Raw genomic sequence first — 72,089 nt, forward strand, 5'->3', positions numbered from 1 at the left:
AAAGCTTCCAGCTGCAAAGGATACAAACAAAGGTGGTATCAATCGCAACAACTGTCCATGAGTCAAGAACTGACCACTTTGGGGCCGGGTTAAGTGTTTAACATTTGGAGTGGTTTGTGTTGTTGCACCTGCACCATGTTTTGCTGGCCTACAAAAACTATATGAACCACACAAAATACACAAAATATACCTTAATCATTGCTTTGCTTGTTGAGTAAAATGGAGCAGATTTATTGCCCCAAATTGCTCCACAGGCAAGTAAAGAAAAAGAATTAGACTTTACAGATTAAAGGAACTCTTCTGCCCAACTCAACATATCAAAGCTGTAATTCTAAACTGTGGGCCTTCAGTTTCAAATGTTACATCCATTTCATCTAACATACAGGGTTCCAACCTTGATGATACTGTGCTAACTGAAGCTTGCTTCAATCAAACCATCATTTCAGTATTTGACTTTTTTTTTCCTGCACCGAAATAGATTTTTACATAGATTACATAAAGGTCTCCAATTCTTTACAAGTAGTTTGGTCAAACCACTTCACAAATACTAATTGCAGCACACCATTTACACACAGGTGTTCTACACCTAAAAACACTAACATTATGCAGCAATGAAGGTACACATTATGCAGCACGATTGGCTAAATGATGCCACAAAAAATGTCATGTTAATGTGCCATAATGCAGCATATTCTGTGGAATAATTATTTTTCAGTTTGATTATTATTAGCATTGCCTGAGAAAGGTTTCCCTTCATTAATACTAGTTGAACACCTGAATGTAGCAATTAGTTACTAAACTTTAACTACCTAACTTTTTCTAAGGGTCTACAACTATGGGGCAGCAAACATGGCATTTTTTTGCGGCAACATTTGTTATATGAGAGGTACTTATTGACAGATGATTGATGTTGGACCTGGCCTCTTTGGCATGGTTTCCCCCTTCTTTTTGTCCCTACCTCCTGTATTTTCGACTGTATGCTGAGTGTTGGAAGTTACCAAGGGCCCCCTGAACTTTACGTGATACAGTTCCTAGGACAGGGAAAAACAAATGCAATAAACAATTCCTAGGCAACTCAGAAAGTCATTCATACAGTGATATATCCGGAGACTATAGCAGAAATAATAAACTAGGGGCCAGATGTAGGTAAGCATATTTTACCGATTCATAAATACCGAATTTTACCGATTCGGTATGTATGAATCTGTAAAATAGAAGGGGGGAGAATTAGGTAGAATCGGTAATTGAATTACCGATTCTGTAAGAATCGGTATTTACCGAATCGGTAAATACTGATTCGGTAATGCCCATTGATTCCTATAGAGCATTGAAGCCCATAGGAATCAATGGGCATTACCGAATCGGTATTTACCGATTCGGTAAATACCGAATGTTGCAAGGGTGCAGGGAGTGTCACTTTGACACCCTCTAGCACCCCAAATTCAGGCACGTGTGCCATGTGGCAAACAGACATGCCCTAAGGGCATGTCTGTCTGTCACATGGCATAGGTGTGCATGCACACATGTGCATGCACACCTGGAATCGGTATTTTACCACCCAATTGGATTGGGTGGTAAAATACCGATTCTGTAAGGCCTGTGGGAGTCAGAAGAGTCCCACCTACATCTGCAAGTTACCGAATCGGTAAAAATACCGATTTGGTATTTTATCGATTCGGTAAATTGGGCCCCTACATCACAAATGACCATTTACGGGTCGGTAACAGCCGAAATCGGCCGTTACCGGTCGGTAAATGGACACCTACATCTGGCCCTAGGTGTCTAAAGAAAAGTAGTTAATTTTATTGAGTTATAAAAATACATGGCATGTTTTTTGTTAAAAAGCTTTTGTTCCAAAACATTATTTGAATGAATAACATCGGCAAAACATATCATCAAACAGAAATTACAGATTTATACATACAGTTCCAAAATAACAAAAATAAAAAATGTTACATATATTAAAATATTCTTTTTGTAGTAATTATCGACGCGTGTTTCGGCGTTTCACACGCCTTTTTCCGGAAATTACCTACAAAAAATGTTTATTTAAAAAGAAATTAAAACCACTTTATAATAGTGAATATAATCCTGTTATAAATACATCTGATTATCTTAGTCTATGATAATCCACCATTGCCTCAATATTTATTCAATCTAGACTCAAAAGTTAAATTTTGTAAAAAAGGAGCAAATACATTTACTTATTAGTAGACACTATACTCAGTAATTATTATTTTCATTTTATATTTCTGACATCATCTCCTAAGATTAGACACCATGTGTCTGATAATCTGCTACACCAGTATATAATTTGAGTACTCAAAACACCACTTCAATAAATCATATGTATTAAATAAAGCCATATTATAGGATGAACATCTAGCGGTTTGTGTGCTGAACAGTGCTAAAGTGCAAGTGTTCCCTGTGTAAATTGTGATTATGAGTGGTTATCCATGATAGGCATATTTGATTTACTAATAGGTCCCTAGTAAAGTGCACTTTGTGTGACCGGGGCCTGTAAATCAAATGCAACTAGTGGGCCTGCAGCACTGGTTGTGCTACCCATATGAGCTGCCCTGTAAACCTATCTCAGGCCTGCCATTGCAGCATCTGCAAATGCAGTTTTAAACTGCCAAGTTGACCTGGCAAATGCACCCACTTCGCAGGCCAAACCTTCCCTTTTTCTACTTGTAAAGCACTCGTAGGCAGGCCCAAGGTAGCTCCATGGGTAAGGGAAAGGGAAAGATAGGACAAGCACTGGTATGTTTTACACTTTCTGATAGTGAAATACTGCCAACTTCATTTTTCACTATTGCAAGGACTATCTCTTCCATAGGTAATCATTGGAGCTGCCTTTAAACAAGTGTAACTTTCAATTTGGAAGACATAGAGGTTTGGAGTTTGGGTTCTCTGAACTCAGTTTACTGTGAAGGTGGTTTTTAAATTGTGTGTTTGAAGATGGCAATTTTAGATAGTGGACATTTTTTTGCTTTACCATCCTTTTTCTCTGCCTGCCTGTGGAATCAAAGTCTGGTATAGACTGACAGTTAAGCTGTTTGTACATTCACTCTAGAAAGTCATGCAAAGGAAGCTGAGATGTGCCCATCATATCCTGATTGAACATCACTAGGCTGATGGGCCTTCCTGGGCTAAAATGGTGGGGGGGAGTTGTCACTGGCACCTGAATAGGCCTGTGTCTGTCCTCTTAAAATGCTACCTCCATCCCCTGTAGTGTGTCTGGATACAGGACAAGGCAAGGCAGGATCTGTGCGCTACAAAGAATATTCTTTGAAGTATGCCTACATCAAAGGCTAAAAGGAGTGAAAATATTGGACCTATAACTCAACATTTTACAACACTTTTGGACTAAGAGGCGATACTGCCAAGAAGAGCTGCATTAGGAGGGGAACTGCCACTCTGCTTGTTGCTGTAATGTACTTGCCTACTGCTTGCTGCTTCAGTCTTGGAGAAGTAAAAGGACTGGACTTTGCTTTTGTATATTGCTTATTGAGGTTCTCCAAAGGCTTAAACATGCCTGCCTCCTTTTCAAAGCCTCAGGGCCAGCAAAGACTTCATCTGCAGTACCTGAACTCCTCTGACTGGAGCTCTGAACTGCCAAGTGGTTCTAACCGGTTCCAGGCTCTTGTTGGTGACTTCTGCTTCAAGAAAGGAAGAACATTCATTCAGCAGTCTTCAGCACCTGTTTTACCACTGCATGCTTGTTGTGCGAGTAAAAAAACAATGAATCGCTGCAGTGTGGTTGAATAATTGGCTCAGCGCCTGCCATGTGGCCCAAATATTGCCGCAGCCCTAGCCCTGAGCACTGTGTCTCCATTGACCAAGATACCTGTGGGCCCTGCTGGGCGGCTGAAGATTCAATTCATCACCTGCTCGGGGATGGCAGAATTGACACAGTGCCTGTATCGCTGCCATAGCCTCAACCCTAGCACATTCAGATTTTCCATGCATCGCAAATGTGCGCTAAGTCTACATCAACGCTGGGCTTCAGTAAGGAACCAAGACCATGTGTCCGGATAAACAACAAATCATCACAGCTTGCAGGATGAAACCTACGTAGAATCTACCTAAAGTAAAAAAACTGATGCATCACCTTCTCTCACAGTAAGGAACTGATGCATCACCTCCCATGTGTAGCTGTAAGGAATCAACGCAGCACCTCCTCTGGGGGCAAGAAACTGACGCATCACCTTCCCTGCATGTCAGAAACAAATGCCTCACCTTCCCTGTGTGGAAGGAACCAATGCATAACTTTGCTTTCCGGCATCTCACCTAACTATAATGTCACTTTACTCATTGTTTTATCAGTGAATCTCTTAGGTTTTTTTAACATTAGGGAAGATCATATGATTATAACAGACTATAATGTCTATTTAAACTTTGCTTGTTTATGATTTTCTTGGCTTTTTGTTCCACATTAAGCCAGCACTGCCACTGCGCACGGCCTTCAGAAATTCACAACCAGGGTTAGGCCCAGACCAATCCCCTGCTGGTGGCCAGCCAACCACAGCCTGCCCTCCATGGTGAGTTTACTGCTCCTGCCCAGAGCCAGCTCCTGCTTGATACCTAGTCTCCACCTGTGTGCTCTTGGCAGCACCTGCTTCCCTCCATGTCAACTTACAGCCTGGACATCTAGCTTCCTTTCTCCATTCGGTGCCTGTCAATGCTGGCCCTCTCTGAAGGGTTACCCTAAACTCTTTGCCTTCTCCCTGCCTGTTCTTCTGAATTCTTTTTGGGGGTTTTAGGACTCTGTGCTCATTACCTGATTGGCACATTTAATGTACCTGTAAGTGCCAGGTAGATGGTACTACATATAGCAAGGGCATGTAATTGAAATGTTCGTGGACCTGAAGCACTTATTTTGCCACCCACTAAAGTAACACTTTAAAACAAGAGAAAGTAAACTTTTTGCTCGGCCTAAATCTTTTTTTTTGAAACTCCAACCCCAAAGGTAGGCCCTAACAGCTCCTAACTTAGGGTGCCTGGTATTTAAAAAGTAGAACACGTGTGCCTAAAGATTACATTTCCTTGCAGTGAAAACATCGTAAAGCTGTTTTTCACTGTGGTAAGGCCTATGACACCCATTGACTAACACTGGGTTGCCTTATTACATTATTAAAGTGATAACATGAGATTAGGAGCTGATAGAGATATTCTGTTTAGACTCAAATGAATTATACTTTTAAATCCTCTTCAAAGGTAAAGTCAGATTTGAAGTCACAATTCTTAAAATGACACTTTTAGAAAGTTGGAATTTTTTTGCCCCAACCATTTGTGACTTCTCCAAGTTTCCTGGGTCTCATAACTATAAATGGATCAGCAGTTGGGGTGTGGGTGTTACTGCAGACAAGTTCCCCTTTGATGACAACAATCTATTTAGGCTGGAAATCCATTTTCTCCCACTTGGAGCTTTTTATCCACCTTCATCAGTGGCTCACCGAGTTCGTCCAGAGGCTCCCTGTTTCGGCAATGCCTCTTCCGATACAGCCCGCTTCATTGCCCCACTGAGATTTTACCCTCTCTATGACTTTTCTCAAGAATCTTTCCAGGTTCTATGGTAAAGATGAGCTGTATCTGAGCCTAATCCACCCCTTAAATCTGACCCACACTTTATTGTTGCTGGCCCTAACAATTTACTTTAACCCAGTCCTACATGACCAGATACCCATGGTTCATGCTTTGATATTTTTGGTGCTAGATTTCACTAAAAATGTTAAAGATTCCTAACTGTTTCTATAGATTAGATCTAATTAATGTGATGCCATTTTGTTTATTAGAATGTGCTATATTTTTGTAAATTGGTTAGCGATTTTTCGATGTGTTGTGTTTTACTTTATTATTGTTTGAGTGCTGTATAGGTACATTACGTCTAAGTAAAGCCTGACTGTTTTTATGCCAAGGTACCAGATGGTTAAGCACAGGTTAATATAGGGACTGTTGGTGGTTCACTCTGACAAGGATTATAATTATTATAGAAGTGGGGATTCCACCCCTCTCATGTCCTGAAGTCCATGGCCCATTCCGGCCCATACTGCCCTATTCTCAGTGGTCTGTTTGCTACCCCTGATCCCTCCTCCCAATCCCCACACTCTCTGTTCTCCATGTGCACCCCCTGCTCCACCCTCCTGCCCTCCATGGTCATTGTGCAGATCCTGCCCATGCCAGCCTGCTCGCTATGGTTAGATACTGGCCATGCCCCCTTCTGCCTGCCTTCATTTCACAATCTATGTGCCTCTTTGACATTATGCCAGCCTTCTGTGGTCTGCTTTATGACCCTGCTCCCTCCTGCCTTCCATTATTTCTCTGCATGCATGTCCCTGCACATTACCACCTGCCATTCATGGCTCATTGTGCAATGCTGCCCTACCTGGTTTTTTGTCTATGGTCAGCTTGCTGACCCTGTCCTCCCTCCATCCAGACCTCTTCTTCTTTTTAGTGCATGGGTTTGAACCCTCCCTGCTTCCATTCATTGTCTGACGTGCTAACTCTGCCCCCCCACCAACACTCTGTGATTAGCTTGTTGACCGTTCTCCCTCTCTCTCCCCTCCCTTGTCCAAGACCATGCCGCTGCCCCCTCATTTCAAATCTGCATGAGCTGTTGAGCTGCCACTGCCTCTTCCATGTGTTCTTAGCATGCTCCCTCTACAGTGCTTTCTCATGTCCTCTGTTGTCCCCGTACGTATCCCAGTTCCCTCTCTCCTGCATAAGATAGCAGTTTCCCTACCTGCACTGGTGTGAGTGTGGAAACCTGTATTTGCTCTCATCTAAGCTGGAGCATTTCAAACCCCCTGCCATGCAGGAGCAAACACAATGTCTTCTCCCAGCCGAAAAGAGCTCTGAAAATGCCCGAGTGGCTGGTTGCACCCTCTTTCACTGTTTCCCTGCCTGCACTGTTGCGGGCCGGGAAACAGAGAAAAACACAAAGTTTAAAGTGCTGTTATGGTTAGGTGAAATGTTCGGTAAGAACATATTGTTTTAAACGCTAAAGACCACTGAATTTCAGCAGCTTTAGTTATAGTTATCTCAAGTACCTATAACAATGCTCTAAGGTAACTATGGGGCATATTATCAAGGGGGTTTATCTCCGCTTTTTTTGGCTTTAAAAGCCAAGAAAGTGGAGATAAAATTATCTCCCTATTACCTAGCTGTCGCTAACACCAGTTAGCAACAGCTAGTAGGAAATAGCGACCATCTTGGGCCCGCTTTGCATGTCAGTGATATTTATCACTAATGACATGCAAAGTGGGGGTGCCAAGATGTTAGCGACTGGAAACAGTCGCTAACATCGCTATCTCCTATTACCAACTTTTGGAGATATTCGCGCTAAGCGCGAATATCTCCAAAAGCTAACATCTGCCCCTGAGCAGTTCTTAGCCATGTTATCCAATGGTAGGTGGATAACATGGCTAAGAGCATTAGCTCTGTAATGCCTGAATATCGCTGACTTTTCAGCGATATTCATGCATTATTTCTGATTTTTATCACATTTGCGATAAACCTTGGTAATACCAAGGTTTATCTGCGATAAAAATCGCCGCAGCTCGGCGATAATCTTTTCTCGCTAACCAAGCAATAGCGATAATTATCGCTATTGCTTGGTAATATGCGCCTATAATTCGCTCCTCTGCCATGCACAGTTTTCTCATAGATAATTACAATGAAAATGTTGCAATGATATTATTAATGATGTCATAGTACATGCCATGATATGTGTGGAAATTAGCAGTGCATGGCGAGGGTGCGAGTTATAGTTACCTTAGGGCACAAGTTATAGTTACTTGAGATAACTATAACTGTTACTGGTTATTGTTCTTTGGGTCTTTCAGTGAATTTCTAGGGTTTTGTCTTACATAGAGTAATTTTTTTTACCATACAGAAAGCTAACCAACACCTTTGGCTGTGCCTAGCACACGGTTGTCCGCACCTAAAGTTTTACTCATGGTTATGGCATAAGGTGGGCTATTAGTAAATTCTTTATTTTCTGCTAAGCCATGAACTATCCATCCATACCTCAGAAAGCTATTGGGCATGCAGCCGGATAATGGCACTCTGGCATTTTCTTCTAGCAATCAATCACCATGCCTGCCACTCCCAAATGCCTGTATCTCAGTACTTTTCTCCCTAGTGATTGCGGAAAATGAAGGGTAGATTCTCTTATTTGCCCTTCAGATCATGAATAATGCCTCTGTTTAAGAGACCCTTGAAAGGCAAGAAACTGTAACCAATGTTGCCTCCTCCTTCCTTCCAAGCTTCCATTCGTATTCCAAGTGAGGCCAGATAGCTTTGAAGTGTTAAACACTACACGTGTCATCAGGACTGAAAAACTAAAGATTTTTAGCTGCTTTGTTGGTGTTATCTTTGTTAATTTCACCAATTTCATCAGCTAAAATAATACATCAATCTCTAGCATCAGCTTTGAGAATATAAATTCTCAACCTATTTTTGCGTTGAAGCAACATATCCTGTAAATGTTGTTTAAAATGGGCTGCACTGACTTAAAATTCTTTCTTCCAGAAAGTTGGTATTCCATGGATATTACTTGGGCATTCCTACTCTACTACCCATTATCTTTTTACTCAAACCGGATATACAAACATTGTCATACCTGGCTTTGCTTAAAAAATAGCACCTCTTTGAGGCAGACTTTAAATTAGAGAAAGGTATTTATTCCCCATCATTTTCACTCATGGGTGCTGCACTTTGCTCATAACATTTTGTATTGGAAGGGTTCTCTTCCTAAACATGATCTATACTAGACATCACACACAAATCTGTGCACTATGATGCAAAGGTGTGTACGGGGTCCTAGGCAAACTGTTGTTTAGTAGCGCAGAGAAAGATAGAGACAGTAAGGGCCATATTTAGCAAATACAGCTCTTCGCTGTTCTCTTCTTCTACCACACACAAGTGCAGCACATTTGCTTACTCCATTTCAGTATACGTTACTAAAGGTGTCCCCAGATTTTCAGCTGACACAAAATCCTAAAGAAGCCAATCTCTTCTCAAGCACCACACTCCCACATTAAAACAACTTCCACCCTCTCTAAAATATTTATCATGCAATGGCCCAAAGAAAGGTATTGCTATTCCAGAGCCAATTAAATGGGTATGCAGGCTTAGGTTTATATTATTATAAACACTGTCTTCCTAAGTAAGTTAAGGATTACATTGTCTATAATCAAATGAGTAAAATACTTTTCTCAGACAATTATATTTCAGCTGCTGGCCCGGTATTTTTCTACAATGGCATTGTACTGTGTTGGAAGCACATTATATATTGGCATATTTTTTTTCCGAAATGCTGAGCAGGGAAAAGTTGAAGATTTCTGCACATGGCGGCTTTTAATTTTACCAAATGGTCCTATGGAAGGAAATTATGAAAACAAAATGATGGAAAAACACATTAATTCTGCAATCACTGTCTGATGTAAAACTGGACGTTTAGAGAGCAGTGAATGCAATTTGGAGCAATGTAAAAAACACTTTCTTCACTGTGATTACATAATCATGGCGACTACTTTTTTATGTTGATAGTTGCTGTGCGACCAATAATGTAAAAATGATTGTAAATGTAGTGACAAGCAATTGATGCTCGAAAAGGGTGCAAAAGGCTATTTCCCATTCAAGAGTTGTCAAATTTTATGAAAAACATTTGTGCAATGGAAATCTAAATACGAGACTGCACTAGACGCAAAATTTGAACTCATAATTCCATTTTTTTTCTGAGCCATCTAATGCAATCAGTATTGACTCTGCAGTTGGAGAACGCAAAGCAGCAGACTTGCAGTACTCTTTTATATACTCTTAACTGCCTTTGTAAATTGGTTCCAAAACAAATAAAATAGGAATGTTCAGGGAATATTCATATGGAGGTAAAACAAATAGTAAGGACTGTGCTGTCTTTGCACTTTTATTAGTAGGGAGCTCTACGTTTCAAGGACAATTCACAAAGGCCTGCAAAAGTAAGAGTACGCCTGTAGTACTAATTAGTACTCTACTGATGAGTAAAAACAGCCATCAGACAAATACTTAATTCTTGAACAAAAATCAAAAACCACAAGAGCAACCTGTACACCTCAGGCGGAGATGGGTATATATGTATATATTGCTACAGTGTCCAACAAGATATCACTTGGAAAAATATATAGTCTATATAGAAATAGCTTGTGTGATATAATCAGTATCACTAGAACATTGAATGATTTAGAAAAATATTATTTATAGACTACTATCTAAGCATAAATGAGACAATGAACACGTTTATAGAAATGCATAAATCGACAAAGACCAATATATAAAAATAAATAATAAACTATAAATATATATGTGCTCAATGCAAAAAGTGAACACAGTCCTAGTGATGAAGGCAACAGCCCACATTAATAATTAAACAGAAGAGCCAGAATATATTCATAAACGTTTTTAAGTATGAATGTATTCGAATAAATCTGTTTCGCTTGCATAGCAATAGTTTAAAGCATTGTTTTTGCGTCCATATTTGTCAACAGCATTTCAATCCCTTCACAGATAATAGGGTCATCATCAGAACAGGAACAATAAAGTAAGCATACACAAGTGTCTTTGCCTCTTCAGGCTCTCTTAGGAGTTAATGAATACCGTACAAAAAAGGATTGGTGCACCTCTCAAAGGACCTCATAGTCTAGAGGGCTGAGTAGAAGGAAGATGTGTCCAACGCTTAGCCTGTTTTTGTCAGCTATGGTAGGCCCTCAAACATATTTGAGCAACTGTTCCACTGGTTGAAGTATGTGGACACTGGGCGGTGGGGGCTTTGCTGTTTCCCTCACATTTTGCAACTTTCCCTCACAGAAATGTGTGGAAATTCTGTTAGTAGACCAATGTGTGAGACCTGCTCAATGCATTCTTGTTTCTCTAAGAGATGTATGACCCCAGGACCAGACTATAGGGCATATTTATGAGCCCCCTGTTGTGAGATGCTCTGGTTGAGCAAAGTACAAAATCAAATATTTAGGAGGTCCTGCAAAGTCACTTTGCATGGCACTGAATGGCCTCAGAGATATGGAGTGAGGCAATCCAGCACAAATTGCTATGTTACCTTGCTCTGTGCTAGGGAAGCATTCCATGGGTGTTGTGGTGGGTGTTCCCATGCAACACCCATGGATTTGGATCGTTCCCCAGATTTTCAAAACCATATAAATATGGTGATGCGTCAAAACCTTACGCCACGAGGAGAAATAACTTTATTTCCCCTTGTTTCTTCCTCTTTCCATGTATGCTGCATTCTACAGCACACATAAAAAGAGAAACATACTGGATGCCTGCATTGGCGCTAGGCTGCCGAAACGGCACCTGCACAGAGGGAAAGTACAAGAATGAACCATATTGCAGCATTGGACCTCCTAACTGGGTTGCAAAAATGTGTGTGCTTGTGTCTGTTTGTATGCACCCCAGCACATCATGCATGCATGCATTTTTTTCTCTTTTTGCCCAGCAGAAAAATGCAGGACAGTTCACTAGATTTTCTAATACATTTGAATATTACTGATTTGAATTCATTCACTATGTGTCCTAGTCTGCCAATAGACCTTTTTTCCATCAGTGGGCACAGAGCTACTCATTTGTGAATGAAAAAACTGTTTCTGTTGAATTTAAACATCATTTAGGGCATGGATGACATTGGATTGAATTGTGTATTTTTTGGGGTATTTCACTTTTTTGTGTTTGTTAAATAAATGCTTTTGTTGTGTGTGTGGTGTGCTTGTTCTGTAACTTGTTTAGCCCTGTGGAGTTTCGTTTTTGTATTTTTTTGCATTAAAGTGTGTTGTTTAGCATGCCTCCTTTGTCTGGACATATAGGCCTGCTTGAGTTCATGGTTTACAGACCTCCTGCTTGTTGGTATGTGAGTGACCATGTGGCTGGTGGCCATTTTGTAAAATTTTTGTGGTGGTACTTAGTGTGCTGCTTTTGTAATAGGGCCGGCATGTCTTTCCTTTGTTCCTCTTGGTATACTGATCCCAGCCTCATTGCCAGCTGCAGCTTCCTGAACGATGCTCATCCCACATGATGCACAATCACATTCACAAATCACAATGCCAAACAGGTTCCATTATCTTTGTATTTTTGTTCTTGTTCTTGTTCTTTCCTAGTCTTCCTTAGTGTACACAGTGCACCATGAAAGCCATTCTGGTCAAAGTCTCACAAATGGCTATACTGTAGTTAAGTTTTTTTATAACTAAACTGGGTTAAACAAATGTATTAATATTTAATATCACTAACAAGTGTGATCACACACCAAGTTATATATTATACCCGTTTGTTTGTACGGTAGTAAATTGAACCGCAAAAATAAATGCCAAGTTTTACTGATGTTCTTATTGCTTCTTTGCATTTAGGTGCTCAAAAGAGGAGGAGGCGTCATCATCACCCATTGTACTGCCAGACAGAAGTCCTGCTGCCCACGACATCACGTGACGTAGGACCATAGATATCTCTTCAACTTGTGCCACAGTATGTTGCTGACATCCGAAGTAGATGGCCCCAAAGAAAGGTACCAGGTCCTCCAGTACCACAAACATTGTCAGTGAGAAGAAGAAGGAAGTGCCACTTACCACTTCTGGTGTGCCACCCAAGATCTTTTTTGGGAGACCAAAAATTGCACCTGAGGCAGTGGTGTCTGGGGATCCAGCTGGGAACAGCACCCCCACATCAGTGGGCCCACCTTACAAACCTTGGGCCAAGCGCATGCCTGTCACAGAGGCAGTCAGACTCATCACGACAATGCCAACAAGCAGCAATGTTGAAATTGACTTATCGTTATACCAAAGTAGTACCCAATCAACACAGAAAAACTCAGATAAGTGGACAACAACAGCCGCAACCACCACCCACAATAGTAGTTGTTCCTCCCGAAGTAGGGGCAGTTCAAGAAATCATGCTTCCTGCAGAGGAAGAAGAGCAAGCCACTCTTCAGAAGATCCACTGTCTTCCAGATCCCCAGCAAGGATAAGGGGGGTTAGTCCATTGAGTTCTTCTGCAAGCCACCATTCTGATGATCTAGATGGCACTTGGAAGCCACCACCTGAGTCTGAGAGTGAGAGGCGCCAAGAGACAAGGCTAGGGAAAGGGAAGGTTCCAGAAAGCCTCAGAGTTATGGAGGTAGATGTAAAAGAGGACGATGATGACGAGCCAGTCATCATGGACATCAGTCCCGCCCCAGAGGAGAACGACATTACACCTTCCCAAATTGCTGTGAGGGATGTGGCACGGATTGCACCAACACAGGTAACACCAACACCACCTCCAGCTTCCATTGGGTCCATTGCAGTCCCTTGCTCATTGCACCATCAGGATTCAAGCAAACCGGGCCGAAGACGGCTGTAATGCCAGAAACCGGTCCCCGGGAGCTTGTTTCCTTCCCAGTGTAAGAATTGGCTTTTGTAGTTTGGTTTGCCCTGTTCCCATCATGCACTGGGACAGGAACAGACTAATTTGCATACAGCCAGGTTCTGAAACTGGGATGGTGCAGTGAGCTAAAAAACGGTGTTGGATCTAGCCCTGATCTCTTGACTGGGTGAGAGTTTTCTGCTTAATTCAGAGACTCTGTCCCTCACCACCCCTTGTTGTAAATATTTTTGTCCACCCTAAGCATGGAAGGGTATACTCAGACATGAGTCCCTTGCTCATTGCACCATCAGGATTCAAGCAAACCGGGCCGAAGACGGCTGTATTGCCAGAAACCGGTCCCCGGGAGCTTGTTTCCTTCCCAGTGTAAGAATTGGCTTTTGTAGTTTGGTTTGCCCTGTTCCCATCATGCACTGGGACAGGAACAGACTAATTTGCATACAGCCAGGTTCTGAAACTGGGATGGTGCAGTGAGCTAAAAAACGGTGTTGGATCTAGCCCTGATCTCTTGACTGGGTGAGAGTTTTCGGCTTAATTCAGAGACTCTGTCCCTCACCACCCCTTGTTGTAAATATTTTTGTCCACCCTAAGCGTGGAAGGGTATACTCAGACATGAGTCCCTTGCTCATTGCACCATCAGGATTCAAGCAAACCGGGCCGAAGACGGCTGTAATGCCAGAAACCGGTCCCCGGGAGCTTGTTTCCTTCCCAGTGTAAGAATTGGCTTTTGTAGTTTGGTTTGCCCTGTTCCCATCATGCACTGGGACAGGAACAGACTAATTTGCATACAGCCAGGTTCTGAAACTGGGATGGTGCAGTGAGCTAAAAAACGGTGTTGGATCTAGCCCTGATCTCTTGACTGGGTGAGAGTTTTCTGCTTAATTCAGAGACTCTGTCCCTCACCACCCCTTGTTGTAAATGCTCACTCAGTTTCAGTTTATAACTTTATTCGAGTGTTTAAAAAAATCATAAAAGTATACAGTTAAAACATTACATATACATAACAAACAAAATGATGGACAGGAGGAATTTTGGCATATGGTGTATGGTGTGGGAGTTGCTTCACATAAATTTACGGGAAAACCATACTAAGTCTTGCTCTAATGGATTTCAAAATAAAAGTAGCAGTAAAAAAACATATATCTGGACTTGAGAGTGAGAATAAAAGCCTCATAGCGTTACCTGTAGTATACATGGAATATTTAAGGAACATAGGCTTAAGATAACAAATACGCAGCGCTTTATACAAAGGACAGAGTAGTAAAAAGTGCGGTGTGCTTTGTTTAGTAAAACCGTCACATGGACAAGGAATAGCTGGGTGAGATTTCATTGTGGGGAAGGCAACCAGGTTATGTGCTATACCTAATCTCAATCTTGAGAGAACAAACTGATGAGACTGTCTGTGGATAACATTAAGGTACATGGGTATACCACGACTATCATCTTTCAGTGAATAATGAAAAGTATGTGTAGAATATTCTCTGGTAGCATTACTACGTACATCAGATTTCGCCCTCAGATAATCGTTTTTTAGTTCCAGTTTGCTCAGGGAATTCAAACAGGTGGGGTCATTACATATATCCATATCAAACAGGTCCTTAACAGTTGAGATCATATATTTTAACCATGGGATACTTAAAACCTTATCCAAGAGTAAACAGTCCTTAATAATGTCTTTGGTAAAGGCAGTTTCCGTCTTGGTAAAAATGGATTTCCATACCAGCAATGGCCTTAATCCGGTTAGATCAGACAGATAATCCAGGTCTAGTTCCGAATGGGTTACAACAGTGGATGCCGAGGAAGGAAGACAAAGCAGCCGTTTGAGGAACTTGTTTTCCACAATTTGCAGGGCCCTTACGTTGCAGTGTCCCCACACCCCCGAACCATACAGAGCTATCGCAGTACATCTGTGCTTGTATATGGTCAGCATATCAACAATACGGCGGCTTCCTACTTTAGAGGCAAAGCGGAAGACGCCTAGGGATGCTTTCCCCATTCTGGCTTTGACATTTATCTCCTCTGGGGCCCACGAGCCTTTGTTGTTAAAAGTAACACCCAAATAACAAAAATTGGTGACAGTCTCAATATGGGTTTCCTTAAAACAAAAGGGTTTAAAAAGTTTCAGCTTTTTACCACACACCATGACAAAGGTTTTGGTATTATTGATTTTAAGTTTCCTTCTCTGTATAAAATCGTAAAACCCGTCCATCAGTTTTTGGAGGCCTATAGGAGTCCTGGAAAGTAGGACCGTATCGTCGGCATAGAGTAATACCGGTATGGGGATGCCTCCTACTTGGGGGGCGTCAGCATGGATTTGTTTTAATTCTTGCTCAACCGAATTAATGAAGAGCGAGAAAAGCAACGGGGCCAATACACATCCCTGTCAGATACCAGATCTTACTCTAATCTTTTGTGTGCACTCCCCCGCTGGGCCATAGCGAATTTGGGCAGATAAATTAGAATAAAGTGTGGCTAAAAAATGAATAATGTCAGGGGGGGCTCCCATACCCAATAAAGTTGACCATAACAGAGCATGATCAACCAGGTCAAATGCGCTAGAAAGATCCGCGAAACACAGAAATAGAGATCCCGGTTTGGCCTTGGTATATTTCCCTATTAAAAGGTTCAGGTTGATACATTGTTCAAACGTACCAAGGCCCTTTCTAAAGCCATATTGGGATGGGGCAAGGATATGATTGTCTATGGCCCAGTCTTCCAAACGTGCTAACAGGACCCTGCTCAGAATTTTAAGTGAGGAATCCAGAAGGGAGATAGGGCGGTAGTTCTTAGCCTCTCCTCTATCCCCCTTCTTATAGATTGGAATAATGATGGATTCACCCCAGGTAGAGGGGGCCCTGTTATCTATAGCGGCGTTAAATGCTATGGTCAGTAATGGACTCCAAAGGGCTGGATCGAATTTATATAGATCGATTGGTACCCCATCTGGGCCCGGAGCCTTTCCCCCTTTACTATTCATTATTGCCATATCCACCTCATGGATCGTGATTCTCGGGATTTCAACTGGGGTAATATAATTGATGTAAGAATTATCATTAGGTTCTCCAGTTGGGTCAAAGATCCCTGAGAAGTGTAACACCCAGCTTTCTTCACTAACTTGGGCGGTAAGAACTGGAAATTCCTCTTTTTGGAGGAATGGACTATTGATGGTACTCCAGAACAACTTACTGTCCCGGAGGGCTGCAGCTTTGCTCAGATCTTCCCAGGCTATTTCTCTTAGTTCTTGTTTCCTGAGTTTTAGCTCATTTTTGTAATTAGCCCTCAGGGATGTGACTGCTTCCCTGTCTCTGGGGGTGGTGGAGAGGGCAAGTTTAAGGGCTTTTAGTGCCCTTGTGCATGCTTGATTAAACCAACCCTGTGGATCCCGTTTAGTTTTGGCCTTCTTGGTGGTAAGGGTTTGCTTAATTATGGCACCCAATTTCTCAAAGTTAATTACGGATTGTTCAGGTGGGGCTTCAGTATCAAGGCAACTAAATATCGTATTTAGGCCAGCTTTCACAACACTACGGTGTAGATCTTCTGATTTTTCCCCACACCACTTGATGCGTATCCCATTTGGCCTACATGGGATAATGTCATCAACAACCCTATCGGAAGGTACATTCCTGGATAGCTCACAGTATATGATCATAGTAAGAGCATTGTGGTCACTCAGACCGAGGTCTAAGATCTGTGGGACCGAACAATGGAGGGCTAACCGGTTGGAGATGAGCAGAAAATCAATGATAGAGATAGTATTTCTCCCCGTGAAAGTGGGGGCCAAATTACCCTCATTATCAGGGGCATGTTGGTGAATGGATACATCAGACTTTAGCATCAAGTTGTTAAGGGAAGTACCGTAGGGAGAGTGTAGGAAGTGTAATAAATTCTCCCCATTGTCCCCATCGTATCCACATGTAGTTGAGTAGGAGAGAGGGCAAGTTTTGATGTTGAAGTCTCCCCCCCAAACAATATCATAGGATATAGCCGATTTACAGAGAATTGTGTCCATAACAGATTCCAGTTCATCTACGACAGTAGTACTAGAAGGGTCAAAGGTGTTATTGTAGTGGTTAATCAATAGTAAATTTCTGTCCCTACTGACCAGTATTTCCAGGATTTGCGAATGGGACCCCACTATATGACTTTCCCTTACATGTATAGGGAGATGTACAGATAATAGAATCAGTAATCCACCTTTGGCCCTCCCCATTACAGATTCTACTGCATTACAGTTGTATGAAACAAAGCCATCATAGAAAATATCTTCCACAGACCACGTTTCTTGCAAACATAGGATGTCAAAGTCCATAATGTGCTCCCTCCAGCCTAGGGCTGAAGCTTTTTGTCGCCACCCAGCAATGTTCCAACTCGCCATTGAATATCCCTTTGTCCTTAGATCCTGTACTACATTAGTGTGGATTGATGGGGTGGGTGATTTTGTATGGGCCATATCGGGAGGAATCTGGTCCGGTTCGGTGGGAATAGTTGGGATAGGAAGGGTGGGAAGGGTGGGAAGGGATTCCAAGCATTGGATTGGTGATTTAACCGTAGGTAGGGCTTCAGTGTTAATTGGGACATGGGACGGCACCAGGGAGGAAGAGGCGGAGTGTAGTCAATCGACTCCCTCTAAGCCTTCTAGGCAGCCAAAGGGGTTATAATCCATAAAGGGATGGAATTGGGGCACGTATTGGGGTTGTCTAGATGGTCTGGCATCGTATGCTCGTTGCCTGCCCCTCCGTTCCACAACGGTCCAATCCCCTCTTCTCGGGTGGTGGCGAAGGTTAGTTGGTGGGAAAAAATAAGAAACTGGAAGAGTTGGATGGTTGAATCGAAGGATCTGTTAAAGCCTGCACATATATGGGATACTGTGCGGGGGTCTCTGAAACTAACGATTAGACAATCACCATTGATGTTTTTAGGGGTCTTACCTATCCAGGGAACCCTCCTGACCATAATAATTTCGTTGTGTAAGTGGGCCGGGAGGGGTCTATTCCAGTTAAGCCATTTGACTACCTTGCTTTTCAAGGAGCTAAAGGTTTCTGTCTCCCCTGATTCTAGTGGTGGTACTCCAGCTAGGATGACAGTAAACCGGTTAGCCTCTGGTGGAAGATCAGGCCGTCTAGGTCTAGGGGTATTGTGTACCTCATTTGGGGGTCCCTGGTTTCCCTCAACCATATGGACTGATGAGTTAGATTGACTTGGCTGATGACTCGCCACATTCTCGGCAGTTGGATTACTGGGCATAGAGGGAGTTGGTAAGCAAGTATTTAGTGGTGGGATATTAAGTTGGTTCGGGTTCGGGTTAGGAGGTGCAGGGATCGAAGCAGTTGGAATAGTAGGAGGGGTATATTGACACTGGGAGTTACTAAGGGTGGCTAAAATGGAGGCAGTTGTTTTCTCTACGTTGGATATTCTGGAATATAACCTATCCAGTTTGGCCTCTAATGGGGATATAATTGATTTAAGTAAAGCCACGGCCCATTCCATGGATATTTCTCTACCCGGAGGGGAGACATCATGGGAGTTAGTCGTGGTCTGGAGTGACTCCCCCCATACTTTGGCTGATTTTACAGACCTTCCCGTTTTAGTATCTTTCTTGTTATACACTCTTTTCCGCTTCCTAACAGCACCCTCTCTCTCCCCTTGGCTCTTATTTTCGGCAATGCTCACTTCAAAGTGGGATGAAAGGGAAACATTATTGCTTACAGGGACACAGTTAATGTCAGCCACAGTGTCGGTTGTGGTAGCCAGGGTAGCCAAGGTGCCAGGGTCTTCTCTAGGCGGGGATGTTACCTCCATGATAGCAGATTGGTCGCTATTTCTGTTGGGCGTTTTGGCGTTAGCAAGGGGACCTATGGATGAGCGTTTAAGAGAGATGAGTTCAGTTGACAAACGCTTTTCCAGGATGAATATCTCCTTGTCTATGATATTATTGGCCCTTATGAGGAATTTCTCCATACCTCCGGCGGTTGACAGGCTTCCAGTTAGGGAGGATTTGATCCTATTGTCTCTAGCAGCCATTGTCCTTACAAAAAAGAGACTCACACAGGTTAGAGGGATGGCCCGGTCCGGTCTCTCCGGGTCACGAACGGCCACAAACGGTCCCGCCCTTGTCCCGGGCTTCTCCCGGCGCCCTCCCGCGCGCTCCCGCTTGCGGGTACTGGCTATCCCTTATATAGATGGTCCGTTGATTTGCAGGCGGGGCGTGGTGGACAGGGAGAGCGGCCAGGTGTTGGTGGGCGGGCGCGGTGTGCAGAGGCTTCTGGTCCTAGAAGTCCTGCTCCGCACGCTCACAGCCCTGGTCCAGTCCACGCAACTCACTCCTGCTCCCTGCTGACCCTGGAGCGCAGCGGGACCCGCGAAGCGGGTTCCGCAAGTTGTAGAAGAGAAATGAGGGTCCAGAAATGCCCTCGAGTCACGGCAGCAGCAGTCTCCGGATACAGGCGTCCCACGGAGACCTCTCCACTCCGCCCTTTAGAAGAGCTGCAGGCGGGGCGTGGTGGACAGGGAGAGCGGCCAGGTGTTGGTGGGCGGGCGCGGTGTGCAGAGGCTTCTAGTCCTAGAAGTCCTGCTCCGCGCGCTCGCAGCCCTGGTCCAGTCCACGCAACTCACTCCTGCTCCCTGCTGACCCTGGAGCGCAGGTTGTAGAAGAGAAATGAGGGTCCAGAAATGCCCTCGAGTCACGGCAGCAGCAGTCTCCGGATACAGGCGTCCCACGGAGACCTCTCCACTCCGCCCTTTAGAAGAGCTGCAGGCGGGGCGTGGTGGACAGGGAGAGCGGCCAGGTGTTGGTGGGCGGGCGCGGTGTGCAGAGGCTTCTGGTCCTAGAAGTCCTGCTCCGCGCGCTCGCAGCCCTGGTCCAGTCCACGCAACTCACTCCTGCTGACCCTGGAGCGCAGCGGGACCCGCGAAGCGGGTTCCGCAAGTTGTAGAAGAGAAATGAGGGTCCAGAAATGCCCTCGAGTCACGGCAGCAGCAGTCTCCGGATACAGGCGTCACTCAAGGGACCCCTGCGCCCTTCGGGGCGATTGCATAGTAACACACACATGGTCGCTCGAACTAGTTGATGCTCAAATTCAGTGACTCATTCATTAGCCCAAAAACAATCGTGAGCGTCGTCGAGGCTGGACAGGTGTGCCTTCTTCCCAAATCTACCGTGGAAAATCAGCTGTGATGCTGGATAGGCTTTGCATCCTTGACTTTCACGAGCGCAATACCCGTGCTGTTCCTGTGACCAGGAGCTTCTTTCTCTTCATCTGCTAAACTGATCTTTCTCTGACCTTTTATTCACACAAGACGAGGCACATACCCTACTGGGCACATTGTGTTCGCACGGGTTTCTGCAAGTTCGCACGCGTTTTGTACAATTTCGCAATTGCGAAATTGTACAAAACCCTCGCGAACTTGCAGAAACCCGTGCGAACATAAAAAAAAAAATCCGCAAATTCGCTGGAATTCGCGGATTTTGCGGATTGCGAGTTCGCAAATCCGCAAAATTCGCGAACGCGAGATTCGCAAAATTTGCCCATACCTAACATGGCAGGGCCATGTGGGCCAATGTCAGAATTAGCACTTGGAAAACCAAATAGTAAAAGTAAGAATATATATATGAACTCAGAACACAGCCAGAAACTACTGGCAGGCACTATACTCAGCGTCAACCTGTAACATAAATCATAACAGGTACAGTATCACATAAGGCGAGAACTCGATTCTGCGCCAACCTCATAAGTCTAAATCTAGTAGACCACAACTCCTAAACATAACTTGCATCAGGAAATAAACTTAATAACGTAACCTGCAGTAGGGAATAAGTCAAACCTAGACCACAGTAGAGAAATAAAACAGTAGGTAAAACTTAATAATCATAAAAGCATATCTATGAGCATAAATCAAGGTGTGTGAATCATACTACAAACATTACATTTCCTAGCACCTATAAAAAGTACACTAGGGCCTTGCGCCCTACAAAACCTAATAGTGCCCTGGGCCAACTGGTCATCTATAAGGGGCTCAAATGCCCTCTGTCCAAAGTCAGGGCGCACTGCCAATGCAGCGACAGTCACTGGGGCGCACTTGGCGCAAACCTAAACGTGGCAGCTGCCCACTACTTGCTGGGAAGCTGTGAATCTTCACTGAAGGCCTAAACGTTGCAGCTGGCACTAAGTGCTACGCAGCTGTGCAGGACAAGGTGGGGATGGAGCAAAGGAGTGCATCTCACTCCTGGATTAAAAAGACATGTCCCCCACCTAAAAAACATATTTGAAGAGAGCCGTGAGAGGGGCATGCTACCCCTTGACCAGAGGTTGGCCTTCATTGTAGTTATCCATAAACCGAACAAACCGGCCACAGACTACAGATCCTATAGGCCGATCTCTTTAATTAGTTCAGAGGCCAAGGTGCTAGCTAAACTTTTAGCGACTAGACTCCTTACGGTCCTCCCATCATTGATCCATGGCGACCAGTCGGGATTCCTACCAGACCGCAACACAGTCTTGAATCTCCGCAGAGTAAATAATGTCCTGGGCAGAAAGTCCTATATACAGGAAGAGGCCACAATTCTCTCACTTGACGCCCCAATGGCGTTCGACTCGATCGAATGGTCTTAACTCTTTGAGGTTTTAAAAAGATTTGGCTTTGGCCCTAACTTTATCCAATGGATCAGACTATTGTATACCGATCTACTGGGACAGGTGCGAGTCAATAACCATACATCCAGACAATTTGCGCTGCACAGGGGGACCAGACAGGGCTGCCCCTATCACCACTATTATTCGGCCTGACCTTAAAACCATTGGCCCACTGGATCCGCACAGACGCCTCTATCTGGGGTCTTAAGTGGAGCGAGGATACGATCGATAAAATCTCCCTCTACGCGGACGATATTTTAGTTTACGTGGACATCAGTGAGAAACCACTGTTGACGGGAGTACCTCAGGGTTCCAGCCTGAGTCCGATATTGTTTAATGACTATACCGCACCCCTGATATAGTTGATATCGTCATTTGGCATGGATGTAATAGCATATGCCGACGATACACAACTGATCCTGGTAATGGATAAAGATAACCAGGTATGGGAGGAAAAACTCAAATGTTGCCTAACGGCCACTTTTGACTGGATGCGGAGAAATCATCTCAAATGCAACACAGGCAAAACTGAGATCATGCCAATAGGCCCAAAAAATGATTAAATTCCCAGATTATGGTGGCCAGAGAAGGCAGAAATACCGCCTCACACTACCATTTCGGCCCGCAACCTTGGGGTACACTTCGACGCTGACCTGTCCTTCAAACAACAGGCGTCAAAAGTGGCAGGCACATGTTTTGGGGTGATAAATGGGCTGAGGAAGTACTTTGACTTGTTGCCTCTTGAGGCAAGGAAAACGGTCACAGTTGCATTGGTGACATCACGTATTGATTATTGTAACAGGCTATATGCTGGCACCAATAAAGTGGTCACCCATGAACTCCAGATGGTGCAACATGCAGCAGCAAGGCTGGTTTTAAAATGGACGAGAAGATCATCAGGAACCAAGGCCCTTAACACACTACACTGGCTACCCATAACAAAAAGGGTTCTGTTCAAAGTGCTGATAATTACCTATCGAGCTGTCCACGACTTAGGCCCATTATACCTAGGGAAAAAATTTGTGAGATACTATCCAACTCGAGCCCTACGATCCTCAAATGCCAATTTGCTGACCGTTCCAGGGTTCAGACTTAAAACCCAAGGGGGCAAGTCCCTGGCGGTATAAGGTGCAAAAGCGTGGAATACTCACCCTTTACACCTGAGAGCATTGGACAGGGAAACAGAGTTCCATAAACAATTAAAAACCTGGATTTTCAATCTTCAAGACACAATTGTCAGAGATCTAGTGTGAATTTGGATCTGGTCAAGTCAAGCAGTAAGGCAACATTACACCGGTTGACCATACATGGGCGCCTAGATGCTCCTTGGAGCGATTGTTGCGCGATATAAATGGGCAATTACATTACATTACATTACAATACATCCCTAAGTCTTCCATCAATGCCTTACTCATGTTATTACAAATTTCGGGAAATATTCTGGCTATTCTATTAATTGGTCTAAATCTGTGTTATATATTTTGTATGGCCCCCTGCCCACCCTGCCCCGGGGATATTCCATCACTTTGGCCCCTGACTGCTTTAAATATCTTGGCATGTTTATCACTTCAGATCCCAAACTCTTCTACTATCGTAATCTTGTGGGCCCACTGCAAAGGTTACATGACGATATCTCCCGCTGGAGATCATTGCCTCTGTCCCTCCTCGGTAGGACAGCCCTATTCAAAATACTGGCACTCCAGCGATTCCTATATGTTTTCCAGAACTGCCCGTTTCCCATCGCGGACTCCTATTTTACTGCGTTAGAAGGGGATTTACGCCTCTTATTGTGGGATGGAAAGGCACCTTGTGTCGCCCTTCGTAAGCTCACCATGAGATGGCATGACGGTGGCATTGCCCTACCCGAAATGCTCCTGTATTATTGGGTGACCCAAATGGTGGCCACAAATAATTGGATTCATGGATTAATTTAATTTAATTTAATAACGATTTCTAAAGCGCCTGGTGACCCAAGGGCATCCCCGCGCTATAAGATTTGTGATCCTGTTGAGGGGGAGGGAGAGAGGATAGACACTTATAGAGGGACTCTATTTAGGGAATAGATGTGTCTTTAATTTCTTGCGAAATGCCAGGTAGTTAGGTTCAAGTCTGAGGGAGCGGGGAAGAGCGTTCCATCCAACGGCTGCTTGAACGGAGAATTGTCGTCCTCCTGTGCGAGTTCTTTTGAATCTAGGAATGCTGGCCAGGTTCTCATTCTGGGATCGTAGGGATCTGGTTGCTGTGTAGGGGGTGATCATTTTGCTGAGGATCGCCGGACCAGATCCGTTGATCAGCTTATGTGTCGTGCACATCGCTTTGAATTGCACCCATTGGCGCACAGGGAGCCAGTGCAGAGCTTTGAGGGCCGGCTTGGCGGACATTCTGGAGGGGAGGTTGGTGATCAGGCGTGCCGCCGCATTCTGTGTCCGCTGGAGCTTCGTTAGGGTGGCCTCAGGGGCTCCCAGGTAGACCAAATTGCTGTAGTCCAGGCGGGACAGTACTAGTCCCTGGATGAGCAGTTTCCTGGAGGTAGGTGGCAGTAAGGGGAGAATCTTGCGGGTCGTGCGCATGAGCCCGAAGCAGGTGCCCGAAGTTTTAGCTGCTTGTGTTTTCATAGAAAGCTCTGGTTCGAGCCACACACCGAGTGTCTTGATTTCACGCTTCGGGGGGGGGATTTCCCCGAACACGTCGGGCCAGAGTGCTGGAGGGATGGTCGTCCATTGTTTCCCTAGGAGCATCACCTCCGTCTTTGACCCATTTAGTTTTAATGATGAATTATTCATCCAGTTGTGAATTTCTGTAAGACAATTGGTCAGGTTTTCTGGGTGGTCGATCAGTTGGGACAAGGAGACGACCAGCTGAGTGTCGTCAGCATAGCTTACCATTTTTATGATAAATGGTGTCACCACGTCCTCAAGGGGGGCCATGTATACATTAAAAAGCGTCGGGCTCAGGGAGGAGCCCTGAGGGACACCGCTTGTGAGTGGGAGGGTGGATGAGTGGTGATTGTCGTCCCACACTTGGAACGTGCGCCCTGTAAGGAAGGATTTAATCCAACTGAGTGCCGTCCCGGTAAGTCCTGCATCCGCCAGTCTATGTAGAAGGACACGGTGGTTGACTGTGTCGAAGGCTGCGCTTAGATCCAGGAGGATCACTGCCACTGATCCTCCTGAATCCAGTATGCGCCTTGCCTCTTCAATGACGGCAAGAAGTGCGGTGTCTGTGCCATGGCCAGGGCGGAATCCAGTTTGGGATTGTCTAAGTAAGTTGTTGGTCTCAAGAAACTGAGATAATTGTATGTTTACCAATTTCTCTGCTACTTTGCTGATACCAGGGAGTAGTGATATTGGTCGGTAATTAGACATGTCTGCTGGGTCTAGCTGGGTTTTTTTTTGAAGTGCCTTCACCACAGCACTCTTCCAGCTGTCGGGGACAGATCCGTGGGCGAGCGAGCTGTTAATAAGTTCCGTGACAGTGGGCACGATGGCTGAGGCTACGGTTTTGAGGAACCTGATCGGTGCTGGGTCCAGAGGTGATCCGCTTTTCATTTTCGTTAAGGTTCGTTCTACCTCTAGGCAAGTTACTGGCCGAAATGTCGGCAGTGTGGGGCGTAGATTGCTTTCTGCCTGGTCGAGGGTTAGACGGCTTTCCATGTGGCTAAGGGGGCCGGGGGGTGGGAGGAAGGCCAGCATACGGGTGATTTTGTCATTAAAGTAATTAGCTAGTTCATTACTTCTGTCAATTTTGGGGGTGGAGGAGGGGGGAGTGTTGGGAACTTTGAGCAGCTCCTTTACAATTAAGAAGGATTCCCTGGCTGAGTTGGATGATTCTTGTATCCGCGTGTCGAAATGTGAGGCTTTGGCTTGTCTGATGGCCTCTTTATAGAGTCTGACTGTGATCTGGTAAGCTTCTTTGTTGGCATGCTGCCAGTTTCTCCTCCAAAGCCGTTCGGCTTTTTTGCAGTTTTTGCGAAGTATTCGGAGGTCCGCGGTATACCACGGGGCCGAACCAGGTTTGCCGTTTTTGTCCTCCCTAGTTCTAAGTGGGAGCACTAAATCCAGGGAGGAGGTGATCCACTCTCTGAATTTTTTGTCTGCAATAGCCGGGTCTTCCGCGTGTACAGGGGTGGTCCTTTCAAGGGTCTTGGCCCATTCTTCAGTGGGGAGTCTGGACCAGGTCCTGTCCTTGCTGTAGTTGGGCGGTTTTTGGGGTTTCCTGAAAGTTCCAGGTAGTTGGAAGGAGACTAAGAAGTGGTCTGTCCAGGGAAGGGGAAGGGCCTCCTTTGCTTGCATCGAGGGGGAGCTAGTGAAGACCGGGTCCAATAGATGACCCTTGATGTGGGTGGCTCCGGAGTTGAGTAGGCGAATGTCAAGTGCCGCCAGATCTGAGATCAGGTCGTTAGCTACCGAGTCAACCGGGTCTTCAAGATGAATGTTCAGGTCACCTACTATCATAAAGTTTGATAGAGAGTGAGCCTGGGTTGTAACTGAGTCCAGGAGGGAACTAGCGAAAGGACCTGGGAGACCGGGGGGACGGTACACAAGTATTCCTGTTAATGAGTTGGTTGGGTTTAGTTTGATAGTAAAGTGAAGACTTTCTGAGTCGGTAATCTGTGCATCACTGGTTTTACAGTGGAGATAGTCTCGGTGGATAATGGCGACACCACCACCTCTGCCTAAGGGGCGGGGTAGGGACTGAATGCAATAGCCCGGTGGAGTTGCTAGTGCCATGTCTGATTGTGAATGTGGGGCAAGCCATGTTTCCGTGAGAAAAAGGATATCTATCTCCAGGTGTTCTATGAGATGGTTAATCTGTGTCGCGTGTTTGGGAAGTGAGCGACAGTTTAGTGAAGCGAGTTTGAGGGAGGCGGGCTTGTGAGGTTTTGTAGGGAGCGTGAGCTGGGCTGGCTTACATAGAGAGCAGCGAGTGAAAGGTCCATTTAGATCATGGATGTAATCACAAGAAGAGGTTGGGGGTCTAAGACTTAGTAGTTCTCTGCGTGAGTAGCTTACCTTTGGGTTGGCTGCTTTAGGCAGGGCTTCTGGCCCTGGGCCCGGCCGTGCGCGGACGGGCGCAGACGGGCTTGCCTTAGGCGCTCCCGCTGCGCTCGTCCGCTGTGCTGGTATGGCCGGCACATTTGTAGTGCTTGAGGGTGGGCGTGGCCTCGCAGTGGGCGTGGCTACCGCCTTGGGCGTTTTGGGCATTTCCCTGTTTCAGCGCGGGTTGCTGTATCAGGGAAGAACGAGGAGGGCTGTGTCAGCGCGTAGGGATTAGCGCTATGAGCAGGTGAGCACTTAAGGTTTTAATTCACACACAAGTGCACAAGATAGCAAGTTTTAAAAGTTTAAACAGTTTTTTTTTTAAATTCAAAGGTCACAATCCTCCGGCTTCCGCCTCAGAGGGGTCACAAGAAATAATAACAACAAACCGCTTGTCTTCAGCGTATTTGTAGTGCGTGAGGGTGGGCGTGGCCTCGCAGTGGGCGTGGCTACCGCCTTGGGCGTTTTGGGCGTTTCCCTGTTTCAGCGCGGGTCGCTGTATCAGGGAAGAACGAGGAGGGCTGTGCACCCGCGAACCCGGCATTTCTTCTGGAAAGATACCAGACAGGGCGAGAGGGGTACCTAGGCGATTTATATAGTAAACCTACACGTAATCGCTATGTGGGTTATGTGGCACATAGAACGACTATTTGGCATTGAGCTACTAAGAGCCTGGGCTGGTTTAACAAGTTCACCAAGGCCACGCCCCTATGGTCCTCACAAAACCTCGGCTCCCTATGTTACCAACTAGGCTTTGACAAATGGGACACCATCGGCATATCCACACTAGGAGACCTGATTTCTTAGGGGAAACTCTTAACCTTCCCCGACCAACAGAAGAAATACGCACTCACTCAGGGAGAAGCCTTTTGATACCTGCAAATCAAACATGCCATTCTTACGGACATACATGACCTCCCCTCCCTCCCAGTAACTTCACCCCTCGACGACAGACTGCTCTCTGAACCTCTTTTGACTAAGGCAATCTCATGCACATATCGTAAACTATGCAATAATCTGCCTGATTCTTTCCAAGCCCTACGCGACAAATGGGAGGGTGACATAGGACATCTAGAAGACGAAGACTGGCTAACGGCGTTGATGTCCCCACGGGAGACAGTGATAAATTATCTCTTCCGCCTGATACAGCAAAAAATTTTACACAGGACATATATGTCTGGTACCCTATTGGCTAGGATAGGCCGATGTCCTGACGACCTATGTCTAAGAGGATGCGGCATGACCGGCACCTTTTATCGTACCCTGTGGGAATGTCCTGTAATTCAACTCCTATGGACAGGGGCGACCAAGAAACTGACGGAGGCGCTGGGGAAACCAATCCCGCTGTCCCCCAAGGGAGGGATCCTCAATATATGGGAGGCGACAGATTTGACAGAAATTGAGCATCAAAGGCTGGCCCTGGGATGTCTTCTCATAAAACGCTCCATAGCAATGCATTGGGGCACTCCTGTGCACTGATAGTGGGTTGGGTGGCGGAAATGGGCAGGGCTATGATAGCTGAAAAGACCGTCTACAAAATTAGGGGCTGCCCCAAAAAATGGGTCAAAAAATTGTGTCATTGGAATGCTTATAGGGGCGAGATCTGCAGCTCTCCTACTGCTGACATGGCTATAGACACAAGTAGACATATATGCTAGAACTCAAGTTGATACCGAATGTCTATGATTGTACTGTTTATCATATTGTACTCAATGTGTCATTATGCGATTGAACTACTGTTTTTGCTCTGCTTTTATCTCAATAAATTGTTAATAAAAAAATAAAAAAAAGACATGTCCCCTAAAAGAAAGTAAGGCCTAAACGGTGCAGCTGCTCACTACTTGCTGGGCAACTGTGAACTGTAAACTGCGGCATGGGCTCTCTCTGACCCTCAGAACAAAGGCCTGTGCCCCAAACACTGTGTAAAGAACACGGGCCCCTAAAAATAAACATGTCTCCAAGGAGCGCACGGGCTCCTGAAATAACTATGATCCCGAACGTTGGAGCCGCACGGGGCTCTCAAACAATTGCACCCCCCAAGCCGCCACAGGGACTTTAAACACGGATGGTGGCCATGTTGGAGCCGTTTTAGGCTCTGGAAATAATTATGCCCAAACTGTGGAGCGGCCTGCTGCAAGACAGGCTTCACAGGGATGTAGGAATGAGCCTGTGCCTCGAGGGGCACAAAACATGGAGGCCCCATTCACTGTGTGGCTCCGGTCGCTGCTCTCCACCAAGTGCGGCGGACACAGCGGGATCAGCTGGAGAGCCCCCCTCTTCTTACAATGCAAAAACTACAATTGATGGGGACACAGAAAAGCATACGGAGAGGCTTACCGGCAGCTCATTGACATTGTGAGGATTCAAAGGGCAGTTTCGCCCCCACGGCTTGCCGCTCCCGCTTCGCGGGAGCCGCTGCGCACAGGAGTGCGTTTCCCTGATTGCCAGCACCTGGACACAGCAAGCAGAGGCAGGGGTGAGTGGAAAGGCGTGGGCTGCGAGCGTGCAGGGACTCCGACATCCAGGAGTCCCTGCGAAGACCACGGACTGAACATCCGGTCCGCTCTCCCCGCCGGCCCGCCCCCCGCCTACCTGCCAGCTCAAAAGGGTGTATTTTTCCAGCCTTCAGTGGGACACAGAAAAGCATACGGAGAGGCTTACCGGCAGCTCATTGACATTGTGAGGATTCAAAGGGCAGTTTCGCCCCCACGGCTTGCCGCTCCCGCTTCGCGGGAGCCGCTGCGCACAGGAGTGCGTTTCCCTGATTGCCAGCACCTGGACACAGCAAGCAGAGGCAGGGGTGAGTGGAAAGGCGTGGGCTGCGAGCGTGCAGGGACTCCGACATCCAGGAGTCCCTGCGAAGACCACGGACTGAACATCCGGTCCGCTCTCCCCGCCGGCCCGCCCCCCGCCTACCTGCCAGCTCAAAAGGGTGTATTTTTCCAGCCTTCAGTGGGACACAGAAAAGCATACGGAGAGGCTTACCGGCAGCTCATTGACATTGTGAGGATTCAAAGGGCAGTTTCGCCCCCACGGCTTGCCGCTCCCGCTTCGCGGGAGCCGCTGCGCACAGGAGTGCGTTTCCCTGATTGCCAGCACCTGGACACAGCAAGCAGAGGCAGGGGTGAGTGGAAAGGCGTGGGCTGCGAGCGTGCAGGGACTCCGACATCCAGGAGTCCCTGCGAAGACCACGGACTGAACATCCGGTCCGCTCTCCCCGCCGGCCCGCCCCCCGCCTACCTGCCAATTACGTCCATTATATCTTGAACCATTACTCCCGCAGCGCGGGACGCAGCCCGGGCGAAGACAGGGCTAAGACCGGGCCGTTTGAGGCCGTTAGAGGACGGTAGAGGACTGGACTGGCCCACTCACTATCGTTTTATCTATAGATATTCATCCCCTCGCTCCACACGAAATGAGCACTAGAGCGACTCGGAGTAAGACCTCCAAGGCAGCTACACAAATTAGTGGCCCCATGGATGATTTCATCACCCGCACCAATATTGCCATTGACAATGAAATATCCAAATTGCAAACACGGGTGTCTTTGGAATTGGATGCTGCTAGACGTTTGTCGCAAGTGATAGCGCATTCAAAAAAATCCTCTTTAGGCCACATAGCAACCGCGGTTACGCCAGAACGCCCTGTTATTCCCAAAGGCATAGTCACACAGGCTGTTGTACACAAGATCGCCAACTCTACCCCTTCCCCGTTGTTAGAGCGAAATATTAACGTAGAAGAAGTCAAACCCCCACCTGCACCCACGCTTTGCGCCCAGACTATGACCCCTAACTCACAGTTACCCCCAAACCCCACCATTAGTAAACCACCCAAAAGGAAGCGTCGAGCAGGCACTGCTTATGCCCGTAAAAAGGCGAAAATTGTGCTCCCTCAAAATCTAATTTTAACGAAATCACCTAATGTATTACCAAATGCTTCCCAAGGAAATAGTATGGGGCCACAATCACCAAGGGAGGGTGGTATAGTCGCTCCTGAAGTCGTTCCTGAAGTCATCTTAACCAGTATGGCTCAAGAGACCGAGGGCTTGCAAACTGAAGGGTTAGGCAACAACGATGGGGCATTCATAGATCTAGTTTGGACAACCCTAAAGAAACTTCTTTCCCCTCTCGACCTCAGACTCTCGAGAATAGAGAACAACTTGCTCGAGATGGAAAAAAGTATCATCGCTCTGGCCACTCTTGGCTTGAAAACCCTTGAAAACCAGGGGCAGTTTGCCGCTGACACTACACCTCCAATTCCCCAAACACAATCACAGGCTGTTCCTCCTCGCAATCATGCCACACCATGTCAGGATAACCCGCCTCTAGCACCGCCCCCTCCCCGCCCGATACCCAAGCCAAGGTCTGTGGCAGTGAATGATATTCCTCCTGCCGTTAAATCTAAAGCTTCTCAACGAGCTACAGACCTTCATCCAGGTAAACCCAAATCCGATGTTCAGCCCAAATCTACTTTTGGCACTGCCCAGGATCCGCCTTCGAAGGCCAACTTCAGAGGGGGATACATTGATCTTCCCCCTGAGGCTAACGATTATGTGGTGGTCCTAACGGGTGTACCTCAACTTGGTGTAGACCAATACGAGAACCACTGGTCACTAAAAAACAAAATAATGTATTGGCTAAATAACAATAGACCTATCCCTAATGGCCAGAAAAGCCGAGTATTGATGGTTCGTAGAACTAGTTGGGTGGGCCCCACGAAGAAATCTAGTCCAGGGGACTGCATAGTGGTGACCTTTGAGGATCCGCATACGGCACAATTTATCTGCTCCTGGCCTGGTTCCGAAGGGTCACCTGTAATACCAAGACCCCTGTCTTTCTTTTACCCACCCCGTTTCCACCATACCTCGGTGGATAATTGGTCCATAGCTCATCACCAACCCTGGAAAGGCCACCCCAAAGCTTACAATCAATCCCAGCCCCTTTGGAACGGCTTTCCCATTTCTAATAGATACGGTGGTCTGGAGGAGGTGGATTGACTCTCTAGCCAATACTCCCAGCCTAATTTCGAAAAATCTTTTGCCTCGTCTGCCAGAAGCCCACTAGAGCACGTATCCCTAGATCTTGCAGTGGTCCTGGCGGGATGTACCATTGGCTCAGATAATAGGGTAGGGTTGACGTCCTCTGCCACCTCCGAATCGGTTACGACGGAAAGTGACAGAGTCCTATCCTTTATGACCCCACAACCATTAAGCCGAGGGAGTGCTGCAGAGGTGCATGGGGCTGGCTTATTTAAGACTTCTATTTCGCAGCATTCCAAATCAAGCCCAATTGTCTCCGGAAATGTTGCATTTGAAGCCGCTCCGTCTATCCTTGCCTCTTTACAGCATACCTGTGATCCATCGGTAATAAAGGTCTTGAGCTGGAATGTGGCTGGGCTTGACCGCAATCTCGACAACCAAGATTGGATTGCATTCCTAGATCCATATAGCATTTGCCTCCTTCAGGAAACTTGGTGTCAGGAACCAAGGCACAGAGTGGGGTTCACGACTCACTTTGTCCCAGCGGTACAGCTTCCTGGATCCAAAGGTCGCCCTTCAGGCGGCCTTATGATTTGGATTAGCATCGCCTTAAGACTGGATGTCACCCAAAGGTCTACCAAATCCCTTGATCTACAATGGCTGTCATTGCATTGCAAAGGAGGGAGGTCCCTTGAAATCTTCAACATCTATTTGAGGGGTACTAATGGAGGCACATCACGATTATCTTCATCAGGCCTTAGCAATGAACTAGCCTCATGTAACATTGATTCTTATGTCCTGCTGGCAGGTGATTTTAACTGTTGCTTTGAGCCACTGTCTAGGGATGACATTTTGGACACCTTCGAAGAGGATTCTAGGAGAGGTATCCCCATTTTAACCATCGATCCGATCCCCAAATGGACCCAGAGTGCAATAGAACTCAATGCCCTTTGCTTGGAACATAATTTAAGATCAGTCAATGGTCGCTCAAAATCTGACCCCAATGGAGCCCATACTTATAACAGAATTGGACGGACCTCAAGAATTGATTTTATCATGCTCAATTTTAATCTGTGGGCATTCCATCAGGACATGGAGGTCATTGTGTCTAGCGACAGCGATCACAATCCACTCTCTATTGTGTTGACTAGCCCTTGGAAAGAGGGGACCTTTGCTTGTTCAGATCGCAAGTGGAAAACCACTCGCGAAATTGTTCCCTCGAACTGTAGTAGGCGCTTGAAGTGGGCAAGAGTCTCGGCGGACGAAGAGAGGCTTTCAGAAGCTGCGTCCATTCTGCTAGAGACTGATTCCAGGCTGGATGCATTGATCCCTACGGACGGAAGGACCCTGCCCCTGTTTATAAAAACAATTGAGGCCTTGAGCGATCTTTTTCTTATCTCCAAGACAAGTTCCAAGGGCGCCCGTAATGGTGCTCATTCGTCCAGGACAGCGTGGTACTCTTCGAAATGCCGAGAAGCCAAGGGGGCCCTTATCTCGGCAGTAAAAAACGAGGAGCCTGACCAAGTAAGGGCTGCAAGGAAGAACTACAAAAAAACCATAACAGCAGCAAAAGAAGCACATGACCTAAACTTCTGGCGGGATTTGGCCGAAGCAAGCAAAAAGAAAAATGCGAAAGAGTTTTGGGACCTATTAAGAGCAAGGGAAAAACCTATCGATCAACAAATAACCTGTAACATTTCCGGTGCCGCATGGTTTGATCATTTTTCCAAGCTGTATTCCATCCCACTGGGGGTTTCTGATGACATTTTGGCTCCTTTATCCCGACTTACATTAGCTCCTATGAGTAGCGGTGACCCTTTCTCCAGGCTGGAGGTAGAAAACGCAATTAAGGGCATTGTTGCTAACAAAGCTGCAGGCCCTGACGGAATCCCGGGCGATCTGTTAAAAGCCTATCCGGTGTGGTGGAGCAGACTGATCACTTCCCTCCTAAATGAGGCATTGCTAGGAGGCGCTTTTCCCGACTCCTGGAGGGGAGCGGAAGTGGTCCCCATCTTTAAGAAAGGCTCCAGAGACGACCCGGCAAATTACCGCCCCATCAGCCTGCTGGACTCTACCCAAAAAGTGGCGGGCAAAGTTGTCCTAAATAGGATATTGCAGTGGGCGGAAGAAAACCAGATACTCTCCAACCTTCAAGCAGGCTTTCGGAAGGGGACTGGCACTATTGAACAGACATTTCGCCTCCTCATCCTTTACTGGAAAGTGGTGGTGTTGGGAGGGGGGAGTTTGTATTTGGTTTTTATTGATCTACGTACAGCTTTTGACCTGGTCCCGCGAGCATCACTTTGGAAAGTTCTCAGTGAGTTAGGCTTACCTCATTACCTACTAGCCTTACTGATAAAATTCCACGATAGCAATTTTGCCCAAATAAGATGGGGCTCACAGGGTGAAAAAACATCACGTATTCCGGTCAATAGGGGCGTCCGCCAGGGTTGTGTGCTCGCCCCCACTCTGTTTTCTTTGTATGTTAACGGAGTGGTGGGGCACCTCTTACAAGATCCATCCGACGCTCCAACCCTGGCGGGGAATAAAATACCAACGCTCCTGTTTGCGGACGATACCCTTCTAATTTCTAAGACCCCAATGGGTATCCAAAAATTGCTATCCAGTTTTAAGTCTTTTTGCGATGCAAAAGGTTTGGCCATCAACATATCGAAAACCAAATTCCTTGTGCTTAACCCCCCAAAAAAAACAGTTGCTATTCCTGTCCTTGACTCTGTGTATTTAGAGAGAGTCAAGGAATTCGACTACCTGGGCATTCGGTTATCCGATTCCATGAGTTGGAGGTCACATCATCAGAAGGTGTTTCTGGCACACAAAAGGGTAGCTGGAGCCCTGCTTAAACAACAGCGAGCTTCGCCACTGAAACCCATCGGGGCTGTTCTAGACATTTATAGGGCAAGGGTGGTAAGCGCAGCACTATACGGCGCGGAATTGTGGGGCTCACAGAAAGTTGATACCTTAGCCTCCCTTGATAACAATTTTCACAAAGACCTTTTGAGGCTGCCCCACAGTACCCCTACAATCCCTATTATGCTTGATGCTGGGTCACGTCCGATTTGTGACCAAGCAAAACTACGCCCGCTCCTATTATGGTGTAGAATCTGGAATGTCCCAGAACTCCAGAGCTATGCAGAGGCCCTGGATGATCTTCTGTCCCACACAGGATGCCATAAAATTCCTTGGCTCAGAGATGTTAAATCCCTCCTGTTTAAATTGGGGTTAGGAGATTTTTGGGCTAGCAAAACCTCGCCCTCAAAACAAACAATAAAAAAAGCCTTCTGGACGTGGTTGGACAATGAAATGCTGTATAAGTCTAATCACTGTAAAACTGTTTCCCAGTTCCTGCTAATTAAAGAGCTCCCATTTAGGGAACCCTATCTGGACTCCATTCACAACTCTGGAGACAGAGCACTGTATGTAAAATTTAGGTTAGGTGTTCTCCCTTTGTGTCAATTCACTTCATCCTGGAAACCACCCCTGCAAACTGTGCCATATTGCCCTTTTTGCGATACTAGGGTTGAATCTGTTGCACATATGTTGTTTGAATGCAAGATCTATGTTGCACCCAGGAAATTGTGGTTGAAACCACTATGTAGGACCCTGGGAACAAGATCGCATGTAGAAGCTCTACGCATATTGTGTACTGATCCAAGACCCTTTTTCGCCTGCTGTCTGGCAAAATTTTTGGGCTGGGCCTGGCGCATACGAACTGCAAATAAACTGTTGATACAGTAGCATGCTTTTATCCCCTCTCCTCCCCTGCTTACAGTATCCCAAATGACTTTCTAGTTTTCTGCAAAAATTGTATTTTAATGTATGTGCGATTCACTGTTTTTATTATTGTAATAATGCAGCTTTTATGATATGTTTTATATCGAAATAAAGCTTATTCATTCATTCACAATTGATGGACGGAATGTTGCACAATGGCAGAACATTCCCCCCAGTCACAGATCAGTGTTTAATCCATCCTTATTTTGCTCACCACACCACCCAAGTTCAGACATGGCCATATGCAAATCAGTCTTGACACTGTGCTTCAAGGGAACAGTCCAGCCCCAACTGCCAAGCCATGTCTTCCCTGGACCAGAATCAAGCATCCTAGGACCGGTTTCTGGCTATCAGCCGTCATCAGCCAGGTTAGCTTGATTCCAGTGGCATGGAGAGCATGGGACTCAGGTCTGAGCATACCCATCCCACTCGAGGTGACAAATGCAAAAACAACAATTGATGGACGGAATGTTGCACAATGGTAAAACATTCACCCCCAGTCACAGATCTGGGTTTAATCCATAGCTATTTTTCTCACCACACCACCCCAGTTCAGACATGGCCATATGCAAATCAGTCTTGACACTGTGCCTCATGAGAACAGTCCAGCCCAAACTGCCAAGCTATGTCTTCCCTGGACGGAATCAAGCATCCTAGGACTGGTTTCTGGCTATCAGCCATCATCAGCCAGGATAGCTTGATTCCAGTGGCATGGAGAGCATGGGACTCACGTCTGAGCATACTCATCCTACTCTGGGTGACAAATGCAAAAACAACAATTGATGGACGGAATGTTGCACAATGGCAAAACATTCAACCCAGTCACAAATCTGGGTTTAATCCATCGTTATTTTGCTCACCACACCACCCCAGTTCAGACATGGCCATATGCAAATCAGTCTTGACCCTGTGCCTCATGGGAACAGTCCAGCCCGAACTGCCAAGCCATGTGTTCCCTTGACCGGAATCAAGCATCCTAGGACAGGTTTCTAGCTATCAGCCGTCATCAGCCAGGATAGCTTGAGTCCAGTGGCATGGAGAGCATACCCATCCCACTCGGGGTGACAAATGCAAGATCAATAACCTCGGGGTTAACAATGCTGACAAAGTCACGGGGTGGGCACCCGCGCATAAAACAATTAAAAAAGCGTGGTGGCACCCATAATTAAGTACAAAAAAGGGGCCAGAATGCAGGGTGGGCACCTGCTTAACAACACTAAAAAAAAGCGGGGTAGGCACCCGCAGTTAAGCAATTTTGGGGGAATCCCTACGCTGGGGATTCCCTCCAGGCAAGAGGCAGCTCGGCGCTGGGAAGCCCAAGCTCCTCTTCCAGGCGCTAGAGGAAGCCACATAACTGGGGCCAAGGCAAAGGAGGATCAACAAAGTCCTGGACATCAGGGAGGCGATGTAGGGCCCAGGGGCCAGCATACAGGGCAGTCCAGCAAGGAGAGAGCCCCCATGGTGGTCCCTCCTGGGCCCCATCATCAGCAAGCCACCCTCTGTCAGGATTCAAAAAGTAGAAGGACCCCCAAGATATCCTCAAGCATCCAGGGGCAGGGCAGGGTCCAGGGGACAGCACACAGGGCCCTCCAGCAGGGAGGCAACCCCCATACGGTCCCTCCTGTTCCCCACCAGCAGCACGCCCTGGTAGATTCAAGTAGCAAAGACAAGAACATTTTATATGGGGTCACAGCCCCTGTATTTATAACCCAAAATCCTTTGTTGTAGCAGTCTAGCCCCTCTCCCTATTCACAAGACAGGCCAGGGAGATCAGACACACCACACGGGGTGGAGCCAGCATTGTGGAGGGAAGGCGCAGCCCTATTCAGGTCCCAGGTACAACTCCTCCCTCCCATCTACATGCAGATCTCCCTATTCACCACCAGGCAGACTAACCCTGGCTCCAGGAGCCAAGCACACCAGCCAGCCTCTGTCACTCACAAGCCAGACAGGCAATTCACATCTCACAGCACACAGAAATGCCAACTTCTAAAAGTGGCACTTCTATACTAGACACAATAAATCTGCGCACACCATCCCGTAGCATTTATTACCACAAGTTCGCACATACCAAACTCGACCCTGCACTCTTCATATATCAGGAATTACCACAGGCACACATATCCCCATGAATTCCTATGGTAGGGCAGGCAAGCTCACCACACACACTCAGAGTGCACACACACTTTATACTGGGCCACAGTGCTAAAGTGCGCAGAGGCCTAAAATCACTACCACCATGCCAGAGGCTAAAGGCAAAAAATGTAGGGGTGAACCTGCCAAAAAGGCTCAAGTCCAACAAACAGCAAGGTCTTTGAATGGCTGCACCAAAGAGGGCTTAATATTGGTTTTATTGCCACAGCAATGGCAGTAATATAGTTAGGGCGATGGTGGCTATTTCAGGGTCCTGTGTTTGACGCACTGCATTAACATAATTGTTCAAGACTATCTGAAAAAAGAATACTGAGTCAGCAGCCTTCTGACCACCTGCAGAAGAATATGCACACATTTCAGCCAATCTTTTAAAGCCCGAAAGCAGCTGAGGATCATTCAACATGAGTGCCAAATAAAGCACTCATCCAGGAGGTGCCAACACGTTGGAACTCAACTTATTACATGCATGTCCATCTGTTTGAGCAGTACAGACCAATCAATGAATATGTCATGCAAAGACTGAGGGATGCTAGTCTGAAAGGCATGACCATTGAAATGGACCAATGGGGCCTCGTTAAGTGCCTGACAGGGATGCTACTTCCTTTTGATCTCTTCACATGTGAAGTCTGCAAGTAGGACTATATTATGGGCCAAGTAATCCCATTGTTGCACATGCTACAGGAATAGTTGACGGGAAGAAAAAGAAGCATATGAGTTGGTGGAGAACTTATCTCTTTGCTAAACTGAAAATACAAGGGTGCAAACTGAGACTGTGTCATCCAACCATCACATTTCTGCCCCAATTCTGGATCCACATAATTGTCAGTACTGAACACCAAAACATTAATTCCTTTTTCACAAGTGGATGTTGTCAAGCACAAAACTTGGATAGCTGAGGTAGCCAGTGACTTTGAAAAAAAACACTTGGAATTTAGAGGCCCACTACTCCAGCCCACAACAAGTACTGCAGGGCGGCAACATCAAGTTCAACTTCAGAACCTGGAAGCAGTGTGGTTGGCTCACAGCAGTCAAAACCATCAACATCAACAACAGCAAGAACAGATCATCATCATCATCACCAGCCCCAGTAAAATTGGCACAAGAATGGTATCTACAGCAAGGGCTTAATAGGTGCAGTCCTGATGCAAATGCAAAGGCAAAAGAGGCCCGGCAAAACGGAGCACCCCTGAGCATTGTGCGGATGGTCCAGGCCTATTTGGATAACCCAACAAAGGTCTACATTGATCAAAACCCATTCCTGTATTGGAATGGGAAAAGTCACCATTTGGCAGTGCTCAGCAGGATGGCGATAAACTATCTGGCTTGCCCTGTTACAAGTGTCTCTTCTGTGCATGTTTTCAGTGCTGCTGGTTCCATTGTAACAGTGAAAAGGAACAGTCTCTTGCCTCAAAACGTGGCGTGGTTAACATTGCTCAAACTGAATCAGCACTTTATACCGCCGGAATGTACCATACCTGAAGCACAGCAGGAAGAGGATACCAGTGACTTAGGTGGTGAAAGTAGTGTGGTAGATGACCAACATCTGGGTGAACCACCAGAGTTTGAGGATGAGTGCTACTTCCCTGACAACTAGGATTTCAACTTGTAACTTTCCTTCTTCCTTATTTGCTCTTATTATTTGTGTGTGTGTTTGGTTCGAATCGGATCACAACAAATCCATCACCACTGTCTTGTCTTTCTATTGCCGTACTGGAGTTGCAACTGTGTGCATTTATTAAAGAAGTCCAGTCCTCCGAGTCTTAATCCACCCATCCTGACTATGCCTGAATCCATATCCCTCAAACCAGACATTGGTTGGAGAATAATGGAAGAAATGCATGCCTGCCTCGTTGAGTCCCTCCAAAAGAACATGACAATAGATATCCTCATTTCCAAGGTCAGAGAGAGTGCTCTTTAGGATGAGAACAGGTAATGATGGCATGCATTGCACGCTGACTCTGAGTGATTGGTGTTTGTGTTGTTGTTGTGCATTAACTAAGTGTACTAGTATTTAATCTACACACTAAAACAAAGTGACTCAAGCCAATGTTTCCCTTCTTGTTGTCTAGTAACAAATTGCACTTCCACTGCAGGGCGATCAATTATTTTTTTTATCTGGAATTTGGACTGACTCACAACACTACAGACTGAGCTGGACATGATGATGATGATGATGATCACATACTCTATACTCTTCGTAGTCAGTCAGTAGGATCGAAGATGATTGATGGAATAACTTGTGTCAGGATTCTTGCCCTTACTATGCTAGGTGCCTCTGCTTGTTGCTGCCAATGCTTGTTGCTATGTATCTACGATTGCTGCACCAACTATTGTTGTGATCAATGTGCCCGCTTGTTATTACAGTTCCTTGCCCTTGCTGAGTGCCAATGCTTGTTATTGCTAATGTTAATCACAGCGCCTCACCAATGCTTGTTGCTTGAGTCACCTGTGTGCCAATGCTTGTTGTTTCGAGCTTGCCAATGCTTGTTGCCCTGCGCCTCAAGAAGTTCCTATTTCGAGTTTTGCTGCCGAGGTCTTTGTTTCCTCTGCAGCCTCCATACTTCAGCTTGGGACTATAAAGGCGGCCACGCCCAAACCACTGCGCGGATTATTCCTTGCTGATTCCTGAGATCGGAGGTCTCCTGCTTCTGTTCCGGTCTTCCCTTCCAACGCTGAGGTCTTCGCTGGAGTTCCAAGCAATCCTGTTTCCTGTAAAATGGTAGTAAACTACCACGAAAATCCGCTTGCAGAAAACGCAGGTAGGATTTAACCAATTACTATTTGCCGGCTGGAGGAACTTTCAAGAGGCTTTTAAGGACAAACGCGAGGGGCGTTTCCTTTGTTCGTTTTCTGGACTTGGTTGATCGGATTTGATTTCTGGACTCTTGCTTCTAGTTGTGAGACTTTTAAACACTTCTATTGCCTCGGTGGAGGGCTTAGGGCATAGATTCTGTCCTGAGTTCTTTTGGTCTCATCTTGGTCTCATCTTGGCTCTTTTGGTATTTGAATGTTTACAATAATAGAATGTTTGCAATGAACAATGCTGTGAATTGAACAGTAGTTAGTTCTTGAGACCTATTCATTCTTTTGTGCATCAACCTGAGGTTAATGTGAGGTGGCTTAATTTGCGTGAATTACTTTGAAACAAACTTCTTTGCATTTACGTATTGAAAAACACCTGTACTTGTGTAAATCTTAATGCACCATGTATCGAATAACTCCTGTGCTATTGTAACCATTATGAGTCTTGACTGAATCTCTGATACATGTTGATACTTTATGTCTATGCAGATAAACGCCAATTTACATGCTGAAAATCGCTTACTGAATATAAAGATTACATGGTGGAAAGTTACTTTGTTTTCCTTTCTAGACAGAGTTATTTGTCACATCTAGGAAAAGGGGAAGTACTAGCGTTTCAGCAGTTCAGGGTTGTGCTCCTGAGAAACTCTAGGGGGGGCTTAAGTAACCAAGGCCCTGACAGAATAATCCGCCCACGAATTTGTTTCTCCCGAGCAAACCAAATGAATGCCACCATGGATGATCTATGTGCAATGATTGGGAATTTACAAACCGAATTAACAGTCAGTAGAACTGAAACAGCAGCTTTAGCCAATAAGGTTATTCACTTGCAATCACGTTTGGATTCAGTTCCATCTACAGCTCAGCATCAAACAAATGCAGCAGGTCCATCACCCTCTGTTTCAGTTACTGTTCCTACTACTGTTCCGTTGGCCCAGCCTGAGAGATTTGGTGGGGAACCAAACAAGTTCCAAACCTTTCTTACGCAGGTTCAGTTGCATTTCATGGTTAAACCAGCTTCTTTCCCAAACCCTCAGTCACGAACTGCCTTTCTGATTTCCTTTTTGAGTGGTGACGCAGCTATGTGGGCGGTTCCCCTGGTGCAATCCGATGATCCAATATTATACAACTGGGTACAGTTTAAACGAGAGTTTGAGAGAATTTTCGATAGAAGAACAATAACAGGATCAGCCGATAGAGAACTACTTGAATTAAGACAGGGAAACAAGGAACTTGTACACTACCTTACCCAATTCAACCGTCTCATTGCAGAAACTGACTGGCCAGAAGCTAAGAGGGCTGCTCTCTACTACCAAGGGCTAAGGGATGAGCTTAAAGACCTTATTGCACCAATAGACCCTCAACCTCGTACATGTGCAGATCTTATAGCACTCAGTCTACGTTTGGACCATCGAGTTGCTGACCGCAAAGGAGATAAGAAACGAACTGATGTTAGAATCTTTTCCAGAACTAAGGATAGATCACTTCCCAGTGCCCAGGAATCCACAGAGCCTATGGAGATAGGAAGTTTGAGGAAACCCTTAACTTCAGAAGAAAAAGAAACCCGGCGCAAGAATGGTCTATGCCTTTATTGTGGTAAAAAGGGACATTTTGTTAGGGAATGTTCACTCAAACCTAAGAACTCTTGGTCTCGAGATAGGAAGGAAACGAAGTCGGAAAACTAGAGAACTCGAAATTGGATCAGGAGACTTTTTCGAGTTGGCAGTCCCCTCCTGAACAAACCATTGCAAACACCTTGCAGTTAACAGTGCCTCATCTCACCTTGAATGTTTCTTTCAGACTACCTAAACTCAACCAAATCTTGGTGGCCGCAATGATTGACTCTGGTGCCACCGGGAATTTCATAGATTCCAAGTTCATTGCAAAAACAAGTATACCCATTATTGTGAAAGAGAAACCTGAAATAGTCTATGCAGTCGACGGAACCCAATTAACTTCAGGAATGATCACTCACTGCACCTCTCCCATAGTGATGGTTTGTGATGTAGGCTCCGAACAACACCAAGAAACAATATCTTTCGATGTGATTGACGCACCCCAATTCGGAGTTATCTTGGGCATTCCCTGGCTAACTATGCATAATCCAACTATCAATTGGACTGAACGTACAATTGACTTCACTTCCTCTTGGTGTAAACAGGGATGCTGTGGGGGTCCGGTACAAGACTCTAAGAACTCTCCTAGTTCCTTTCTGCACACTGCATCTGCCCTTTATGTCTCCACAGCCGCTGAGCAAGACATAGATCTTCCTCCCGTCTACGAGGAATATTCAGATGTTTTTTGTGAGCAAAAGGCAGAAACCTTACCACCACATAGGGACTATGATTGTGCCATAGATCTAGTGCCTGGGTCCAAGATACCCTGTAGTAGAATCTACGCCTTGACCGACCTAGAAAATAACCACCTTCGGGAATATCTTGATAAATTTTTGAAAAACGGTTTCATCCGGCCCTCCAAGTCTCCCGCAGCTTCTCCGCTCTTTTTTGTGCCTAAAAGCAATGGAGAATTGCGCACCTGTATCGATTACAGAGCACTTAATAACATCACCATCAAGAATAGATATCCTCTACCATTGATCCCGGTGCTTCTTGATCAAGTGCGCTCTGCCACGATTTTTACGAAGCTCGACTTGCGAGGCGCCTATCACTTGGTCCGCATCAGACCAGGTGATGAATGGAAAACCGCCTTCCGAACTCGTTTTGGCTTGTTTGAGTATTGTGTAATGCCTTTTGGCTTATGCAACGCTCCGGCAGCATTCCAATTTTTTATTAATGATGTCCTTCGGGACTTCTTAGATAGGTTCGTCATAGCCTATATTGACGACCTTTTAATTTTTTCATCCTCAACGGAGGAACACATTAGACATGTGAAGACCATCTTAAACACCTTGAGATCTCATGGTTTGTTCTGCAAGCTGTCTAAATGTGAGTTCCATACCACCAAGGTCGAATTTCTTGGCTTTATTCTTTCTCCATCTGGAATTACTATGGCCCCAAGAAAAATTCAAGCAATCCTTGACTGGCCTACCCCAACTTCAGTGAAAGATATCCAACGTTTTCTTGGGTTTGCCAATTTCTACCGCCGTTTCATCAAAGATTTCTCAACCTTGGCCACACCCTTGACCCAGCTGTTAAGGAAAAATGTTAAATTCACTTGGTCCTCTATCACTGACTCATCCTTTCAAACCCTTAAAAGAACCTTTACGCAAGCACCCATTTTACGACATCCTGATTCAGACTTACCTTTTATCGTGGAAGCGGACGCTTCTGACTTTGCAGTAGGAGCGATTCTTTCACAAAGAGATCAAGAAACCAATGAGCTGCATCCCATTGCCTTTTTGTCCAGAAAGTTTCTGCCTGCAGAAGCAAATTACACCATTGCTGAGAAAGAACTCCTGGCCATTCGTTATGCCTTCAAAGAATGGCGTCACTATTTACTAGGAGCAAGACACACAGTAACCGTATACACAGACCATCGGAATCTGCAATTCCTAAGATGCGCAAAAGCCTTAACCCCCAGACAACTCAGTTGGACATTGTTTTTTGCAGAATTTGACTTCATCATAACTTTTAGACCTGGAACCAAGAACAACAAAGCAGATTCCCTGTCACGGTATGATCATAAACCAGATGATTTCCTTTCAAATCCCAAGCCTACTAGTATGCTCTCCGAAAAACAAATCATAGGTGCCACGATGTCCGATGTTTTCTTTCAACAAATAAGACAAGCAATGCCTATACCCAAACTTCTTTCCTGGGTTCGGGATGGGCCCAATAGGACAATCCATCAGAATCTACCTTTTTTCTCCAACCTCTTATTTGTTCCTACGAAGAAACTACAAACTCAAGTTCTACAGTGGTGTCATGTTAGTCAATTGGCTGGTCATCCTGGTATCACAAAAACCAAAGAGTTGCTACAGCGAAATTTCTGGTGGCCAACCTGGAATAAGGATGTTCAAACTTTCGTTCAAAACTGCGATGTTTGTGCCCAAGCTAAAACTGAACATGGTCGAAAGAAAGGTCTTCTTCTTCCGCTTCCCACCCCAACACAGGTCTGGGAGGACATAGCTATGGACTTTATCACTGATTTGCCGGAAGAGAAAGGTATGAACACTATTCTGGTGGTAGTGGATCGTTTATCAAAGATGGCCCACTTTATCCCTTGCTCTAGGCTTCCTACGTCGTCTCATTTGGTCCAATTAATCCTGGAAAATGTGGTTCGTCTACACGGCCTTCCTAGATCCATTACTTCAGATCGAGGTCCACAGTTTATCTCGCAGTTCTGGAAGGCTTGGTGTAAGACTCTTCACATTACTTGTAACACTTCCACTAGTTTCCATCCAGAGTCAGACGGGCAGACCGAACGAGTCAACCAGGTCCTGAAACAATATCTGAGGTGTTTTCTGTTCAAGAAGCAGGGTTCCTGGTTAACTCTTTTATGGGAAGCTGAGTTCGCTTACAATAACCTGCAGAACGCCTCCACGGGTCTGTCGCCCTTTTTTGCTGTTTATGGCCGACATCCTCATTTTTCACCCTTGCTTCTGGCTCATCACAAGACCCACATACCTTCCTTGGATTCGCATTTCAGGGAAATGGAACGCATCACTAAAGCCTTGCAAACAAATGTATTGAAAGCCAAAGCCACGTACAAAAAGTTTGCGGACAGGAAGCGTCAAAAGGGTCCAGATCTTCATGTAGGCGATGTGGTTTGGCTTTCTACCAGGAACTTTCAGTTCAGGAAAAGATACAAGTTCCATCCTAAATTCATTGGACCATATAAGATTATTCAGTGTGTGAACCCAGTGACTTACAAACTACTCCTTCCTAACAGTATGAAGATTCACCCTGTATTCCATGTTTCTCTGCTGAAGAGGGCTACTGTCAAACGGCGACCTCGCCCTCCTGCCCTTCTTGTGAAAGGTCAGGATGAGTACGAGGTACGCTGTGTTAAGGACTGTAAGCGTGTTAGGGGGAAGCTTTGGTACCTGCTCTCCTGGAAAGGCTATGGACCTGAGGAGGACTCTTGGGTATCTGAGGCCAATGTTCATGCTCCTCGTTTGGTGCGGTCTTTTCATGCCCGGCACCCAATCTCTCAATTTTGAGGTCCTGGGGGGGGGGTGTCTTCATTTTTGTTGGGGGGCACTGTCAGGATTCTTGCCCTTACTATGCTAGGTGCCTCTGCTTGTTGCTGCCAATGCTTGTTGCTATGTATCTACGATTGCTGCACCAACTATTGTTGTGATCAATGTGCCCGCTTGTTATTACAGTTCCTTGCCCTTGCTGAGTGCCAATGCTTGTTATTGCTAATGTTAATCACAGCGCCTCACCAATGCTTGTTGCTTGAGTCACCTGTGTGCCAATGCTTGTTGTTTCGAGCTTGCCAATGCTTGTTGCCCTGCGCCTCAAGAAGTTCCTATTTCGAGTTTTGCTGCCGAGGTCTTTGTTTCCTCTGCAGCCTCCATACTTCAGCTTGGGACTATAAAGGCGGCCACGCCCAAACCACTGCACGGATTATTCCTTGCTGATTCCTGAGATCGGAGGTCTCCTGCTTCTGTTCCGGTCTTCCCTTCCAACGCTGAGGTCTTCGCTGGAGTTCCAAGCAATCCTGTTTCCTGTAAAATGGTAGTAAACTACCACGAAAATCCGCTTGCAGAAAACGCAGGTAGGATTTAACCAATTACTATTTGCCGGCTGGAGGAACTTTCAAGAGGCTTTTAAGGACAAACGCGAGGGGCGTTTCCTTTGTTTGTTTTCTGGACTTGGTTGATCGGATTTGATTTCTGGACTCTTGCTTCTAGTTGTGAGACTTTTAAACACTTCTATTGCCTCGGTGGAGGGCTTAGGGCATAGATTCTGTCCTGAGTTCTTTTGGTCTCATCTTGGTCTCATCTTGGCTCTTTTGGTATTTGAATGTTTACAATAATAGAATGTTTGCAATGAACAATGCTGTGAATTGAACAGTAGTTAGTTCTTGAGACCTATTCATTCTTTTGTGCATCAACCTGAGGTTAATGTGAGGTGGCTTAATTTGCGTGAATTACTTTGAAACAAACTTCTTTGCATTTACGTATTGAAAAACACCTGTACTTGTGTAAATCTTAATGCACCATGTATCGAATAACTCCTGTGCTATTGTAACCATTATGAGTCTTGACTGAATCTCTGATACATGTTGATACTTTATGTCTATGCAGATAAACGCCAATTTACATGCTGAAAATCGCTTACTGAATATAAAGATTACATGGTGGAAAGTTACTTTGTTTTCCTTTCTAGACAGAGTTATTTGTCACATCTAGGAAAAGGGGAAGTACTAGCGTTTCAGCAGTTCAGGGTTGTGCTCCTGAGAAACTCTAGGGGGGGCTTAAGTAACCAAGGCCCTGACAACTTGTGGCATTTAAAGAAAGTGACATAAAGGTAACCAAGTCAATCAAAAGCAACCACAGCAGACCTACATGTCTGGGTAGTGGTGGAGTATAGTCATTGTAGTGGAGTGGTATGATTTTCAGCGGTGCATTGATTTAGTTAATTAATTTGGAAAATGCTATGTTGCTGTATATGTGTGCTCTGTCTGGCTCAGTCAGAAATCTAAGCTAACTGGAGTTTGGTTGGGTGCCGTGGGCCTCCTCAGTCCTGTTCTTGTTATAGTGTGGTTAATGCTGGAAACAGAGTAGACATGATTTAGCCATGTCGCCTCTGAAACTGTTCTTGTTGCACTCCGTAATTTATCCATTATGTTTCTCCTTGATTCTTCAATATCCCTCGAGTTTTTCCATCTACACTTACAGGCCGGCCTTTACTCTGTGCTATACTGGGAAAAATAACTCATACTTACCGTACCAATCCACATCCGCCAGGCAGGTAGTGGAGCACCCAAGATTGACGGACAGAGTGTCCATGTAAGGGAGGACAAAGAGGAATAATAAGATGCAACTTCCCAATTTGACAAGGATAATACAGTGACTTTGTATCATTCATCATCTTTTAATTTAGTCAATTTTTTCTCTACAATCATTACAACTGTGTGTTGTTGTTTATTAGGTTTGCCCTTAGTCTTTGCGTATAACCCTACAGCTATTTTTTATTTTTCTTTGCTAGCTTTAAAAGGAAGCCCGGTACTACATAACATAAATAACATGCATATTAATAATAATTATTCATATACTGCTGCCCTGTACTGTCTACTAGTTTACTTAGTAGTAGTACTATTTATCATGATTCATTAACCATATAATGCATGCATTTTCCCTTTTCTCCCTTAACAGATTTATAAATATGATGGTCATCTGCCAAGATTGTGTATTGTCCATGTATAGTGTTTGTCATTGTCAACCCTTTCCCTCAAATACCCCTTCCCAACCATTCATCAAAACCCTAACCCTCTGCCCCAAGCTGTATGATTTATTGAGGTGTGACTACATTCAATTTACACCAATAATTGATCAGACACTTGCTGGGGCTGTTGTGGTTAAGGCAAGTAAGCAACACTAATTCAAGCCAGGCCGGGCGAGGATCTTCTAATTCTGCTCTAAGTATATATATCGTTGGCCACACTGGCAACAGATTAGATTGCCCAGTGCCCACCCATGCTCAGTAGTATTCGCTATTCTCTTTTTTTCCAGAGGAACATAATTATATTAACCCATTATTAATTGCCGTCCTGGATTTCATTCATCCAGCACTAAAGGTTACGCTTGTCCAATTCATAGGTCTAGTCCACTACTTCAGTTTGTTGTTACTTGACTAGGCTATCCATGCCGCCATTATGTTTTATATTACTTTAATATTAATAATATCAACATCATTTATAATCACTTTCTTCTTCTTTAGCAGTCTTCTTCTAGTGTACTTACTTACTACTTACTGTACTTCTACTACTCGTTCCTTAGTCACCCTTGGGTGACTGACTTGCCTCATTTTCTTTTTTGCAAATGCAACTGTCTACTACTGCTACAATCACCCACCATGGATGGCACCTTAGCAAATCAAACCATCACCATGCAGCCATTGCTTCAGTTAAACATCATTCACAGGTAAGTGAAGAAGTGTGGAGGGGTCAATAATGTTTATCCTATGGATTGGAAATTAATTAATTCACAAACCCACATCCTTCCAAGCACATACCACAAAGGGGTTTAGTACGTACTTGCAGAATGCCTAGACTAGGAGGAGAGACTGACAGTAGTATAACAAGTGAGGCTACTGCATCTATCTGTTGGCGTGTTACACTATTGGAAGAGTTCAAAAACAGGCTGCGGCCCTGCAGCAAAAGGAGGAAACAAAATCAAACAAGGTGACATAAAAGAATAACCCCTCCCAAGAAAAGATTTGCATCATATCATATGTATTGGAAAACTATAAATTATTTATTACCCTAACAAATATAAACTAGAAGAAAAACCCACACCTGGCCCACCCCTCTCCCTAACCCCAACCAATGTCCAATAAATTAAATACATTTCCATGTCCAAGAGTTAGCTGTTCATGAAAAAGTAAACCCCAGGGTTCCCCAACTAGTCCCAACATCACACCCACCCAAAAAAGATTTAAAAAGGGGCAAGAGTCAAAGAAGACTGAGGTCGGTGATGTGCAACCCGAGTCTGACGTCTAGCGGCTGGAGTGCCGGATACTTTTCTTTAAGACCTCCATCTGGGCCTCCAGGCGCAACACCCTGAGGAGCACGTGGCTATTAAAATTCCTGCAGGAACAAAAGGGACATGCAGCAGTTGATGTTGTTGGCAATGATGATGGGTGGCGGGTGGCTGCCCTATATCAAGAATGGAAAAAAAAGAATTGTTGTAACCAATACTCTTAGCAAATCAATAATACAAAATTAAATTACAGTCCACACAGAAAAATTATAGTGGCACAGTAATAGCAGTAACACTAGCAGCTGTCGTATCCTCCTCTCCTCCTCACTTTTCTTCCTCTGCCCCTATGATTTGGATATGATGGCTTTCGGGCACTTGGAGTAGAGTATAAATATTCTTTTTATCTCTCTTGTTTAGCACAATTTATCCTGTAGGCATGTCAGTTCAGTTAGCTTGTGCTCTAGAAAGACATACTCGTGCCACAGTCTCACAGACTCATGTACTTTACTAATGTTTGCATGTGGGGCAGCTGTACTACACAATTATAAATTTCTATGATGGCCATACTCTGTTAAATCAATGGCAATGCTCAGACAATTTCACTTTTACCATGACTGCACTACTGCAATAAGGTACATGATGATGGTTAATGATCACATGCTTAATTGATGAGAATCAGCAGAAAGACATCATGATGCAACTCACATGATGATGATGTTGATGACATACTTAGTTATTTCTAAGCACTAGTTACAATGCAGACGATAGGCCACCCATGGCTGACACAGAGAGGGGACTGGAGCGGGAGTGGGCCTAGGAGTCGGAGGGAAGCGATTATGGGTAGGGTAAATATTTAGTGATGCACCATATCAATATGTTTTGCTTTCAAACTACTGTGAGTTAAGGGAGTATTTAATTCTGAAATACAAGTACAACCTCAAACCTTTGAATCAAAAACCTTGCAAAAAAACAGCCTTGCTCTTACCAGGGCTTGTCTTTTTCATTTACATTCAGTGCATTGCTCTTCGAGCATTATAATTATTTTATTCATAATATTCTTCACTCTTGGCTTAGGTACTCTGGCACTGTTTAATTTTCTTTTACATTCTCTTCATCCAGTCTGACTCTGTTTTCACCTACTATGATACTGTCCAGGCTTTCATCCATTCCAAACATGGCTATCATAAAACAGCTTTCACCAACAACAACATACATTTAGATATATATAACCAAGCACCACCCATGCCATGCGTACTTGCTTGCCTTAGAGTTTAACCCCTTAAACCCCCGCAGATTTTTTAGATTCCATATCGCCTCCCCTATTTATTTTTTTCATTAGCAAGATTGAAAAATACATATTTATATACACCACACACATCACTATCTACAATTCGGATACCAGTACAGTAGACAGTATGTCCTAGCAAAAACAACTAAATAAAATCCGGTTGGGCATTTTGTTGGTGGCAATTCTTGAAAAGCCGCTCAAGAAGAGGGCAACCCATAGGACTGGAGTCAGTTGCTAGAGCTATGGTGCATCTCATTATTAAAAAAGAATAAAGAGTGGCCAACTGGGCGGGCAATGACTCAGAGGTCTCTCTTAGTTGGAAAATGGTGCAGACCTCCTACTCCTCTCATATACTTTAGTACATGTTCAGTGTTCACCATCAATTGCTGCTACAAAAAAAAAATACTAGGACGGAATTGTGAAAAGTAAATATATACACCACTTTGGGGTGCCCTGCTCCTGTCCAACCTAAGTGGCCACCATTACTGATTGAGCATGATAAGACAGTAAAAGAAACTAAAGCCTTCTCATCTCGCAATTCACAAACCTGCGGATATACCTTCCTTGTCTTGTGCATGCAATCTGCAACCTGCACAGCACATTAGTGCTACCAGTAGTAGTAAGGAATCCTTACTAGTACTAATAGTAGCCTAGGCTAGGAGCAATGGATTCTCTGAGTCTTACAGTACCACTACTAGGCAATCCACATAAGGGAAGAGAGAAAGCTCAGTGAAACCCAGAAGAAAGCAAGCTACAGACAGACTGTCTAAAACAAAGTCAGAGTGGAGGTTAGTCAGATGCAGTTTGATTTGATGTCAATCTTCTTCTTGCCCCTGGATGCTGATCATGTAAAGAGTAAAGAAAATATTTGTATTTAATATATAAATATAATTCCTGTAAAAATATTTGTAGACAGGAAACAGCAATAATATTGACCTATGCTAAATCAATCTGATCGACTTATTTGACTAGTAGTAGTCGACTAGTATGTATGTATCTTAGTCAAGTACCATCCAATCATTATTATTCCACAGTTCAATTTTCGATTCCTGAAGCCTAACATACGTGGCCCGCCTATTCCTGACCTTGGAATGAACTGCAAAAAAATGATATCTGCTTCTAAGTTCAGATCTCATTCCCAATCATCTCTCCGACAGTCTCAGTCTCAACTCCAACCACCTTGACGGGCCAATTACTAAGTCTGCATTTATTCTTCTTAATGCATAGATGGAAGCATGCATAATTGCAGGATACACCAAATTGGTTGGTTGCTATTATTCGCTCACTATAAGAACTACAAAAAGTTCTACTAGAACTGAAGTCATGTGAGAGCCTGAGGACACAACACTCACGAGTCACGACGCAGGCCATTAAATTACCAAAAAATACTGGCTAACTAAAACCACTATCTTAGTGACAGGAGACAAGACAGCCTGACAGGACAAAGGAAAGGACTAGAGTTTTTCCTATGTGGATTAAATAACTACCTAACTTAAATTCTCTAACCTCTCTTAGATAACCAGCCCAGGTGAGCGCAAAGTTGCAAACAAGTACAACGATTAGTTAGTAGCGGGGAGCACCTGCCTGGAAGTAACAATCACATAATATAAGATTTTTTAAAATAGGCTACCTTACCTGCATGTAAACAGCAGCAGAAAGTTAGCTGTTTGCAAACAAATTATATTTAAAATCGCAATAAATAACAGTCAGAACACAAGAACACAAAATAGCAATATAAATAGCTACTTACCAAGCCCCGGGACCTCAAAACCTAGCAGGTCGAGCAGGTCCTGCTCCCAGTCTAGGATATCGGACCACCAGTGCGTCAATTGGTTAGGGGTGCTCCAGACCCCAGAGCAGAGAAACACTGCCCGGTGCACCCTTGCCCACTGCAGATGGTGCTACTGGAGCCCGTACCCGGACCCAGGCCTGCCGCCTGCTGCCAGGGTTAAGGGGAGGTGGCGCTGGAGAAAGAAAAACAGTGCAGCCACCTCCACCTCAGTAAAGAAAGCCGGTGCCTGCACCCCATGAGGGTGCTACAAGCGCTCTTGTATTCCTATTTGTGCTTTGCTTCTAGCCTATTTTAAAATCGTTTGCACTGTTTTAATTTACCTCATTTGGGCGCGCTTACTCCCCGGTCCACCGCAGCAACCAGTGCTGTTTGTTGTGGAGGGAGGCAAGCGGCACCACTTCCTGGTTGCTCCTTCTGAGGCGGCCATTTTCGGTGGGTTGACGCGCTAGTCTCCCGCTTCGCCCTGATTACTTAAGGGCTGGTCAGTTTCGCGCTCGTAATTGACTTAAGAATATCGTAGCGCTGGCGCTTGGTAGCAAGTAGGACTGCTACAAGCGCTCTTGTATTCCTATTTGTGCTTTGCTTCTAGCCTATTTTAAAATCGTTTGCACTGTTTTAATTTACCTCATTTGGGCGCGCTTACTCCCCGGTCCACCGCAGCAACCAGTGCTGTTTGTTGTGGAGGGAGGCAAGCGGCACCACTTCCTGGTTGCTCCTTCTGAGGCGGCCATTTTCGGTGGGTTGACGCGCTAGTCTCCCGCTTCGCCCTGATTACTTAAGGGCTGGTCAGTTTCGCGCTCGTAATTGACTTAAGAATATCGTAGCGCTGGCGCTTGGTAGCAAGTAGGACTGCTACAAGCGCTCTTGTATTCCTATTTGTGCTTTGCTTCTAGCCTATTTTAAAATCGTTTGCACTGTTTTAATTTACCTCATTTGGGCGCGCTTACTCCCCGGTCCACCGCAGCAACCAGTGCTGTTTGTTGTGGAGGGAGGCAAGCGGCACCACTTCCTGGTTGCTCCTTCTGAGGCGGCCATTTTCGGTGGGTTGACGCGCTAGTCTCCCACTCCGCCTTTCCCTTTTAATACGCAGTTGTCCGCGCAGCGGTGACGCGCAGCGGTAGCGCCGTAGACGCGCCGGAGAGGCGCCAGAGAGAAGCCAGTCTGCGCCAGTCCGCGTCCAGACGCTTCCCGCTACCTGGCGCCCAACTTCCTTCATTATGGTAGGCCCCTTGCTAACTTACGATGCATTATCGCTTCATGCCCTTTGTCCTTCTCATAACCCTATGTGTACCCATACTTACCTTCCTTATCAGATTGACTACGTCTGCAAACAATGCAACTGGCGTCCCTCCATCCCCTTTATTCGTCCACCACCATCTACTCAGGACTGGAAAATGTTCCTCTTGAATTGTAGGTCTGTCTCTAAACACCACACTGAGCTATATTCTTTGATCGAAGACCTTAACCCTCATGCGCTTTTCCTAACGGAAACGTGGCTCCATATGGACAACGATCCGGCTATCGTCTGGGCTATCCCTCAAGGTTTTACGCTAAAGAGACTAGATCGCTTGATTGGTAGAGGCGGAGGAGTGGCTATTGTCTATCGCGACAGTTACAAATGCCGAATTACCCCTATAACTGTGCCATCTTGCGAAAGTCTTCATTTTTCACTTGATCTTACCCCTACCACTACTTTTTCTGGCATTCTAGCCTACCGTCCTCCTGGTGCTCTTAATAATTTTATAACTAAAATGACGGACCTTACTGCAGGTCTCATCCTGTCCTCACCCAACTTCACCTTGTTGGGTGATTTTAACTTGCACTTAGACGACCCCTGCGATACTGCAGCCAATACCCTCTGTTCCAATCTTTCCGCGCTAGAATTACATCAAAAGGGATTTCTTCCAACCCACAATAGAGGTCACTTGCTGGACCACATTTACAGCAATATTAGTGATCTCTTAGTCGAACCCCCAGTCCCACTACCCTGGACGGATCATTTCCTAATTCCCTTCATTTGGCGCACTAATCCTTTCCTCCCCACCTGCGGCCCCATCAAACATCGAGGCAGGAAATGGTCTTCACTTCCTCTCCCCGCCTGGGAAGCCGCCCTGATTAAAAACGTACCCGGGAAAGTGTCGAATTCCACTACAGCAGCTAACAATTTTGATGAGTGGATTTCTACCACACTTGACACAGTCCTCCCTGTTCAGGCCACCAACCTCATAAAAAGACCCAGAGCCACCCCATGGTTCACTCCCGCTCTTAAGACCATGAAATTAGCCTGTCGTAAATATGAAAGAGCCTGGAGACAGGATTACTCCAAGTCTAAGAAGGACGATTATAGAGCCGCTATTAGGCTCTATAAACAAGAGATAAAGACGGCACAAGCTGCCTTCTACGGCAGCAAAATCAATGCAGCCGCTAACGCCCCAAGGGAGATTTTTAAAATTGTCAAGTCACTCATTTCACCCCCTGCGGAATGTCCCTCTGCCGACGGCGCCCAAAACCGCTGCAACGAGCTGGCTGAGTTCTTTTCTGGGAAAATACAGAATATATACTCCTCTTTTGGGGATGCTAATAATGACCTGGACCCCCCCCTTCCCTCTACTTCTGATATCGCAGTCCAGTGTAGGCTTGACACAATCCCACCTTTAGACTCTTCAGCTTTGGATAAGCTTATCTCTAAAGTCACTTCAGGCTCCCCTAACGATTCAGCACCCCCTCAGACCCTTATCAAGGCCATGGACATAGTTCGCCCGGTCATATTGGACCTTCTCAACACCTCCATCTCCTCTAAATCCGTACCTCCCTCCTGGAAGTGCGCGATGGTGAGGGCCTTGTTGAAGAAGCCCAATCTCGACCAATCCAATTTGGCGAATTACCGTCCTATTTCCTTGCTTCCTTGGCTGAGCAAACTGCTGGAGAGGCATGTAAATAATATCCTGATGAATTATCTGGAGTCAAACAGCCTTCTACGTGCCTCCCAGACAGGGTTTCGTCCCCTGCATGGGACAGAAACCGCCCTCCTGGCGGTAACAGAGGAAGCAAGATCAGTGTTAGACCAGGGTGGCAAAGTTGCCATCATTTTATTAGACCTCAGCGCCGCGTTCGACACGGTCAACCATGTCACGCTATTACAACGTCTGGCGGACATGGGCGTGTCGGGCCCGGCTCTGGACTGGCTGACATCATTCCTGACTGACCGCTTCTTCCAGGTCTTCGAGGGCGAGACAGTGTCACCTAAACATCCCCTTAGGTGTGGGGTTCCTCAGGGCTCATCCCTGAGCCCCACCCTATTTAATACCTACATGGAACCCCTCGACAGGATTGTCCAACCCTTCGGTGTGCGTATTATCACCTACGCGGACGACACCCAACTGGTGGTCTCTTTAGACCACACGGCGGTGTCGTCCAACACCCTAGGCCCCTGTCTGGAGGCTGTTGCCAGATGGATGCAATCTTCCTGTTTAAAACTCAACGGGGAGAAGACAGATGTTATCTTATTGGGTAACCCCTCCCCCTCTGTCTTTGCTTCCATCTGGCCACCATGTTTGGGCCCGCCCCCAGCTCCCAAGGACCAAATAAAAAGCTTGGGAATCTGGCTTGACACTGCCCTGAATTTCTCAGCTCAAGCCACAAAGACTGCAGCCACCTGTTTTGGACTGATGAGGATGCTGCGGAAGGTGCTCCCCTTACTTCCATTTCAGGCAAGGAGGATCCTGGTCCAGGCTCTCATACTATCCCGCCTGGACTATGGGAATGTCCTCTATATGGGAGCCCCTTCCTTTGTCATCCAGAAGCTCCAAGTCACCCAAAACAGTGCAGCCCGTCTGCTCTACAACCTCCCCCGCTGGCAGTCAGCAAGAAATGCCCTAAGGGAACTCCATTGGCTTCCTATAGCGGCCAGAGTGCAATTCAAGGCTATGTGCACTTTTCACAAAGCCTTTCATCATTTGGGTCCTGCAATTCTACAGCCTTTTGTCACTCCTCATGTTCCATCACGTCCCCTCCGATCTGGGACCCTCCAGTTGGCCTCCTTTACCAGAGTTAGGAGAGCCCGCTGGGGTGGCCGCTCCTTTTCACACACCGCGGCTAAGCTCTGGAACACCCTCCCTCTAACTTTGAGAGGGACCACTAATCATCTTTCCTTCAGGAAAGCCCTGAAAACTCACTTGTTCACCAACTCCTGCTGATCTACCCGAGCCCACGCTAATTTAGTCTTCTGTCATAAGCGCTACGAGGCCTCCGGGTAGATAGCGCTATACAAGTGAATTTCAATTCAATTCAATTCAACTCATTCCAGAGGGAAGGCGGTCCTGGCTCTAACTCCGACTCCGAGCCCTGCCCGAGTCTTCTTCCCCTGGCCCTTTGCCATGGCTCTGAGTAGGCGGGCGGACAAGAAAAATTAAGAACTAAGAAAGTAAGTAAAAGAAATGAAAAATGCAGGTAATGGAAAAAGAGTGAAAAACGCAGTGAAAAACACTCAAAGATTTGGGAAGAAATGCAAACAATAGACCCAGGAATAGAGAGGGATAGATAATAAATAAAAAAGATTTCAAAAAAGTTTATAGAAACAAAGGATTGAAAAGATATAGGGAGGATAGAAAACGGGCTCAGAACTATAGCAAAAACTGGAAAACAAGATGGCCGCCCTCATTGGCGACCATGTGGTGAAGTTCGCCCGATTTTTCCCCCGAGCACACAAAAAGCATCCCGAACACGTAATATGCATTCCCGAACAGTAAAAACGCATGGCGAACGGGCGGAATAAGCAACTCCGTGCACCTGCGGAACTTTGCGTAGCTCGCAGAGTTTTTCTGCGGCATCGCAGAATTTTGCATAGCATGACTACGCGAACTTCACCCAGGTTTCCCTAATGCATTTAATAGGCACCTTATTTCACTCCTAAACCGCAATAATTTAGTCTTTCTAAACCAATGGTTCACAAAATTGTATTTTCCTACGCTTGCAAAATCAGAAATCTAAGGCTTATTTTCAATACTCACTGCCTCCTTCTCTACATTTTATTTCTATGTTAGATGTATAGAATGCATGTCCCCTTGGAAAAGGTGCATTTTTATACAAGGCGAGGATAATGTTCTTCCTCTTTTGAATAATTTATCATTGTAAGATATGTTTGAGAGTTGAACCAAGACAAAAATTTTCGAAATACTACCTTAATATGTATTCACAATGTAGTTTCCTGCCTCTTTAGATGTTAGAATACACCAGAAAGAAAGTATAGTATTACTCTAAAGGATGCCATAAGTGAAAATACTTGGGATCAGATTTGCTAAAGACTTGCGCTGACCTTCCGTGATGCAAGTGTTTGCAAGGCAATGCAAGTCCTTACCTAGGATTTCCTCAGCCACGCAAAGTAACTGTGTGTGCCATTGCCTGGTTTAGTAAATACTAAGTAGCACAACACAGAGCATAGCTCTGCCTTACATTAAGTTATGGGTGGAACATGGACATTCCCATGCAATCACCAATGGATTTTTATTCAATCACAGATTTAACAGGGTCAGTAAACCTGGGATTCCCCCATTTCATCACCCACTAATGCACTGAAGGTATGTTTGCAGATAGATAAGAGAAATAAGCCCGCTTGGGGCATCAAGACTATACTCAATATACGATTCAGAAAAGGGGGTGGTGATGGACAGAGTATCTGAATTAAGCAGAATGGATGTATGACGTTAGCACGCATACTATTAACCTGCATACCTTTACAACGCGGTATTTAAAACGAATACCGTTACAACGCATAGCGCTTTGAGGTGCTGGATAGTGGTAAGTATAATTTTATATTCCAACTCCAGTCCCCGTGGACACTAGGGAAGGTGTTGGATATAAAATTAAACTTATTCCCTATCCTAGAGCGCCCCCCAGTGCAATGCGTTGTAATGGTATGCGTGGTAATGCCTGCGTTGTAATGGTAGTGCGTTGTAACAAATGCGTGCTAAACGTTGTATACCAAGCAGAATACTCCTACCCAGTCAACAGATCAGGGCTTGATCCATCACCGTTTTTTAGCTCACTGCACCATCCCAGCTCAGAACCTGGCTACATGCAAATTAGTCTGTCCCTGGCCCAGTGCATCATGGGAACAGGGCAGACCAAACTACCAAGTCAATTCTTTAACTGGAAAGGAAACAAGCTTCCGGGGACCGGTTTCTGGCATTTCAGCCGTCTTCGGCCCCGCTTGTTTGAATCCTGGTGGTGCAGTGAGCAAGGGAATCACATCTGAGCATACCCTTCCACGCTTGTGGTGGACAAAACGATTCAGAAAAGGGGGTGGTGATGGACAGAGTATCTGAACTAAGCAGAATACTCCTACCCAGTCAACAGATCAGGGCTTGATCCATCCCAGCTCAGAACCTGGCTACATGTAAATTAGTCTGTCCCTGGCTCAGTGCATCATGGGAACAGGGCAGACCAAACTACCAAGCCAATTCTTTAACTGGAAAGGAAACAAGCCACCCCCTTTTCTGAATCATTTTTGGCCACTAGGTGTGGCAGGGTATACTCAGACATGAGTCCCTTGCTCACTGCACCATCGGGATTAAAGCAAGCCGGGCCGACGATGGCTGGAATGCCAGAAACCAGTCCCCGGAAGCTTGTCTCCTTTCTGGTGAAGAATTGGCTTGGTAGTTTAGTCTGCCCTGTTCCCATGATGCACTGGGCCAGGGACAGACTGATTTGCATATAGCCAGGTTCTGAGCTGGGATGGTGCAGTGAGCTAAATAACGGTGATGGATCAAGCCCTGATCTTTGGACTGGGTAAGAGTGGTCTGCTTAATTCAGACACTCTGTTCATCACCACCCCCTTTTCTGAATCGTTTTTTGCCACTCTAGGTGTGGCAGGGTATACTCAGACATGAGTCCCTTGCTCACTGCACCATCAGGATTCAAGCAAGCCGGGCCGATGACGGCTGATATGCCAGAAACCGGTCCTCGGAAGCTTGTCTCCTTTCTGGTGAAGAATTGGCTTGGTAGTTTAGTCTGCCCTGTTCCCATGATGCACTGGGCCAGGGACAGACTGATTTGCATATAGCCAGTTTCTGAGCTGGGATGGTGCAGTGAGCTAAATAACAGTGAAGGATCAAGCCCTGATCTTTGGACTGGGTAAGAGTGGTCTGCTTAATTCTGACACTCTGTTCATCACCACCCCCTGTTCTGAATCGTTTTTGGCCACTATAGGTGTGGCAGGGTATACTCAGACATGAATCCCTTGCTCACTGCACCATCAGGATTCAAGCAAGCCGGGCCGACGACGTCTGAAATGCCAGAAACCGGTCCCCGGAAGCTTGTCTCCTTTCTGGTGAAGAATTGGCTTGGTAGTTTGGTCTGCCCTGTTCCCATGATGCACTGGGCCAGGGACAGACTGATTTGCATATAGCCAGGTTCTGAGCTGGGATGGTGCAGTGAGCTAAATAACGGTGATGGATCAAGCCCTGATCTTTGGACTGGGTAAGAGTGGTCTGCTTAATTCAGACACTCTGTTCATAACCACCCCCTTTTCTGAATCGTTTTTGGCCACTATAGGTGTGGCAGGGTATACTCAGACATGAGTCCCTTGCTCACTGCACAATCAGGATTCAAGCAAGCCGGGCCGACGACGGCTGAAATGCCGAAAACCGGTCCCCGGAAGCTTGTCTCCTTTCTGGTGAAGAATTGGCTTGGTAGTTTAGTCTGCCCTGTTCCCATGATGCACTGGGCCAGGGACAGACTGATTTGCATATAGCCAGGTTCTGAGCTGGGATGGTGCAGTGAGCTAAATAACGGTGATGGATCAAGCCCTGATCTTTGGACTGGGTAAGAGTGGTCTGCCTAATTCAGACACTCTGTTCATCACCACTCCCTTTTCTGAATCGTTTTTGGCCACTATAGGTGTGGCAGGGTATACTCAGACATGAATCCCTTGCTCACTGCACCATCAGGATTCAAGCAAGCCGGGCCGACGACGGCTGAAATGCCAGAAACCGGTCCCCGGAATCTTGTCTCCTTTCTGGTGAAGAATTGGCTTGGTAGTTTAGTCTGCCCTGTTCCCATGATGCACTGGGCCAGGGACAGACTGATTGCATATAGCCAGGTTCTGAGCTGGGATGGTGCAGTGAGCTAAATAACAGTGATGGATCAAGCCCTGATCTTTGGACTGGGTAAGAGTGGTCTGCTTAATTCAGACACTCTGTTCATCACCACCCCCTTTTCTGAATCGTTTTTGGCCACTATAGGTGTGGCAGGGTATACTCAGACATGTATCCCTTGCTCACTGCACCATCAGGATTCAAGCAAGCCGGGCCGACGACGGCTGAAATGCCAGAAACCGGTCCCCGGAAAAAACGCCCTCCAAATCCCATGGCGTGAAAAGGTGATATCACTATCCTCACAATTAACGTGCGGGCATGCACAAGGAACGCAAGAGATATGCATTGTTCACTTACATTAAATGGCAGAATGCAATGATGCAGGAAACGCACTTAGTGGCAGCGGAGCTCGAAAAATTGCACAAAAGCTGGCAAGGTACATTCTGTGCAACAGCATACTCTGCGTTTGCTCAGGGAGTGCTCATTTGGCTATAACTATGGGTTCCGTTCCAGGAACTGTCCAGAGAATGATAGATGCAGAGGGGCGCTACACCATATTGGAGGGGCTCCTGGATGGTCAACCACATCTGCTGGGCATAATTTATGCACCAAACACGGAAAAGGGGGAATACTGGGACTCTCTTTCCTGTATGCTGACCCAATACACTTTGACACACTGGATACTGGGTGGAGAATACAACTGCATTCAAAACATCTCCCTAGACAGATCTCACCCACCCCACCCAACCTCCCCGGCAAAAACAAAAACAAAGCACTTTGACGTGTGGATGAAGAACTGGACGTTGGTGGATGTGTGGTGAGCTAATTATCCCAATACCAGACTATATTCATTTCACTCAACACCACAAGACCTCAGGGTCCACCTCAACTGTTTCCTATGCTCAGGGAGACAAAATAACTGGGTCAGGGCCGATCAGCTCATGATGCACACACACTCACTTTGGCTTGGCAACTGCCCCCACAGCTGGTCCGCCCACCTGGCACCTGCCTTGTGAATGTTTGTAGAGAGAAAGAGGAACCCCCAACTATAAATCCTAAATGGGGGTAAGTGAATCAGTTGAGAAAAAACATTTAGGAGTCAAGAAATAAAAATAGTTGGACCTAAACAATCAGCATGATATATACAAATCAATGACAATAGAATTATGGCAATTTGATACTCAAAAGTCAGCCATTTTTGTTTAACACATTTATTTCCTAAATATTTAAAAAAGGCTTTATTTTGTTTTAGTTACAAAATATATTTCTTAAATTTAACAGTTATAGTAATGTATCTCAGAGATTCTGGATAGATTCTTCGATGTACACCCAATACCTTGCATAGCGGCAACCGATAAAAGAACCCTAGATGAACACATCACCTCAACAGAAGTGATGCAAGCTACACAAACCCTGGCCACACATAAAGACCCAGGTCTGGATGGCTGACCATTACAATTCTTCTGAACCTTCTACACTATGGTTGTAAGTATAATTTTATATTCCAACTCCAGTCCCCGTGGACACTAGGGAAGGTGTTGGATATAAAATTAAACTTATTCCCTATCCTAGAGCGCCCCCCAGTGCAATGCGTTGTAATGGTATGCGTGGTAATGCCTGCGTTGTAATGGTAGTGCGTTGTAACAAATGCGTGCTAAACGTTGTATACCAAGCAGAATACTCCTACCCAGTCAACAGATCAGGGCTTGATCCATCACCGTTTTTTAGCTCACTGCACCATCCCAGCTCAGAACCTGGCTACATGCAAATTAGTCTGTCCCCGGCCCAGTGCATCATGGGAACAGGGCAGACCAAACTACCAAGTCAATTCTTTAACTGGAAAGGAAACAAGCTTCCGGGGACCGGTTTCTGGCATTTCAGCCGTCTTCGGCCCCGCTTGTTTGAATCCTGGTGGTGCAGTGAGCAAGGGAATCACATCTGAGCATACCCTTCCACGCTTGTGGTGGACAAAACGATTCAGAAAAGGGGGTGGTGATGGACAGAGTATCTGAACTAAGCAGAATACTCCTACCCAGTCAACAGATCAGGGCTTGATCCATCCCAGCTCAGAACCTGGCTACATGTAAATTAGTCTGTCCCTGGCTCAGTGCATCATGGGAACAGAGCAGACCAAACTACCAAGCCAATTCTTTAACTGGAAAGGAAACAAGCCACCCCCTTTTCTGAATCATTTTTGGCCACTAGGTGTGGCAGGGTATACTCAGACATGAGTCCCTTGCTCACTGCACCATCAGGATTAAAGCAAGCCAGGCCGACGATGGCTGGAATGCCAGAAACCAGTCCCCGGAAGCTTGTCTCCTTTCTGGTGAAGAATTGGCTTGGTAGTTTAGTCTGCCCTGTTCCCATGATGCACTGGGCCAGGGACAGACTGATTTGCATATAGCCAGGTTCTGAGCTGGGATGGTGCAGTGAGCTAAATAACGGTGATGGATCAAGCCCTGATCTTTGGACTGGGTAAGAGTGGTCTGCTTAATTCAGACACTCTGTTCATCACCACCCCCTTTTCTGAATCGTTTTTTGCCACTCTAGGTGTGGCAGGGTATACTCAGACATGAGTCCCTTGCTCACTGCACCATCAGGATTCAAGCAAGCCGGGCCGATGACGGCTGATATGCCAGAAACCGGTCCTCGGAAGCTTGTCTCCTTTCTGGTGAAGAATTGGCTTGGTAGTTTAGGCTGCCCTGTTCCCATGATGCACTGGGCCAGGGACAGACTGATTTGCATATAGCCAGGTTCTGAGCTGGGATGGTGCAGTGAGCTAAATAACGGTGATGGATCAAGCCCTGATCTTTGGACTGGGTAAGAGTGGTCTGCTTAATTCAGACACTCTGTTCATCACCACCCCCTTTTCTGAATCGTGTTTGGCCACTATAGGTGTGGCAGGGTATACTCAGACTTGAGTCCCTTGCACACTGCACCATCAGGATTCAAGCAAGCAGGGCCGACGATGGCTGAAATGCCAGAAACCGGTCCCCTGAAGCTTGTCTCCTTTCTGGTGAAGAATTGGCTTGGTAGTTTAGTCTGCCCTGTTCCCATGATGCACTGGGCCAGGGACAGACTGATTTGCATATAGCCAGGTTCTGAGCTGGGATGGTGCAGTGAGCTAAATAACGGTGATGGATCAAGCCCTGATCTTTGGACTGGGTAAGAGTGGTCTGCTTAATTCAGACACTCTATTCATCACCACCCCCTTTTCTGAATCGTTTTTGGCCCATATTGGTGTGGCAGGGTATACTCAGACATGAGCCCCTTGCTCACTGCACCATCAGGATTCAAGCAAGTCGGGCCGACGACGGCTGAAATGCCAGAAACTGGTCCCCGGAAGCTTGTCTCCTTTCTGGTGAAGAATTGGCTTGGTAGTTTAGTCTGCCCTGTTCCCATGATGCACTGGGCCAGGGACAGACTGATTTGCATATAGCCAGGTTCTGAGCTGGGATGGTGCAGTGAGCTAAATAACGGTGATGGATCAAGCCCTGATCTTTGGACTGGGTAAGAGTGGTCTGCTTAATTCAGACACTCTGTTCATCACCACTCCCTTTTCTGAATCGTTTTTGGCCACTATAGGTGTGGCAGGGTATACTCAGACATGAATCCCTTGCTCACTGCACCATCAGGATTCAAGCAAGCCGGGCCGACGACGGCTGAAATGCCAGAAACCGGTCCCCGGAATCTTGTCTCCTTTCTGGTGAAGAATTGGCTTGGTAGTTTAGTCTGCCCTGTTCCCATGATGCACTGGGCCAGGGACAGACTGATTGCATATAGCCAGGTTCTGAGCTGGGATGGTGCAGTGAGCTAAATAACAGTGATGGATCAAGCCCTGATCTTTGGACTGGGTAAGAGTGGTCTGCTTAATTCAGACACTCTGTTCATCACCACCCCCTTTTCTGAATCGTTTTTGGCCACTATAGGTGTGGCAGGGTATACTCAGACATGTATCCCTTGCTCACTGCACCATCAGGATTCAAGCAAGCCGGGCCGACGACGGCTGAAATGCCAGAAACCGGTCCCCGGACGCTTGTCTCCATCCTGGTGAAAAATTGGCTTGGTAGTTTAGGCTGCCCTGTTCCCATGATGCACTGGGCCAGGGACAGACTGATTTGCATATAGCCAGGTTCTGAGCTGGGATGGTGCAGTGAGCTAAATAACGGTGATGGATCAAGCCCTGATCTTTGGACTGGGTAAGAGTGGTCTGCTTAATTCAGACACTCTGTTCATCACCACCCCCTTTTCTGAATCGTGTTTGGCCACTATAGGTGTGGCAGGGTATACTCAGACTTGAGTCCCTTGCACACTGCACCATCAGGATTCAAGCAAGCCGGGCCGACGATGGCTGAAATGCCAGAAACCGGTCCCCTGAAGCTTGTCTCCTTTCTGGTGAAGAATTGGCTTGGTAGTTTAGTCTGCCCTGTTCCCATGATGCACTGGGCCAGGGACAGAGTGATTTGAATATAGCCAGGTTCTGAGCTGGGATGGTGCAGTGAGCTAAATAACGGTGATGGATAAAGCCCTGATCTTTGGACTGGGTAAGAGTGGTCTGCTTAATTCAGACACTCTATTCATCACCACCCCCTTTTCTGAATCGTTTTTGGCCACTATTGGTGTGGCAGGGTATACTCAGACATGAGCCCCTTGCTCACTGCACCATCAGGATTCAAGCAAGTCGGGCCGACGACGGCTGAAATGCCAGAAACTGGTCCCCGGAAGCTTGTCTCCTTTCTGGTGAAGAATTGTCTTGGTAGTTTAGTCTGCCCTGTTCCCATGATGCACTGGGCCAGGGACAGACTGATTTGCATATAGCCAGGTTCTGAGCTGGTATGGTGCAGTGAGCTAAATAACGGCGATTGATCAAGCCCTGATCTTTGGACTGGGTAAGAGTGGTCTGATTAATTCAGACACTCTGTTCATCACCATTCCCTTTTCTGAATCGTTTTTGGCCACTATAGGTGTGGCAGGGTATACTCAGACATGAGTCCCTTGCTCACTGCACCATCAGGATTCAAGCAAGCCGGGCCGACGATGGCTGAAATGCCAGAAACCGGTCCCCAGAAGCTTGTCTCCTTTCTGGTGAAGAATTGGCTTGGTAGTTTAGTCTGCCCTGTTCCCATGATGCACTGGGCCAGGGACAGACTGATTTGCATATAGCCAGGTTCTGAGCTGGGATGGTGCAGTGAGCTAAATAACGGTGATGGATCAAGCCCTGATCTTTGGACTGGGTAAGAGTGGTCTGCTTAATTCAGACACTCAGTTCATCACCACCCCCTTTTCTGAATCGTTTTTGGCCACTATAGGTGTGGCAGGGTATACTCAGACATGAGTCCCTTGCTCACTGCACCATCAGGATTCAAGCAAGCCGGGCCGACAGCGGCTGAAATGCCAGAAACCGGTCCCCGGAAGCTTGTCTCCTTTCTGGTGAAGAATTGGCTTGGTAGTTTAGTCTGCCCTGTTCCCATGATGCACTGGGCCAGGGACAGACTGATTTGCATATAGCCAGGTTCTGAGCTGGGATGGTGCAGTGAGCTAAATAACGGTGATGGATCAAGCCCTGATCTTTGGACTGGGTAAGAGTGGTCTGCTTAATTCAGACACTCTGTTTATCACCACTACCTTTTCTGAATCGTTTTTGGCCACTATAGGTGTGGCAGGGTATACTCAGACATGAGTCCCTTGCTCACTGCACCATCAGGATTCAAGCAAGCCGGGCCGACGACAGCTGAAATGCCAGAAACCGGTCCCCGGAATCTTGTCTCCTTTCTGGTGAAGAATTGGCTTGGTAGTTTAGTCTGCCCTGTTCCCATGATGCACTGGGCCAGGGACAGACTGATTTGCATATAGCCAGGTTCTGAGCTCGGATGGTGCAGTGAGCTAAATAACGGTGATGGATCAAGCCCTGATCTTTGGACTGGGTAAGAGTGGTCTGCTTAATTCAGACACTCTGTTCCACACCACCCCCTTTTCTGAATCGTTTTTGGCCACTATAGGTGTGGCAGGGTATACTCAGACATGAGTCCCTTGCTCACTGCACCATCAGGATTCAAGTAAGCCGGGCCGACGACGGCTGAAATGCCAGAAACCGGTCCCTGGAAGCTTGTCTCCTTTCTGGTGAAGAATTGGCTTGGTAGTTTGGTCTGCCCTGTTCCCATGATGCACTGGGCCAGGGACAGACTGATTTGCATATAGCCAGGTTCTGAGCTGGGATGGTGCAGTGAGCTAAATAACGGTGATGGATCAAGCCCTGATCTTTGGACTGGGTAAGAGTGGTCTGCTTAATTCAGACACTCTGTTCATCACCACCCCCTTTTCTGAATCGTTTTTGGCCACTATAGGTGTGGCAGGGTATACTCAGACATGAGTCCCTTGCTCACTGCACCATCAGGATTCAAGCAAGCCAGGCCGACGACGGCTGAAATTCCAGAAACCGGTCCCTGGAAGCTTGTCTCCTTTCTGGTGAAGAATTGGCTTGGTAGTTTAGTCTGCCCTGTTCCCATGATGCACTGGGCCAGGGACAGACGGATTTGCATATAGCCAGGTTCTGAGCTGGGATGGTGCAGTGAGCTAAATAACGGTGATGGATCAAGCCCTGATCTTTGAACTGGGTAAGAGTGGTATGCCTAATTCAGACACTCTGTTCATCACCACCCCCTTTTTCTGAATCGTATACTCAATATACAACTACACTGCCCCACACCCCAGCGAGGCGCCCGAGCCAAAACGCCCACCAAATCCCATGGCGTGAAAAGGTGATATCACTATCCTCACAATTAACGTGCGGGCATGCACAAGGAACGCAAGAGATATGCATTGTTCACTTACATTAAATGGCAGAATGCAATGATGCAGGAAACGCACTTAGTGGCAGCGGAGCTCGAAAAATTGCACAAAAGCTGGCAAGGTACATTCTGTGCAACAGCATACTCTGCGTTTGCTCAGGGAGTGCTCATTTGGCTATAACTATGGGTTCCGTTCCAGGAACTGTCCAGAGAATGATAGATGCAGAGGGGCGCTACACCATATTGGAGGGGCTCCTGGATGGTCAACCACATCTGCTGGGCATAATTTATGCACCAAACACGGAAAAGGGGGAATACTGGGACTCTCTTTCCTGTATGCTGACCCAATACACTTTGACACACTGGATACTGGGTGGAGAATACAACTGCATTCAAAACATCTCCCTAGACAGATCTCACCCACCCCACCCAACCTCCCCGGCAAAAACAAAATTAAAGCACTTTGACGTGTGGATGAAGAACTGGACGTTGGTGGATGTGTGGTGAGCTAATTATCCCAATACCAGACTATATTCATTTCACTTAACACCACAAGACCTCAGGGTCCACCTCAACGGTTTCCTATGCTCAGGGAGACAAAATAACTGGGTCAGGGCCGATCAGCTCATGATGCACACACACTCACTTTGGCTTGGCAACTGCCCCCACAGCTGGTCCGCCCACCTGGCACCTGCCTTGTGAATGTTTGTAGAGAGAAAGAGGAACCCCCAACTATAAATCCTAAATGGGGGTAAGTGAATCAATTGAGAAAAAACATTTAGGAGTCAAGAAATAAAAATAGTTGGACCTAAACAATCAGCATGATATATACAAATCAATGACAATAGAATTATGGCAATTTGATACTCAAAAGTCAGCCATTTTTGTTTAACACATTTATTTCCTAAATATTTAAAAAAGGCTTTATTTTGTTTTAGTTACAAAATATATTTCTTAAATTTAACAGTTATAGTAATGTATCTCAGAGATTCTGGATAGATTCTTCGATGTACACCCAATACCTTGCATAGCGGCAACCGATAAAAGAACCCTAGATGAACACATCACCTCAACAGAAGTGATGCAAGCTACACAAACCCTGGCCACACATAAAGACCCAGGTCTGGATGGCTGACCATTACAATTCTTCTGAACCTTCTACACTATGTTTGTCACATGACTGGTAGAACTGTACAAAGCAGCACTAAAGGAAGGTGCACCCCCACAATCCATTGGGGAATCATTAATTGTCTCATTTCTAAAACCGGAACGGTATCCCCACCACTTGTGCTCATACCGGCCCATTGCCCCGCTGTCAGCAGACTACAAAATCTATGGCAAAATACTAGCAGAGCTGTAAATCTCACATTCTCTCAACACTTATACACCGAGACCTATGTGGATTTGTTCCTGGAAGAAATACATCCCACAACATCCGGCGGCTGTTCCATGTGCAGGATCAGGTTTGGGACCGTTATCCTCATGCTGCATGCCTGGTCTTGGACCTGGACAATGCCTTAGATACACGGTCATAGCAATAATTATTTCAAGTACTCCATAGAATAGGAATGGGACCCCGTTTACAAGCAAACACTTAACTTATATACACTAGACCAACATCCAGCAAGAGCAAGCTGTGTCATCCTCATTTCCGGTGTTGAGATGCACAAGGCAGGGCTGCCTGCACTCCCCACTGCTTTTTGCCCTGCTAGTGGAACCGTTGGCGATCCAGCTTCGAAAAAAAGGCAAGCAAAGGGGTATCCCATTTGCAGGAACCATACGTAGTATATTACTGTATGCAGATGATCTGCTCCTCTATGTCAAGGATATCACCTCAGACCCTACTCTGATCTTCGCCACCCTGGCAGACTTTGAGACTGTAGCTGGTCTAAAGGTCAACTTGGCTAAATCTACAATATACCAGTTGTCGGCTGACCTCCCACCACAATGGGTGCATGCTGGAGGAATCAACCTTGCGTGGAGTACGCACGTGATACAATATTTAGGCGTGCACCTATATCACTCTCCACAAGATATCTACGAGGGTAACCACCGGAAAGTACTAACAGGCATACGTTCCCTGGGCACCCATCTGGAAAATAGCAGTAGCCAAAATGATCCTTGTCCTGTGAATGCTCTACTACTTTGAAATCACCTGATTGTCCCTCCACGCTCTTTCTTCCAGGAATTAGATACTTTTCTTGGCACTCTAATATGGGGGGAGGGTCATAGACAGGTAGTCCTGGCCAAACTGCAGCTGACGGTGAACCAGGGTGGACTGGGAGCTCCCTCATTTGAAGCATACTTCCTAGCAACTTAATTACAGTGGATGTTGCAGTGGACAGCGGGACGTGCATTAGGGGAAACTCATACATGGGCTAATATCTGCCTCTGCGATCCGACGCATGCTGCTACCAGGAGGCCAAGTGCTAGGGTTTGTGCACAGCAAAGAGCATGTCCCCTCTCATTGCACTAGTGGTCTCTGTAATAGCTCTCTTTAAACATACTACTGAAAGCCTTTCTTGTTATCTCAGCCCCTCTCTAAGACTTCTGTGTATGTATTCACAAGTTTGGACATTTCTGTCTTGTTTGCACATTGGACCTTGCTTTTACCAAGGCTTATTTCGAGCACTCCTCCCTAGGCCATGTGTTACTTCTACTCATTAGCATAATAACTGAAGCTCTGCACACCTGCTTGTGAGAACCTCACCCAGTTCTTCGAACCACACCCAGCTCTTCGAACCACACCCAGCCCTGTCTACAAAAGGCAGCCCCTGAGCTTCACCCAGTGCTTGTGCTCGTCTACCTCCCACTTACCTGAGAACAGATCCTTCGGCACTGGCACTCCTGCTCTCTCCAGACCTTCATTGACTTGAACGGACGTGGCTTCTGGCTCTTCCTTCTTCTGGTTTCCGGCTACGTCTTGCCTCAGCCCCTCTTCTGTCCACTGCAATCGACCTGCAAAAGAGAAAGTGGTCAAGCTAAGACTGATCAGTATCCCTTTTCAGCAACAAGTAAGTGCAAAACCTTTTATTACCTGAAAGAACTTTGTCTGCGATTTCTGGATTCATATAAAGACAATTTGGAACAAGATATCTCCCACGAACTTTGTGGTTCAAACCCTTTGTTACAAGAATACTTTGTGGAACTTTGTGAAATAAACATTGTTTTACATGGAACTTTTTAAAGAATCGAACAGAGGAAACCATTGACAGCAAGGCAAACAGTAAATCAAGGACTTTAACCAATGACCTGCTGTATTTTGATGTAAAAGTACAGTATTTGTTTCATAAAAAGTCTGGAAATGTGTGAAAAGTGAGTTTGATATTAAGAATTTAGGGTTTAGTTATATTAAGTTGAATGTTAGACGTTGGTAATTCTGATAATGATATCGTTTGATTTTACAGAAGTTTTACAGTAATAGAAAGCACATCCCAGAACAGTAACACATTCCAAACCTGGAAGCTTGAGACCAGTATCCAAGAGGTACTTTAAGAAGAGAGTTCCTAATAAGATTAAGGTTTAGTCAGGAACACATTTAGGGATAGGTTGCACTTATCTGTTCCTTGTTTATATTTCATTAGGCACAAGTTTCTACAGAAGTCAGAGAGGGCCACAGTTTTTAGCAGCTCTTCTACAGTGGAAACGCAAGAACGGTGTTGTCTCTCTTTTTTTATTTTATCCACTTCCCCCCTTCCCTTGAGCTTCTGGTTCTTAGTGCACTGTTTTAAAACTAGTGTGCTGGAACAAGCAGTTTCAGGGTGGAGTTGGACTGTCTTCAACCTCCATCAGAACTGAACAGAAACTCAGGTGAGCTGGGCTTTGACACCAAGCCCATGTCAACTTGTCCATCAGAAGTGACAGTAGCACTTACTTGCATGAAACCCATACACCAGATGTCACATACAACCCCACTTTATTGCCCCTTCTGACACTAGTGCGCCTTATTAGAGGTTGTGATCACTACACAACGTGAACAATGCAGACCTGGACAGAGCATTCACTCACGGAGGCAGGCTCTCTGCTTGCAAATGGATACCTGCTTACATTTGCAGAGCTGACAGTCAACACCGACCTTCCTAGAGGACAGTTTCTAATGTATGGATAGCTGGTGGTGAACTGCCGCCGAACCAGGCACATGACAGATAACCTGGCTACACACCCCGTCCTCCATGCTATCCTACAGATGGGCCCAGGACTTGGATACATAAGGCAATCCGAGAACTCAATGCAATAACACTCAGTCTCCTCTGGGAAAAATTGGAGACTGAGCTTCAGAGGCCACTCCATGACAAAGAACGGGAACAGAAGTATCCCAAAAGAGTATCCCGAAATTACAGATTAAAAAATATACAAAACTTTTTTTTATATCTGGCATATCTGACGCCAGAAAATCTCCAGCGATATTACCCGAACACACCATTCTTATACCTGCGATGTCATGAACCTAGTGCGCCCTTTCTCTGCATTTTTGGAGCTGTCCGACGCTACAATCCTACGGGAACACAATATATACCACATTGCGCGAGGTGACAGGGCTCACAGATGCTGCAACATGGGCGGGCAGTGCATTAGGCATTTTCAAGCGCCTTAAACAACACAAAGAAGAAACGTTATTTGCGTCTCTGGCTAAACTGAGCAATGCCATGCACTGGAGAACCCCGGCAGGACCTCCTCTTGCTGCCTGGAGGGGAGCGGTTATAAAGTGGGGAGCATTGGAG

Source organism: Lissotriton vulgaris, chromosome 4_1 (assembly GCF_964263255.1).
Source record: "Lissotriton vulgaris chromosome 4_1, aLisVul1.2, whole genome shotgun sequence".
Taxonomy (NCBI): Eukaryota; Metazoa; Chordata; class Amphibia; order Caudata; family Salamandridae; genus Lissotriton; species Lissotriton vulgaris.